At 54.0% G+C, this 70521-nt stretch overlaps 1 long non-coding RNA gene and 1 pseudogene across 1 annotated transcript in view; both read left to right on the top strand.

The window, feature by feature from the left end:
* The window catches only part of LOC120230179, a 3823-nt gene extending 3754 nt beyond the window's left edge, over window positions 1-69 (top strand). The window contains exon 3 of the long non-coding RNA XR_005527937.1: window positions 1-69. This exon is cut by the window's left edge and continues 377 nt beyond it. This is a non-coding gene — a long non-coding RNA (uncharacterized LOC120230179).
* A 57539-nt stretch (window positions 70-57608) lies between these two features.
* On the top strand, window positions 57609-70085 carry LOC120230119 (annotated as a pseudogene).
* Window positions 70086-70521: the final 436 nt, after the last annotated feature.

Genomic DNA, 70521 nt, shown 5'->3' with positions numbered 1-70521 from the left:
GGACAGACTTTCTGTTCCCTGTAGCAGCATCCGACGCTGTGCTAGTTGCTTTACGGACAGTGTCTCTTCATCTGGATATAATCAAATAAAATGTTGCTCTCTCCATTTAACAGATGGGAAAATGGGGGCTCAGTGGCTCGCCCCCTCAGGCTCTCACAGTGAGGAAGGAGTGGGATTTTTATGGGGGGGGGCACCCGAGAGCCCCTACCACTGGCTGTACTGCCACAGGCTCTTCAGGAGAACATCTATCTCTCGGGTCTCCCTAGATTTGGAGCCTTGGACCTGCTCTGACCCTGGATTAGGGGCTCCTGTCACCCCTCTGAGCCATTCCCTCTGCCTGGGGTTCCTGCCTCCCCTCTCAGAGCAAACTCCTACTCTAACTGTGAAACCCAGTGAAAGCATTCTTTCCTCCCCAGAGAACCCCAGACTACCCTACAGTCCCCTTTATCTGTGTTCTGTGCCTGTAGAGCCCCCCCTCCCCCACCCCGGGGGAGAGGAGAAAGGGCTCAGGAGACACAGTTGCGAGGAACGTTCCAGCCCAGCCCCCAGTGACAGAGAGGAGGGAGCAGTCAGCTTGTTTGGGGAAGAGTGGGGCGGGGTGGACGTGAGAGGGAGCATGGCCTTGGCTCAGTCCGGGGACAGACAGATCGAGCCGCCCCAGCGATCATTTGGCTTAGAGGCTGGAGAAGGAGTTCAGATGGAGAGAGAAGCACAGATCGGGGCTGCCTAGCACAGCCTCGCGGGCTCACCTGCCCGGCCCCCGTAGCATCTCTGCGGCAAGGCTGGGCGTGGGGAACGGTCTTTTGTGCACAGGTGTCCCTAGGCCCCCCCACCCCCCAGAGCATGCGCACACAGAGATGAAAAGCCCCCTTTGAGAGCCCAGAGACCCCCATCCCGGGAAGAGCTGACCAGAACTGAGAACAGAGTGGTGCGGGCCCCTTGTAAACTCAGAGAATCCCCGGTGCCAAGAACAGCGTAGGCACATAGTAGGCACGCAGGACTACATAGTAGGTACATAAGTGTATGTTGACGAGCAAATGAAAGCATGAATGAATGCCTGACCCCAGCCCGGGGAAGAGGGCCACGAGCCTTGAGTCTGTCTGTCTGTCCCCTTATAAAGTAAGACTCCCTGCACCCAGGGAGCCCCGGATGTCCAAGGTGGCTGGGACAGGCTTTGGGGGTGGCAGAGGATGGGGTGGGGGGTAGTGGGAGAGCCACAGAAAAGTGGCCCTGCTTGGGAGGGATGCAGACAGTGAGCCATGTTCCTGATGAAACACCCCTTCTGATACCCGGGCCCGGGCAGCGCCTGGGGCCCTGAGGAACTGTCGGGCACCCCCACATCACCGCAGTGGGGACCTCCCCATGCAGGAGGCAGCCTGGTGAGGTCATTAAAGAAAGGGGCTCCGGACTCGGACATTTCTGAGCTCCAGCTCCACCACTTAACTAGCTGGGCCATTTGCCTCAGTTGCCCCATCTGCAAAGGGGGCTGATAGCACCACCTGCTGCGCATGGTGCTGGGAAGGTCACATGAGAAGTCCCGCCCTCTGTCTGCCCTCGTTCTAAATAGCCGCGCAGGAGGGTGGGGTGCAGGGAGATAGCCGGACAGCCGGGCCGGCTCTGGTCCCAAAGGGCCACTGACAGGGACCCAGCCTCTCACCGGGCCTCAGTTTCCCTGTTTGTACAGTCAGGCCCTGCTAACCCGGACTGCCCTGCCCCTTCCCCAAGCCCAGGCAGGACCCCCACGGGCAGCCATCTTCTCCAGACCTGCGCACCGCCCCTGGGGTTGCCCAGAGACACGCGGGTGCAGCTGTGCCTGCGCGCACACACACACACTCCCGTGCAGCGTGCACACAGACCACATTTGCAGGCATGTAAGTGTGCACACGGACGCACTCACACATAGGGTCACGCTCACACAAGCAGACACACAGGCAAAACGCACACACATTTACACACAGACCTCGCAGGCACCTCCCACACTCAGCCCCCCAGCCTGCACCCTGGCCCTTGCCCAGGCACCCACACCTGCTCACACTCATGCTCACACTCACCCCACCCCACCCCAAATCTGCTGTGCACCAACTGTTAGTGCGGGAGGGGCTGGGAGCGGGAAGGAAAAAAACCCACGACTCAGCCGGGAAAGAGGGGTGCGGGGTGGGAGGGGGGTGCGCGGGCGAGGGAAATGACAGCCCGCGGTCCCCCTCGAGTCCCGGCTCATGAATATTAATGCAGCGGTAATTAAAATGCAGGGACGCAGCAGGCTGGATGCGGCTGCCTCCGGGGCGCTGGGGAGCGCCGCGTCCTCGCCGGCGGGTGGAGCCCCGCTTCTCGCTGGCGAACGCGGGATCCGGCCGCGGGCCCGGGTTCGGGGTTCGGGGCTGGGGGCCGGGGTTCGCGGCGCACCCCTCCCCACCCCCGCCCGCCGCGCCCCTCCGCGCTCCGCGCCCGAGCCCGGGCCGCCCGCCAGGCCGCCTTTTCCCGGAGCCGGCCCCCTCCCGCCCTCGCGGCCCGGTGATGTCATCCGCACAAAACTTTCCGCTTCCCGGCCGGTCTCGGGGCCCTGAGTCATAGCCGCCCCCGGCCCGGGCCGCGCCGTCTGTTTGTGCAGAGCCGGGCCGCGCTGGCCCCGGCCTGACGTCAGGCTGGCGCGGCCTGGAACCGCGTGGGGCCCCCGTCAGCCGGCTGCTGCGGGCCGCGGGGGGCGTGGACGTCAGTCCTCGGGCCGCAGTGAAGGGCACAGCCTGGGGTGGGGGTGTGCACGCGATGTCACATTAATGCGGATCGCGGGATCTGGGACAGGCCCTTCGAGCTCTCTGAAATTCAGTTTCCTCGTCCGCCAATTAGCAAATCTTCTGAGACTTCTCAAGAGTGACTTGGGCAGCTGGATGAGCCCAGGCCCAGAGATGGAAAGGGACTCTGCCAAGGTCACACAGCAGATGGACAGCAAAGCTCTGCTTCCTGGGCCCCAGGGTCCCATGGGGAAGTCCATGGGGTGGCTGTTCCGATGCCATGAAGCTTCTGATGACCCGTGAAGGCAGGTGAGGAAGTCATTTAGTAGTCAGGTCACCTGGGTTCAAATCCTGGCCCTCTTCCTCCTTCCTTCTTCTGTGCCCTCAGGCCAGGCGTGCTGAAAGCATTAGCAAGGGCCCCACCCCCCAGTCTGTCACCAGAGCTGCACCTAGAGAGCCCCAAACATTGGCAGTCTTTTTTTTTTCAGGTTTATTTATTTATTTTGAGAGAGTGAGCAGGTGAGAGAGTGCACACGCGTGCACGAGTTGGGGAGGAGCAGAGAGAGAGGGAGAGGGAGAGAATCCCAAGCAGGGTCAGCACACAGCCTGAGGCAGGGCTTGAACCCATGAACCGTGAGCTCACTACCTGAGCTGAGATCAAGAGTCAGATGCTTCACCGACCGAGTCCCCCCAGGCGCCTCACAGTCGTCGGCAATTCTTAGACTCTTTCTTGGGCCTTTGGCACAAGACTTTGGGACCCAATTTAAAGCTGGGAACTAAAGAACATTTTGGCGGCTGACCGCTCCCAGGGGCTGAGTGGGGGTTGGGCGCAGGTCTGTAACCTCAGATGCGCGGCTGTGGGCTGTGGCTCTTCCCCAAACGCACCCCCAGGTTCACTCCGTGTCTGTCGTGGTGAAACTCCCCCGGTGCTCCAGGCTGCCTCTTCCTGCCTGAGGCCTTCGCACATGCCATTCCCTCCCCTCCGCAGGGAACTCTCGCCTAGTTTCCTGGTGAACATCTCCTCCAGCTTTCCTTAGCCCACCTCCCAGGTTGTGCCCCCAGATACAACTGACCCACATCAAGCACACACAGCAGCACACCCAGGCACAGACACACACGCACACACACTTGCACACACTCACACAGAGAACGTACGACACGCATCAAGGCTGTACCGGTGCCCCTCCTCTGGGCTCCTACAGCCTCTGATTTTGACCCCCCACCCCCACCCCCATCATGGTATTTATGCCCCGTCTTTTTCCGTCCCCTGCATTCTAGCTCAGAGCCTTGCATCGAGTCTCCTGCAGTCAGTGGGGGGACCCCTGGCCCCCTCCCATGGCCACACTGGTGGCTCACAGTCCCACTGCCATCAAGGCCCTTGCAAACGAGCACACACCCTGTTTCTGCTGGGGGTGGGGGAGGGCTGTCTTCGCTCCCTATAGAAGCTGCTCCTGGCCCGGCCTCTTACCCACAGGTCACTCTTACCTGGGCTTTGGTCAGCTCCCCTCCCACCCAGACGACAGCTGCTCAAGAGGAAGGACTCTGACCTTAAGGTCACTTCTGTCTCAGGCCTCAACTTCCTCATTTGTAAAATGGGATAACCCTGAAAGTGCCTTGCAGAGACTCAGAAACTGTCATTAGCACCGCCATCGGGGTCCTCCGAATTTGTGGGTGAACTGAGCTTTGGTGCGAGCAACCCCTAGGTGAGCCCCTTCCTCAGGTGAATGTCCCGATTATGTCCTTCCTGTGCCAAGCCCCAGAGCGGGGGGTGTCCACTTGTGGTTCCTGACAAATAGCAGGTGTTTTCTGTTCCAAGTACTGGACGCCCAAGGTCAGCAATCCCCCTCCAGGCTGAGCGTTTCAGGAAGACGCTTGGCCTCCCCCAGGGGGACTGGGCTGAAGCCACAAATCTCCTCCTCCATCCCGCACAGAGCCACCCTGGCTCTATGATCCTGCTGGGTTGGGAGAAACTTGTAGGGAAGGAGGGGGAGCCCCTCCTGGTGGGTGACCGGAATCAGGAGAGTAAGGAAGGTGGATGAGGGACACTGGGAAGGGGCCGATTTGCCTGCTTCCACCAAGGGGCACCTATTTACGGGAGCCGGCCAAAGAAGACTTGCCCCACCCCCACACATGCCCGCCTCGGCCTCACTGCCCCTTGTGCACTGGGGGCCCTGCCTCGGAGCCCAGCAGCTCACCTGAGCTCAGACCTGAGATGGCACACACCGCCCCATTTGTAGAGATGGAGAAACAGAGGCCAGGGCGGGGAGGGGGCTGGGGGGAACAGCCACCTGCCGCTCGAGGGCTGTCATTCACAGGTGCCCACGGGACCCTCCTGTGTGCTGGCCTGGAATTACGCTGGGTGTAAGATGAGGAATGAGAGACTGGTGCGGGGCGCCCGGGGGGCTCAGTTGGCTAGGCGTCCGACTTTGGCTCAGGTCACGATCTCACAGTTTATGGGCTCGAGCCCGGCTTCGGGCTCTGGGCTGACAGCTCAGAGCCTGGAGCCCATGCCTCCCTCTCTCTCTGCCCCTCCCCCACTTGTGCTCTGTCTCCCTCTGTCTCTCAAAAATAAATAAATGTAAAAAAAAATTATAAAGAAAAAAGGAACAGAGCTGGTGCTCTCTCAGAGCTTAGAGTCTAGCAGAGTCAACAGGCAATGAGAAGCCAGTAAATAAAAGCAGGGCAAGGACAGCAGAGGAGCGGGGGAGAGGGAGGTGCTGGGACGGGAAAGAAGGGGGCGGCCCTGCCCATCGACAAACATTTCTGTACGTAGGCCCACATGTATGTCATCCTAGGGTGTCTTCCAGAACGTTCCTCTCTTTCTTTCCTTTTAATGTCTTATTTCTTTGTTTTGAGAAGGGGGGAGGGGGAGGGGCAGAGAGAGAGAGGGAGAGACAGAATCCCAAGCAGGTTCCACGCTGTCAGGGCAGAGCCTGATGCGAAGCAGGGCTCGATCCCACGAACCTGTGAGATCATGATCTGAGCCGACGTCAAGTCGGACGCCCAGTGACTGAGCCACCCAGGCACCCTTCCAGAACGTTTCTTAGTTCACTTACCCTTTCTATGAATGTGGTTGGAACGCCTTTGTCTGACACAGGGGGCAGAGTAATCGTGAGCAAGGTCCTTCTGGCTGTGTGATTTGGGGCAAGTCACTGTCCCTCTCTGAGCCTCCACGGCATGCCCCCCCACCTTGTATAAAGGGTGAATATCCCACAGGGCTGTCGTGAAGAGCCCTCGAGATGATGTGTGTAAAGTTCTTGACGTGGGGACCCAGGCTTGACTCCGCTCTGAGTGCCCTTGCCCCCTGACTGCCCTGCTCAGGCGCCCCCCAACCTCTAGTCCCTGCCTGAGCCCCCCGTGCCCGGCAGCCCAGCCAGGGAGGGTATGAGCGGACAGTCCCTGTGAGATGCAGGCCTGGGCCGGCTGACCATGATGACAATACCACCAGGGACAAGTTGGGGACCCAGCTGGGTACTCAGGGCTCCCGCCTCTCTGGAGTGGAATGTTTCAAATGGAGATGGGTTCTAGAACCGCGAGGTTAGTTCGCTTGAGGGAGCCATGGACCCTAACTCTTGCCTGCTGGGCCCCCCTGATTAAAAAAAAGAACATTGACAGGGCACCTGGGTGACTCAGTCGGTTAAGCACCCAACTCTTGCTTTCGGCTCGGGTCGTGATGTCTGGTTCGTGAGTTCAAGCCCTGCATCGGGCTCTGCGCTATCAGTGCAGGATTTTCTCTCTCTCCCTTCCTCTCTCTTTACCCCTCCCCTACTTGCACGAACACTCTCTCTCCCAAAATAAATAAATAAACTGAAAAAAAAAAAAAAAGGAAACTTGAGCCCAGCTTCTAAGTACTGACCACCCTCACTGACATGGGCCAGGCGCTGTGAGATATTCCAACTGCCCCACGAGGCTTCTACAACTCAGATGAAGCATGAAAGAAAAGGAAACTGAGGCTGGGGGAAAGGGGAAGTCCCATGCCTTAGGCCATGCGACCGTTCTGTGGAAGAGCCAGAATTTACACTCTTCTAAGCCCAAAGCCTGACCTCTTACCCACTAGGTTGCCCCCTGCTTTTGTCTCATCCGTGGAGAAACAGGCCTGTCCAGCACCCACCTGCCTAACTCACACCCAACTCCTCTCCATCCACCCAACCCCTGGCCATTCCACACAGGACCTCTGCAGAGAGCCTTGGTGTGAGACCTGGGGCGGGGGGCTGAGAACAGGTGCTCATCCAAGGGCAGATCATCAGGGGAACTTCCAGGAAGGGTCCCGAGACCCCAGGATGTCACACCTGGCAGGGACCTCAGGGATCGCCACGTTGGCAACCCTATGTTGCCCAGATAGAAAAGCTTCAGCTCAGAGAGGTGGAGACACTGGCCCCGGGACACACAGCAAGGTACTGACTCAGCTGGGGCTAGAGGGGAGCTGGATATGGAAACTCGCTGGGGGCTAGATTTGGAACTCAACTTCCTAGGTTCAGATCTGGGTCTGCGGCCTGCCGGCTGTAAGCCTAAGTCCCTGAACCCTGCGTGCCTCAGTGTCCTCATTCTGTAGACTGGAGAGAATCAGCGTTCCTATTTCAGAGGCAGTTGTGATGAGAAATAAGTGAATGAACACATGTACTATGCTTAAAAACGGGGGGCTGGTGGGGCGCCTGGGGGGCTCAGTCTGTTAAGGTCTGACTCTCGGTTTCAGCTCGGGTCATGATCTCGCCCCGTGCGATCAAGCTCCGAGTTGGGCTCTGCACTGACAGCACAGAGCCTGCTTGAGATTCTCTGCCTCTTCTTTCTCTCAAAATAAATAAACATTTAAGGAAAAAAAAAGGGGAGGCCTGGTATACAGTAAGCATGCAATAGATGTTAACGGTCATCTGTCATTCTCAGGCTCCTGGTTTCTGGTGCAGTACCAACCCGTCTGCCCAGGATCCTTCAGTGTCATCTACTCTGGACTAGGCATTCTGCGACACAGAAGACCGAGCCTGCCCTCCTGGGGCTCACAGTCCACAAAGGAAACCCACCCGAACCCTGAGGTTGGCCAGATGAGGGGCAGGAAGCGCAGTGTGGGCCGAGGGATTAACATGCATGAAGGCCTGGGGGCAGAAAGGACATAAAGCTGCCCAGACTGAAGACAAGGTCCACGTGGCTGGAGCTCGGGATCAGAGGTGAAGAGAACGACTTCCAGCGCCTGAGGACGACACAGAGAGCCCAGATGGTGAGAAGGGAAGAAGCGGTGAGGCTTGCATTCTGGAAGGATCCACTGACCTGACCTAGAGGGCGCATGGGAGGGGGGCGTGGGGGCAGGGGGCAGAGACTGGGAGCCCAAACTGCGGGTGCAGGATGGAGGGAGCCGACTCCTTGGGTCTGGGTAAGTGCTGAGGAGCAGTGGTCCAAGTACATGGCTGGAAGTAATGGCCTGGAGTTAAGTTCAAGGAGGGGGAAAGACCTTGCCTCCAGCTTGGGCCGCTCCAGCTGCAGCAGCCCCCCACCCCCAGGCTTCAGCTCCAGGCTTTAGGGAACAGCGCTCTGGCCCTTCTCGCAAGACGCCCTTCCTCATGGGGCAAGGAATCCTTGTGATCAGGGTAGATCTGTCATCTGGGCGCCTGGGGTCCTAGAATTTCTAGCCTACTTCCTGGGTCCAACCTCACGCAGCTGGTCGGAGCTGGCCATTTGGACGTGCCTAGGCTCTAGAGGTGGCCAAGAAGTGGCTGTTTGTGTGTGTGTGTGTGGGGGGGTATGGACAGGATTTACACACGCAGGCAGGAACGGCCCTGCCTGAACACACAAAGCCTCCCCTCCGCCCCACCGAAAAGGACAATACCTGGGGCTGAACGGAAAGGCAGGCCGCGTGGGCACCTGTTGGCCAGGGCCGGCTCTCCCCCACTCTGCTTCTTCTAATATGGACCCCCGAGTCTGAGACTTCTAAATGCAAACCCAGCCTTCCAGGTGTATTTGTCCAAGAAGGAGGGTGGAACATATTTTATTTAGCAGTTTCTTAGCTTGATTTATAACTTGTAAATACTTAGACCGGAGGTATGCGAGACCTCTGTACAACGGCACCCCCTCCCCCACCCAGGTCCTGCCGGGGAGAGGACCAGCTTCCCTGGGGGCCGTCTAGGCATCCAGAGGCCGACCCTGACCAGCAGGATGACTCCTGGGGATCCTGACCCCACTTTGCTCCCTCCAGCCCTTCTGCCTTTGTTTACCTCAGGCCCCTCCTCCTCCAGGAAGCCGGCCCTCCCTGGAGGCCCTGGCTTTCCAGCTGTGGCTGATGGTTTTGGTCACAGGGGCATGTGGTGATCTAACTGGCTAAGATGTGAGTCTTGTCCCTTCTCGGAGGACGAGGACCTCCTAGAAGCAGCACCTCCCAGGAGAAGCAGTTATCTTGCATCGGGTAGGAGTCTGGCTCAGAATGCGCACACAGACTTGAGGTCAAATCCCAGCGCTGTGACTTTCTTGCTGTGTGACCTTGGGAGGCGGCTTCGTGGCTCTGAGCTGGTTTCCACTTCTGAAACCCCATAATCATAACTGTACCTCTGGCAGCGGGGAGGCAGTGTGGAACGCGGAGCCCACGTGTGCCCGGCACTTGGCAAGTACTCGGGAAAGGAATTAGGAAGGGCAGGAGTTACATCATTCCCTTCTTTTCACAGCTGAGAAAACAAGCAGAGGAGGTTCAGCGAGGTGAGGCCGGCTGCCCAAGGTCACACAGCCCGTGGCGGGGCAGGGGCCCAAGCCGCGCCGTGCGACCTGCGCCCTCGTCGCTGAGCCCTCCGGCCCGGGCCTGCCCCCACGTTACCCTTCCCTGAACTCCGTGGGCCTTGGGCGCCCGAAGGCCGCGTGGGGCCGCGGAGACAGGTGTCAGGGCCGGGGCCCAGCCCGCGGGGCGGGAGGGGTTAACGGGCTCCGCCGCATTGGGCCGGCCTCCGGGGGAACCAACCAATGGGCGCGCGCCGCGATGAGGTAATGCCGGGACCGCGAGGAGTGGGCGGGGCTGGCGGGGACCTCGCCTAGCTCGCGTTCCTTCTCTCCCCACAAACCCCTCACCTTTGACCCTGGTGTCCCATCCCCAGCCTTACAGCGGCAGAAACCCCGGTGCTGGAGCTGAGCGTCTCACGGGGGGGTGGGGGTGGGGGTGGGGGGGGGGGGGGGAGAGAACGACCCTGGGTTCCCTTAAGGTCTTCAGCAGGAACCCGGAGACGGCTAGCCTCCTCCGGGCCTCAGGTTCCCATTTTGCCAGATGGGAGCCTTGGATCGCTAAAGGCTCCACCAGAAATGGACGTCCTTGGATCCCAGGACAGTTTCCAGCCCCTCCCTGACCTTGGCCCAGGCTTTAGCGGGTGCAGCAAGGGGCCTCGCCGGCCCAGTCACACCCTCCACGTGGCCCCATCCGTCACTGCTCCCTCTCCCTTGGGTATCTGCCCCTGACGCACCTCCCTTCCCCCCATGTGCCTTCGCTGTCTCCAAGCCCCGATTTAGCTGCCTAAGCAGCTGGGCTTGGCGGTTTAGTGGCCAGAGGTCAAGGTTCAATGTTAATGGAGCGCCTGCTACGTGCTGCTCGGAGCTAGGGGCTTGGACGCTGCCCGGCAGGCCTCCAGGGCTGCCCGCGCCCCAGGGCCCTCCGGGGCGCTCGCTGTGCTCGCTGTCCGCTGTCCTCCGTGGGCCGTCCGGGCACGAAGCGGTTAAAGCTTTTCCAGCCGAGCTGGCACTGCCGCCTCGGCCGGGCTTATTAGTCAGCTCGCGGGGAGGGGGCGGTGGAGGAGAGGAGGGGCTGGAGTTGAGAACCGCAGAAAGCTATTCTCAGGGGCTCCCAAGTGTGGGGAGGGCGGCTCAGCAGGAGCTGCTGCTTCCCAGAAAGTTGATTATTTTTAACCCAGGAAGAAGAAAGGAAGGAGGCGAGGGAGAAGGACTCAGAAAAAAGAGAGGATTGCAGAGGAGAGGAGAGGATGGGGAAGGGGGAAGGAGAGAGGGGAGAGGAGAGGATGAGAGCAGAAGAGAGGGCAGTGGAGGGGAGGGGCGGGGAGGGGTTGGCAGGGGGTAGTGGAGGGGAGTGGAAGGAGAGGCCAGACCGGTGGAGTGCGGGGAAGCCAGCTGGCAGGGGTCTCTGGGAGGGGAGTGGATGTGGAGGGGGCACTGCCACCCTCCTCAGCCTCTCCCTGCACCCCCCCCCCCCCCCGGTGCTGTTCTCCCAGGCCCTGGGCTCCCGTGGGGCTCTCCGGCCACACCCACCCCAGGCTGCCCCTCCTGGTCTTCCCACAGCGGAGCTAGAGCAGTGCCCTTCGGGGTATCACGGACCCAGGGCTGTGCAGGGGACCCAGGGCTGTGCAGGGCACCAGGCTCGGAGAGCGAGGCGGGGGGGGGGGTGCCGAGGCAGCGCAGCCCTGCCCTAGGGTGACAAGTCCTTGCCGGTGTGGTGATCGCTGGGGGATGGGGCAGGAGCGCTGCCGCTAAAACCCCATGGTCCCCAAAGGGACAAGTTTCTGGAGGAGAGGGCAGAAGGCGCCTCGGACTCCCTTTCTCCAGCCTTGGGGTAGAGCCAGGCTGAAGACCCAACCCAGAGAGGGGCCTTAAGGGAGGGGGCTGGGACAATGACAAGCAAGACAGATCCAGCCGGGCCGCACAGGGCTCCCAGTCCTGCAGGGGAAGCAGAAAGTGCACAAACCATTATGAATAATGCATTAAATAACAGCGAGAGACAGGGGGCTGGGAGTGGGGGGTTGGGAGGGCTGGTCCCAGGGGCCTGATCTCTGCAGGGGTCATAGAAGGGCTCCCTGAGGGCCGGGAGTGGTTAACTAGGTGAAGAGTGACCAGTGGCGGGGGCAGGGACCGCGTGAATGGGGTCCCAGGGCACAGCCCCCAGAGCCTGAGAGCCTGAGAGAGGGGGTGTGGCCCGAGGCAGGGGCCACGCCCTGTCCGGAGGTGGCTGGATACACCAGAGAGAGGAGTCCAGGTGGCCAAGCGCACTCGGAGGAGGGGATGTGTATGACTGGCGCGTGCCAGGGGTCCAGCTCTGGGGCCGCCTGCGGACGCGAGTGTGTGAGTGTGCGCGTGTCCCTTGCACTGAGCGTCCTGCCCTCCACTCGAGGAATGACCCACGGGGGACACACTCAACCCCTCGAGGACCAGGAATGGCCTGGCCGGGCCAAACCAGGAGAGGATGGGTGGAGGAGGACCCTCCCCCCCCCCACCCCTCCCCCCCGGGCTGAAAGCCTCCTCTACCTCTTGTGGCTTTTGAACCCGAGACCAGCAAGGAGCAGAAGGGGGGGGAGGGGGGCGTCCTGGGCTATTGGCTGGAGGGCCGTGTCTGTACCCTCATGACGGTGTCCCAGGATCGCCCACGCACGCTTCCCACTCGGGTCCCGGTGTCTCTGCTCCCAGGGTGGGAAGGGCAATAATAATGGCAGCGACGGAGAAACGATGGAGGCGAGGCTCCGAGCAAAGACGTGGCCTGTCCCAGGTCGCTTTGGGCCCTGACGTTTCTGCATCAGGGAAACGAAGGGCACGGGCTGCAGCCCTCCAAGGTGCAGGAGATAGACTTGCCCCCAGCTGGCTGTGGGCCAGGAGCCTGTACGGCTGCTATTTCGCAGACGGGGAAAACCAAGGCTCAGAGAGATGTGCCGTGGGGCCAGCGCGGCACAGCAGGAAGGTGGGGAGTGGGGCCCTGGGGTCGCCTGCTGAAGCCCGCTCTCTCCTCCGTTCCCACCGCCACCGCCCTCCGCATAAAGAAGCAAGTTGCAAAAGGCGCTCCCCCTCCAGGGTACCTTCCTCTCCCTCCCCAGGACCCCCGCATGGTGACCCGGGGCTGGCCCTCTGGGCTCAGGAGGAGCCGAGTCCCTATCGGGCAGCTCTGAGCTGTGCTCTCTCAGCAGAGGAGCACAAAGGAGGGTAGCCGGGCAGAGAAAGAGCCCGACAGGCGAGGAGCCGGCTCCACGGGCGCTTTTCTCCCCGCTTTCTTCCTCTCTCGGCTCTTTGTTAAGCTCCCTTTCAGCTGAGCCGGCAGAGCCTGGGTGTTCCGAGCTGACGATAATTGCTGCGTCTAGACAGTGTCTGGTATGAGGCCTCCCTCTCCCGCGTGCCTCCCCGGCCTCCCCGAGGCTCCCTTTCCCAGCCCTGCGGGCCTGATCCACGCCCCCCGTTTCCCACACCCCTACCCCTGCCCGGCTGCCCGCCCCCACCCCTTCCTGCCTCCCTCCTGCTCACACTTTCATGCCTCTCTCTCTCCCTCTCCCCATCCCACCCTTGGGCGGGCACTCACTCCCTTCCTTCCTCAAGGCCTGAAATGCAGGGGACAAAGGCTGGGAAGTACCTTGGAGGAGGCTGCAGGCCCCACCCCCGGAGCTCGAGGCCGCTCACCTTGCTGGACTGGGGGCCGACCGGAAAGCTCTGGGGTCTCGCCAGCCCTTAGCCTCATCTGTGCATCCAGGCTGGATGGGAACCCGGAGGCATCAGCGCAGGACGGATTTAGGATGGGTACAAGGAAGATTCTCTGGGCACCTCTGACCTCCAGACACGGATGGCGTGGTTTCAGGAGATGGTGGGAACGGGCAGTCAGATTTCACACGGTCTCAGGTCTGTTCCTGCCCCAGCTCAGATTGGCAACTCCGGAAGGTTCCCCAGGAGCTAGAGTTTCCTCACCGCTGTCAGAACTGAGGCCCTCAGGGTGACGAGATGGTAATAATAACATGCAGCGTTTGCTCAGCCCTTTCTCTGCGGTAGCCACTGCGCTAATTCTGTAGAATATTCATTTATGTAATCCACCCAACATTTAAAAAATATCAATAGGAGAGAGAGCAAGCAAGCAAGAGAGACTGAGCCTGTGATTTGTCCCATTTTACAGATGAGGAAACTGAGACCCAGAGAGGCTAAGTAACTTGCCCAATGTCACAGAGCCGGAATGTAGAGGAACCCAGATCTGAAGCCTGAAGCTGGTTCCAGCCCCAGGAATTACCAGCATTAGGAAAGAACATTAAATGCTTCCTGAATGCCTGGGGCTGAGATCTACACTTAACAGGTATTTCCTTTAGCCTCACAACACTGTTAGATAGGAGCCAAGATTCTGTCCTTCACACCGACTAAAAGAATGGTCCAGGGCTGCTGGGTGTGGCCAGATGGTGGCCTAATTGGGTGTTAGAGAGGCCTAGCAATCCCGGACCTTGCACTGGCTGCCTGGAAGAGGCTGGATAGGAAGTAGGAGATCAATAACGCTTTATACCATTTCCCACTTCTCCCCTCGGGCTTTCTCGAACACTTCCTGGGCACACAGCCCTCGCAGGCCTGGGGGAGCCAGGGGCCAAGGTGGGGCCCTGTCTTCACGAGATCAGGGTCTAGAGGAGGCTGGCAACACAGCCAGCTCGAGGGGCGCAGGGCCTCTGGGAGCCACAGGGAGGAGGGCCCTACATCCAAGAAGGCTTCTTGGGAGAGGTGGAATGAACACTGTTAGAGAGGATGAGTCAGAGTCGGGCCTAGAGGGGAGGGAGGGGTGTGTCACACGTAAGAAGGACCGGGGAAGTCTGAGCACCTTCGGCAGGCTGAGCGGGAGTGGGGGGCCAGGGAGAGGCTGGGGAGAGCCACGGGGCCGGAGCCCAGCAGATAGGAGGGGTGTCGATGGCCAGGCGGGCGGAGAGCTGGCACTCATTCCCCGGCGGGGGGGCAGGACTGTGGCCGGGGCAGGCTCGGTGTCAGAGAGGCCTCCTCTGATGCGGGGGACCGGCCTAGAGTGTCTTCAACGCCATTGTGGACACGGGAAGCCACGTGGGCAAAGGCCGCGAGGCCGGGGTGGCCGGGGGTGCTCCCGGAGGCGGTGGCGCCGTGTACTGAATGGCCTTCAGAAGCGAGGTTTAGGGCACGGCAAAGTTTGGGTGGCTCAGGTAGGAGGATTCGATGGACGGCTTTGCGGGACCGCTCAGAAGGGCAAAGCCGGAGGCAGGGAGGCCGGGAGGAGGCCACGGCGGAGCAGCTTTTCCTTCCCCGGCAGATCTGCCGAAGTCTCAGCCACTCTTCCCTCCCACACAGTCATTTCTGATCCTGCGGCTACTCCCTCCCCACGGGCTGCCTCACACCCTCCACCCCCCAGCGCAGCCACGGCCATTCATTCCCCATCCAGGCCATCGATGGAAATGTCAGACGCCAAGTCCACGCCTGAACACCTCTCATGGCCGCCGGAGGCTGACACGGGCAGATCCAATTGATGAGCTCGGTGCCTGACTCCTCTGGGTGGGCCTCAGTGCCGCGTGGCCACAGGCCTGGGTCGTGGCTTCTCTGGGCTTGACTTGGAAGGTCCGGCGCGGGTCCCGCGGGGAGGAGCTGGGGGGCTGCGGACGGAGTCCCTCCCACCTGGGGACTGTGCACTGCTGTGCTGTCGATCTGCTGCTGGGGGTCCGCAGGCCGATGCAGGAGAAAAACAGTGGCAGGCACGACACGTGTAAGGCAGGTGCGGACAGTCCAGCAGCGCCATGGCGAAGACCTGGATGGCAGGGTCCCCGTCATCCCCGCCCCCAGACCCCCAGCATTTTTCTAGTTGTAGAAAGAGGATACGACACATATACCACCCAACACCCCCAATGAGCTGTGGGGCAGCCCCCGTAATCAGACACCCTCTACGTGCGCGCTGGAGCGCGTGAAGGAAGACTATCACCACTCCCCGAGTCTCAGTCCCTCATCGCGCCAACGGGGTCACGGCGGGCGGCGCCCAGCTCCCTGGACGGTCCTGGGACACCCAGGACACCATCCGGACGCAGGTTCAAGCTCTCTGCCTCCCCGCCCTTTGGGCTTGCTGCTCTTTTCTGGACGATTCCCCTCCAGGCAGCTCCCAAGATGGCGCAGTCACTTCCTTCCAGGCTCTGCTCAAACACCACCTGCTGGGCGAGGCTCACGCTGGCCTCGTCTGTCACTTCCCATCCTGTCCCTCTTGGTCACCTTTTCCGTTCCTTCTCGGCACCTACCACCTGACGCGTAATGGACTCAATGACTCGCTGATTAATTGCAGGCTCTGGCTCGGTGGCGTCCGAGCTCCGTTGGGGGCAGGGCTCCGTGCTGTCACCGGCGGTGCCCCCAGCATCTGGGACGGTGCCTGTACACGTGGGCCTTCCTGGTTTTGTTGAGTGAACAATAGCAGTCTGTTCAAGGGCCCGGCACATCCGACAGGCTCAATAAGGCCCAGCCGGCGGCACCACCATTTCTGACATTATTGATGCCGCTTCTCTTTCCATTATTACTATTATCGTTAGCATGTACCTTGGCTGATCCCAGACCTCGGTCCTCCAGCCTGCGAAATGGGCATCAGCCACCAGAAGCCCCCATCAGGCGGCCGCAGGAGAGACAAAGAACACGACCCACCCACCTGGGGGGGGGGGGACTGCGCCTCTCACTGGAGAGAGAGAGAGAGACCCAGGAGAAGCTTGGAGAACGCCGCCCCCACCCCACCACCCCGTGAGCAGGGCTGCCAGAAGGCCATACATAATTCATTGCCAAATGGGGCCTCGGGCGGCTCTCTGCGCTGCACGCTGGGGGCTCATTCTAAGCCTGGCACTTTGCTGATTGCTCCTCATGCGTGGCTTCGTCGCATCTTCTCGGGTTTGCGGGGTGCGATCCTGCCCCTCCCCCCACCCCGTCTCACCAAGGGGGAGTCTGGGGTTCAGAGGACGGGGTGACCGCTTGAGTCACACAGATTCTCAGGGGCCTAGCTGGGCCTCTGGTCAACGGACTGGGTTCGGGTCCCCACTCACCCACCGCCTCTCTGTAGAGGGAAGAGGCAGCCCTGGGGAGGGGCTGGGAGGGACGGAGGAGGACCCGCGCACGCAGGGCAGGCAGAGCCCGCTGGTGACAGCGGGCTGAGGAAGGCAGGGGCAGGCATGGCGTCCCCAGCCCCCAGCGCCCGCCTCTCCATACCCTCCCCCCTGCTTCTACGGCCACAAAGAGCACTGGCTGTGGCGTTTCACAGGCTCCGTTTGCTCAGCTGTACAATGGGAACAAGAAGACCTATCCCCTGGGGCCGGGAAATGAGGGGAAAAGCCAATCCCCAAGGGCTCTGTACTCTATGGCTGCTTTTCAAGACCTTTTTTTTTTTTAATTTTTTTTAATGTTTTTTTTTTATTTATTTCTAGGAGAGAGAGAGAGAGAGAGACAGTGTGAGCAGGGGAGGGTCAGAGAGAGAGGGAGTCACAGACTGAAACAGGCTCCAGGCTCTGAGCTGGCAGTCAGCACAGAGCCCGACGCAGGGCCTGAACCCACGAACTGCGAGATCATGACCTAAGCGAAAGTCGGACGCTTAACCGACTAAGCCACCCAGGCGCCCCCAAGACCATTTTTGAAATAACCACATCTTAGCAGCGGAGGACCGATCAGACCTTGCTGGGGATTTGGGACGGCTGGATGGGGGTGAAATGGGGTGTGGTTAAAAAAGAACAACAACAGACACCCTTGTGTGACGGAAATGTCCTGTGTCCCGGAATGGAGGACACACAGGCCCGTGACAGAAGGCAGAGAACCGAGTGCACACGCCGAGGATGGAAGTAGAACAGGAAGCCTGAGTGAGCGGGCTGGGCTGCGTCACGCCTGTGCCCCAGCCCTGACACTGTCCTGTGGTTTTGCTAGAACATTCTGTCCAAAGCAACTGGGGGCAGGGTACCTGGGATCTCTGGGTTTTCGTTCTTACCACTGCGGCTCGACCTACAGTTCACTCAATAAAAATTTCTATTAGAAAATGTCATCTTTGGGGCACCTGAGTGGCTCAGTCGGTTAAGTGTCCGACTTCGGCTCAGGTCATGATCTCATGGTTCGTGGGTTCAAGTCCCCGAGTCGGGCTCTGTGCTGACAGCTCAGAGCCTGGAGCCTGCTTCTGACTCTATGTTTCCCTCTCTGTCTCTCTCTCTCTAAAAAAAAAAAAAAAAATCTTCTGCCCTGGAAAGGGTTAAGGGAGTTGAGAGCGATTCTCTGCACCCCGCTGTCCAGGCCACGGGCCAAGGTCCAGGGGGCATTTGCCTGGCGGCTGGAGTCTTCCCCACTGAGCTGTCCCTTCTGCCTCACGGTGAGCGTCCCCAGTCTTTCTTCCAGAACATTCTTGTCCTCTTCCACCTTCCTGGAGACAGGAAGTCAATACCACCCCCAGAAGACGCTAGAAGAGACTGGGGAGGAAAACAAGGAGAGCCTTTGCCGTCAGTCTCCTGTCTGCATCACAGGGGGGATCCCGGGCCATCCGCAGAGGCTCTCGGTCAGGGTGGTGCAAACAGTGACCCCCACCCCCACCCCCACCCTGCGGTCTCCTGCCTCCGGGCGAGTTCAGGGCCGTGCCAGGCATGCCAAAGCTCAGGCAAGGGGGTCCCAGACCTACCACGCTCTGCCTCGCGGGTGACTCCAGACAATTCCTGTCCTCTCTTTCGCACTTAAAGTCCTCATTTGAAGCACAAAGGAACTGGATTAGATTATCTTTGTTTCTTTTTCAGTTTATTTTGAGAGCGAGCACAAGTTGGGGGGGGGGCAGAGAGAGAGGGGGAGAGAGAGGATCCCAAGCAGGCTCAGTGCTATCAGCGCAAAGCCTGACATGGGGCTTGAACCCACAAACCGTGAGATCGTGATCTGAGCCGAAGTCAAAAGTCAGACGCTCAACTGACTGAGCCACCCAGGCGCTCCTGGACTAGATTATCCATAAGGATGGCACTGGCCCCTATGTTGTTGCCCAAAGAGGACTTTCTTTCACATCCCAAGTGACTGGGCGGGAAGAGCTCAGCCCTGGGTCTTCCCTGCATGTGACCTTGGGCCCTCCCCACCTTGCAGCATCAACACAGTGAGAGGGTTACACAGCTCAGGTCATTAAGTCATTCAGCAAACATCCATTGAGTCCTCTGGCACGGGCACTAGAGAAACACGGTGAGAAAAAGATACTATCCTTGCCTTCCTGAAACTTGCAATCCGAGGAGGAAAGAATGCTACAAAGATGTCGAAAATTGCAGATTGTGAGATTATGCAGAGTTTAAGATTATGCCCAGAAGGAGGATGCGCAGCGGCTGGGACGGTGTGCTCAGGGCCATAGTGAGGGACTCCCTGAGGACTGATAATTCAGCTGAGGGGTGGGGCATGGAATTCACTCTAAGCCAAGGGGGTGTCCCCGGGTAGTGGCCCCACAGGGGGAAGCAAGAGCTGGGGGCCTGTGTGGACCACAGGCCATGAGAGATCAGAGGCCACGCCTTCCCCAGGAAAACAGGTGCAGGTGGGAGGCGAGCCTAGGGGACCAGAGCGCCAGGCTCAGCAGCCTCACCTCCATCTCAGACAGAAGGGCTCCTCCCAGATGCATTACGCAGGGGGGGTCACCGGATGCGAGATGTGTTTTGAAAATCTCCTCCTGTTTACCAAGCGGAGAAGGCGAGCTCACGGGCCCTCACGGTTGCCTTGAATGATTTTTCCCGTGGTGTAACTTACACGTGTTCGAACGTAAAACATAAATTCCTCGTAGCTCTTAGACAGCCATAAAACCAAGACCAATCGATCAATCGAATACAAAATCAATTCAAATCAGATTAATTTTATGTGGCGTATCCCGACTTCGGTTTGAAACCCTGTCCCCAGCGACAGTACAAACATGGCCCAACCGCTGTGGCTTTGAGTTCGTGGGGCAGAGGGGCTGGGCCTTTGAAATCAATAACAGGCAGTCGATGGGAGAAAACAAATGGAGGTGGGGGGGGGGTGGATTCTCGACTTCAATCACTTCACAAGAGAGTATCCAAGTGACCCTCAAATGCAGGACAAGTCATGACTCATCACGGGAAACACAAATTAGGACCACAGCGAGCTACCACTGCAGGGCCCAGCACGGCTAGAGTGAAGAAGGCTGACAGAACTGAGTGCTGGCAGACATGGGGAGCAGCTGGAACTCCCTACAGCCAGTGGAAGTGTGAACTGGGAAAGCCATCGTGGGAAGCGTGGGCCGGGTCTACTCAAACCCACACGCCCTGTTCTCTGACCCAGCGCTTCTGCCCCTGGGCAGAGACTCAGCAGAAGTGCATCCGTGCGTTCACCAAACCACGTGACCCGGAGTATTCTCAGCGGCACTATTGGTCATGGCCGTAAATGGAATGAATCCAGGGGCGCCTGGGTGGCTCAGTCGGTTAAGCGTCTGGCTTCGGCTCAGGTTATGATCTCGCGGTTCGTGGGTTCGAGCCTCGCGTCGGGCTCCGTGCTGATGGCTCAGAGCTTGGAGCCTGTTTCAGATTCTGTGTCTCCTTCTCTCGCCAGCTCATGCTCTGTCTCTCGAAAATAAATAAAAACGGGGCGCTTGGGTGGCTTAGTCGGTTAAGCGTCCGACTTTCGCTTAGGTCATGATCTCGCGGTCCGTGGGTTCGAGCCTCGCGTCGGGCCCTGTGCTGATGGCTCAGAGCCTGGAGCCTGCGTCGGAGTCTGCGGCTCCCTCTGTCTCTGTGCCCCTCCCCCGCTAACACTCCGTTTCTCTCTCTCTCTCTCAAAAAAACTAAATAAACATTAAAATATATATATAAATGGAATGAATCCAACCGTCCCACAGCTGTAGACAAGGTGAAGCTCACGGACATCCTGTGCAAAAGATGTCTTTTATAGAAACCACTAAAACAGGTACAACTGGTCCGTGGCGGTGTTAGACATCAGGGTAGATGGAGATTACCCTCCTGGGGAGGAGGGGTAGCAACCGGGGATTTGGAGAAAGGGGCGACCAATGGACTGGACAATGGGGAAGTTGCTAGAAGCGGCACTCTGGTTCTCTAGGCTCTGAATTCAGCTTCGGGCCCCCTGGTCCCCCTTTCCTTGCCCCCACAGGCCACCAAGTAGCAAGCGGTAACCTGGGCCACGGCCCACCTTGGCTGACGACGCCTAGGGCACCTCGTCGTCCGCCGGCCCCACGCCACTGCCCTGGTCTTATGCACCACGACCTGTTGACGGAAGGGGGCCCTGGCTTGACGTGCGGGGGAGGTGGGGGGGAAGACAGAGGCCTTGCCGACAGCGCTGGGGCACGGGACGCCGACAGGCAGACCCCTGGCCCCAGCGTCCAGGGGAGGAGCGGGCAGTGGCTGCGCGAGGCAGACATGCGGGCGCAGTCTGTGGACCCCAGCCCGTCGCAGGCAAGCTCAGCTCCAGCTCTGGCTTTGCCAGGTCCTTTTCTTTGGGCCTCGCTCCCCCCCCTGCTGCTTTAGGGCGGGGAAAGGAGGAAGGCAGCTCCCTGCTCCTGATCAGGGACAAGCGAACAAGCCCCACGCAGCTGCCAGCGACAAGGGCCTCGTCTGTCCGCGTGAGGCTGGCGCTCGACAAAGCCCGGGCGGATGAACGCTCAGCGGGGTTAGGATGCTGTGTGGACGGGCCGACGGGGGCCTCCCTGTGGGAGGTTCGCGGACAGACTTCCACAAGAATGGGACCGTGAACTAAGAGTTCAGAGTTTCTGCGTAAGAAGCACCCATCGTGGGCCAGGCACCGGGCCCAGGCGCTGACATGCAGCCTCGTTTTATTCTCCTACTTGCAGACCCAGAACTCAGACACGGCTATTTTTATTTACTTTTTTAAAATGTTTATTTTGAGAGACAGAGCCAGAGCCAGAGCAGGGGAGGGCAGAGAGAAAGAGATAGAGACCCAGAATGTGAAGCAGGCTCCAGGCTCTGAGCACAGAGCCGGACACGAGGCTCGAACTCACGGACCCTGAGATCCTGACCGGAGCTGAAGTCGGACGCCTCACCGACTGATCCACCCAGGTGCCCCCAGACATGACTATCTTTTTTTTAAATTTTTATTTATTTCTAGGAGAAAGAGAGAGAGCGTGAGCAGGGGAGGGTCAGAGAGAGAGGGAGATACAGACTCCGAAACAGGCTCCAGGCTCTGAGCTGGCAGTCAGCACAGAGCCCGACGCGGGGCTCGAACCCACGAACCGCGAGATCATGACCTACGCGAAAGTCGGACGCTTAACCGACTAGGCCACCCAGGCGCCCCCAGACATGACTATTTTTAGAATCAAATCTGACAGTATCTGCCTCTCAGTGTGAGTGTCCAGTACTCTTACATTAAATGTATTTCTTGGTGTGCAAGGTGGGTTTATGCCAATCATCTTGCAACTTGTTAACTGTTGGTCTCTTCTCTGTGCCTCCTTTACTGTCTTCTGTTGGAGTAGTCAAGTATTTATAAATATTCCATTCTGTCTCATCTGTTGACTTTTTAGCTGTCCCTCTTTATATCTTTGGCTGCTCTAGGAGAAGTTACTATGTCTTCTTATATGATCAGTTTCCCTTTCAGTAATAAAATACCACTTCGTGTATTCTGTAAGCACGTTACCAAAGTGGAATTTTACTTTTTTTCCCTCTCCTGTCTTTTGTATTATTGTGGTCATTTCTTTCACTTTTATGTCTCATGAATCTCAGATTGCACCGATATTTCTGCTTTAAGGAGTCCGTCATCCTGAAGGAAGTTCAGAAAAGAAAAAAATGTCTTCTGTATCTACTCACGTCTATACCATCATCAGTGCTATTTTTTCTCCCTGCAAGTGTGAAATTCCATCTGGTAAATAATTTTCCTTAGATCTAAAGACCTTTCTTTAGCATTTCTTGTCATCCGGGTCTTTTCTCTGCCTCTTTAAAAAAAAAAAATTATTTAATTTTGAGAGAGAGCAGGGGAGGGGCAGAGAGGGAGACACAGAATCACAGAATCCGAAGCAGGCTCCGGGCTCTGAGCTGTCAGCACACAGCCTGACGCAGGGCTCGAACTCATGAACCATGAGATCATGGCCTGAGTCAAAGTCAGACGCTTAACCGACTGAGCCACCCAGGCGCCCCACTCTGCTTTTTTTAGAGACAGAGAGAGGATAGGGGGTGAACAGAGGAAGAGGGACCGAGAATCTTAAGCAGGCTTCTCACCCATTGTGGGACTGATCTCACAACTGTGAGATTATGACCTGAGTTGAAATCAAGAGTTGGACAGTCAACCAATTGAGCCACCAAGGTGCCCCATCTGCTTTTATTTATTCAAGAAGTTAAAAAAGTTTTTTTCCATTTGGAAAGACATTTCACTGATAACATTCTAAATTCACAGATTTTTTCCTTTCGTCGTTTTTAAAGGTATTTTTCCATTGTCTTTTGACTTGCATTGTTTTTATGAGAAGTCTGTTGTCTTTTGCGTCATTGTTCTTCTGTGCATAATTGTCTTGGGTTTTTTGGTTTGTTTTCTTAGTTGTTGCTTACTTGTTTGTTTTGGGTTTTTATTCAGCTGCCTCCCAGATTCTCTCTTGATTGTTGGTTTTCAGCTATCTGACCATGATACGCCTAAATATGGTCTTCCTTGTATTTATAATTGGGGCTACCAAACTTCCTTGATTGTTTTTTCAAAATTAGAACATTCTCAGCTAATGTTTCCTCACATGCCTTTTTTTTTTCCCGGCCTATTATCTCTCTTTCCTCCTCTAGGACTCCAATCAAATGTGTGTTAAGCCCACTTGATCCTGGGGCACCTGGGTGGCTCAGTCGGTTAAGTGTCTGACTCTTAATTTCAGCTCAGGTCATGAACTCACAGTTCATGGGTTTGAACCTTGTGTCAGACTCCATGCTGACAGCGCAGAGCTTGTTTGGGATTCTCTGTCTCTCTCTCTCCCTCTCTCTATGCCCCTCCCCAGCTCACTCACCCTCTCTCTCTCAAAATAAATATTGACCTGTCTTTACATTTACTGGTCCTATTTGATTGCATCTAATCCTATCCAGTGGATGTTTATGTAGCTTTTAATCCCATGCAAAGGATCTTTGACTTTTGAGATATCAATTTTATCGTTAGAATTCGATCTGATTCTTTTTTATTACTTTTATTTATTTTGAGAGAGAGGGAGCAAGTGAGGGAGGGGCAGAAGAAGAGATAGAATTTCAAGCAGGCTCTGCCCTGTCAGCACAGAGCCTGACACAGGGTTCGATCTCATGAACCATGAGATCATGACCTGAGCCCAAAATGAAGAGTCAGATGCTTAACCGCATAAGCCACCCAGGTGGCTCAGATTTGATTGTTGGGGAAAAAAAAAAAATCTTCCTTATCTCTTGTGTTGTGGGTTGAAATAAGCCCTCCCCTCAAATGATATGCTGAAGTCCTAACCTCTAGTACTTCATACTATGACCTTACTTTGAAATAGGGTCATTACAGATGCAATTAGTTAAAATGGGGTCATACTGGAGAAAGGGGGGGTCCTCAATCCAAAATGACTTGTGCCCTTATAAGAAAAGGAGAGAGCCACAGAGAAAATACCATGTGAAAAGGGAGGCAGAGATTGAGGTGACGCACATACAAGCCAAGGAACATCAAGAATAGGGCACCTGGGTGGTTCAGTCAGTTAAGCCTCTGACTTTGGCTCAGGTCACGATCTCACAGTTTGTGAGGCTGAGCCCTGCATCGGGCTCTGTGCTGACAGCTTGGAGCCTGGAGCTGCTTCGGATTCTCTGTCTCCCTCTCTCTCTCTGCCCCTCCCCCATTTGCGCTCTGTCTCTCTCTCAAAAAATAAGCATTAAAAAATTAAAAAAAGAGTTGCCCGCCATTACCAGAAGCTAGGAGACAGGCATGGGACAGATAGACCCCCATAGACCTCAGAACAAACTAATCCCATCAACTCCTAGATTTCAGACCCATAGCTTCTAGAGCTGTGAGAGAATAAATTTCTGTTGTTTTAAGCCCCTCAGCTGTCAGTACTCTGTTCTGGCAGCACTCAGAAACTAATGCACTTCTAAAATTTCTCATGTTTTCATCCATTAAAATTGCCTTTTCCTGTAGATTCTTTAACAAATGTATCATAATGATTTAAAAGTTTGCTTACTCATTCCAGCATCTAGGGTGTCTTTGATCTGTTTCTACTGACTTATAAAAAATAATCTTGTCAGGGCACCTGGCTGGCTCAGTCAGAGGAGCGTGGGACTCTTGATCTCAGGGTTGTGGGTTTGAGCCTCATGTTGGGTGTAGAGATTATGTAAAAATAAAATTGTTTAGGGGCGCCTGGGAGGTTCAGTTGGTTAAGCGGCCGACTTTGGCTCAGGTCGTGATCACATGGTTCATGAGTTCGATCCCCATGTCAGGCTCTGTGCTGACAGCCTGGAGCCTGGAGCCTGCTTCAAATTCTGTGTCTCCCTCCCCCTCTACCCCTCCCCCACTCACACTCTGTCTTTCTCTCTCTCTCAAAAATAAATACACATTTAAAAAATAATAATAATAAAGTAAAATATTTTAGCGGCACCTGGGTGGCTCAGTTAGTTAAGCGTCTGACTTCAGCTCAGGTCATGATCTCACAGTTCTTAAGTTCGAGCCCTGCCCAGGCTCTGTGCTGACAGCTCAGAGCCTGGATCCTGCTTCAGATTCTGTGTCTCCCTCTCTCTCTGCTCCTCCCCTGCTCTCACCCTGTCTCCCTCTCTCAAAAATAAGTAAACATTAAAAGAAATTAAAAAATAAAATTAAAAATAATTTTTTTTAATTTTTTAAATGTTTTATTTATTTCTAGGAGAGAGAGAGAGAGACAGCGTGAGCAGGGGAGGGTCAGAGAGAGAGGGAGTCACAGACTGAAACAGGCTCCAGGCTCTGAGCTGGCAGTCAGCACAGAGCCCGACGCGGGGCTCGAACCCACGAACCGCGAGATCATGACCTAAGCGAAAGTCGGACGCTTAACCGACTAAGCCACCCAGGCGCCCCCAAAAATAAAATAGTTTAATGGAGCAGTCAGTTGAGTGTCTGACTTCGGCTAAGGTCATGATTTCACAGTTCATGGTTTGAGCCCCACGTCAGGCTTTGTGCTGACAGTACACAGCCTGCTTCAGATTCTCTGTCTCCCTCTCTCTCCTCTCTCTCTGTCCCTCCTCCACTCACACCTTCCCCGGTGTGTGTGTGTGTGTGTGTGTCTCTCTCTAATAAATAAACACTAAAAAACACTTTAAATAAACAATAAAGAGACACCTGGGTGGCTCAGGCAGTTGAGCATCTGACTTTGGCTCAGGTCACGTCACTTTTGTGGGTTTGAGCCCCACATCGGGCTCTGTGCTGACAGCTCAGAGCCTGGAACCTGCTTCAGATTCTGTGTCTCCCTCCCTCTCTCTGCCCCTCCCCTGCTGGTGCTCTGTCTCTCAAAAAATAAACTTAAAAAAAACATTAAAACAAGGGCACCTGGGTGGCTCAGTCAGTTAAGCTTCCAACTTCATTCAGCTCAGGTCATGATCTCACGGATTGTGAGTTCAAACCCCTTATTGGGCTCCGTGCTGACAGCTCAGAGCCTGGAGCCTGTTTCAGATTCTGTGTCTCCCCCCTCTCTGCCCCTCTCCTGCTCATGCTCTGTCTTTCTCTGTCTCTCAATAATAAATAAAAACATTAAAAAAATTTTTTTAAAACATCAGAACAATTTTTTAATTAAAAATAAAACAAAATCTTGTCTATGTGTCACATTTTCCTGTCTCATCCCATGTCTAGTAATTTTTAGTTTTATGCTGGACATTGTGTGATACAATGTAGAGATTCTAGATTATGTTATCTTCCTCTGAAGAATTTTGCATATCCTTCTATTAAATTGTTGGCCCTTCACCTTGGTCTTGTGGAGGCTTGGTGTTAGACTTTGTTAGGACAGGTTTGTTTCTAAGTAATGGTCTCCCAGATCTCCTTGAAAAGCCGGGCATGCTTAACAAACCACTCTAACTTGGTGAAACTTGAACTAGAAAATCTGGTTCCCCCATGCCAAGCAGCTGCAGAAATCTCTGCTCAGCATTTTCAATCTTCCCTTTATGTTTTCCCCTTGGAGTCAGGACCCATGCCAGAGTCAGCCAAAGATTTGAGGAAGGGAGGAGGTTTCTCCTTCTGTGGTTCTCTTTTCTGAGATATCTCTCTCCTCTCAATTCCCAGCTTCTCTAGAGGCCCTAAACTCTAATTTCCTACTCTTCAACTAATACGGTTTCTGATTTCTGCTTGTGTTCTGCTTGTATTCCCCTAAGCTTCAGCAGAAAGCCAGATAAATAAATGTGTCTCTCATCAGGATGGTTTCTGTATTTCAAGGGGCATATCTTCTCCAGTTTCTGCCTGATTCTGGTCACCTCTTGTAGTTACAGACAAATCTGTTTTATATATTTGTCCAGATTTTGTAACTGTTACCAGCAGAAGGTTAATCTGATCAAAGCCACTCCTCCACTACCAGCAAGTCTGTGCTTTGTAAATCACGACATTTTGCTGCCTAAGACTTATATGTGACTGCTCACGTTAGGTCTAGTTTTAGACTTGACATTGGAAGGGATATGGTTTAGTGGGCAGTGCAGGCCCTTTTACTGTGGTCTGGAGCCAGCTACCCCTGATGTTGAGCCTTGAGCCTGATTCTTTGTTGAACAAACCCTTTATCTCATTGAGTTTCAGTGGCCTCACTTGTATTACAAGAATAACACTCTCTGCCTTGCAGGATGAGGAATGGAAATAACCGGAGGGAAAGCCCAGCACCATGCCTGCCCAAAATAAATTACTCAATAAATGGGAGCTGTTATTAGCAGTGAATTACACGATCCTCTTCTTATAAGTAAAGATCCTCAAATGATGGAACAGTCAGCTAGATCCAGTACTGGCCTTGAGTACGTTCCGACACTATTCCATCGATACATTTTAAAACATGAGCTGAGGTCCACAGGTTTGGTCTTCATGGTCATGTGCATCTGCTGAGTGTGTGTGGGGGGGGTCCCTGTGCCCTCTGGGATGGCCCGACCCATGCCTTCTGTGCTGTAGATAGTCCCCAGTTAGGGCATCAGTGAGGATTCTTGATAGCTCACATCTGGGGTAAGTCAGGTCCTGATTAGATGGATGTGTTGGGCTGAATGACACTGACTCACAAGGCTTAAATAGCAACCCAAATAGGCAGAAATCAATATACTTGGTATTTAAGGGAAGGCCATTGAACATCAGAGGCCATGAACACAGAAGCCCAAACAAATGCCTTGGCAGCGGGGCCCAAGGTTTTCAAGCAGAATTGCAGGACCCAAGGCTGCATTTTGGATCAGTTGTGTGGCTTGGGCAAGTCTCTGCCCCTCTCGGAGCATCCTTCCACTAAGAGATAACCCCTAACATCCCTTTCAACACTGAATCAGACCCCTAATCATGGACTTCCCTCCAGCATAGCAATTGAGATGGAGCGCCTCCCTTTAAAAGAACAAAATGTGGGGCGCCAGGGTGGCTCAGTCGGTTGGGCAGCCGACTTCACTCAAGTCATGATCTCACAGACTGTAGGTTCGAGCCCTGTGTTGGGCCCTGCACTGACAGCTCAGAGACTGAAATCTGCTTCAGATTCTGTCTCCCTCTCTCTCTCCCCCTCCCTTACTCACTTTCTCTCTCTCAAAAATAAACATTAAAACATTTTTTAAAATTTAAAAAATAAAAAACAAAACAAGATATATGAAAAACAAAACAAGACAAAACAAAACTCTCTCTGCCTCAGTTTCCCCATATGGGACACAGGGTGCACTTGCCCAACCCTCTTTTCTGCACCAGGCGGTTATGGGGCCCTTCAAAATAACATATTCTGAAGTCCAGAATAAAAAGTATATATTCCATCCAAAATCTACCGCTTGGCTTTCCTCTGGGCAAACTCACTAGTCTTTATAAGGGCAAGTAGGGGAAACGGAACCTGTGCCCCTTGGGGGGGTGGGGGGGAAATGAGAGCTTTCAAAGAGAGACAAATAACTTGCAATTTAAATGCATAAGAGACCAGGCTGTGCCACCCTGTATGCAGATTGATGCAAATGATATGCAAATAGCCCAGAGTCAGCCTGAGTTTGCCAATGTCCTCTGCCAAGCAGCCAGTTATGGGGTTCGGCCAGGACCCGTCTGTGCCAGACGCTCACATCTGGGGCCCAGAGGCCTCGGGGTGAATGTTTGGCTGCCCTCCCTCCAGAAGGCTTTCCAACACCTAGCAGGTCGCAGCCCCTCCCTACTCTCCTCAGGGCTTGGAGCCCACCTCCAGATTCTCTGCAAGGGGGGCCCCCCCTCTCTCCCTTCAGACTGTGAGTTCTTGAGTGCAAGGGCTCCTTCTCACTCACCACCGCATCCCCAGAGCTTGGCACCAAGCAGGCACGCAGGGTCTGCCGGATGAGGGAATACAGGAAGACAGGACCGGATGGGGGCGGGGGGTTAACTTCTAAGTCTTCCTCGACCCAAAAGAAGCTGAGCCCTCCTAAGAGGCCTGGGGCGCTGGTCACCCAAAGACTCAGCATCAGCACCTTGTTACCAATGACGATGAAAGGATGAAGCTTGTGAGTGATTTACCTAATTCGTGAACTGGAAAAGGTTCCACTTGGTTGATATAATGGCATCCTTACCCCTCTCTTTCATTCTGACATCCTTTCTACGGTGGCCAGGACCTTACCTAGAGAAGCTGTGCAAGAAGGATTGGCTGACAAGCTGTTGAAGGAACGTCGAGTGCATGACGAACGTACGAACAAGGGTTCAGCTAGCTTTCCAGAAACTGCCCATGAGCCATAGCTCTTTCTGTCTGCCCAAAGCCCCTACATTCGGCTGCCGATCTTTATCTATTGTTGTAACAATTATGAATTCTCTTTAGTGCAACGAGGTGGACGGTCTCGACTTGTGCTAATGAGGATGCCACCTTATGCGGTTGCTTTTCTGCGTAGAGCCTTTTCCAGAGGCCTCCTGAAGTCACTAGCACAGCTCGGAAGTGCAGGAGAGTCAGGGTCCAGGGTCCAGGATCCCCCCCCTCGCCCCTCCGGCCACCAGTGGACACCCACCTCCCATCTTCCGGGTGACAATTCCAGGAGCATTCTGTTCGCTTCCAGAGCTCTTGGTTGAATAAGTCCCTCCCTCGCCAAAGGCAGGGCAGGATACCCACGTGGTTCCGCCTCTGACCCCTGCTTTCCTGCCTCCTGGGGTCACTCAACTCATACTTTGCTTTTTTTTTTTTTTAATGTTTTATTTATTTCAGAGAGAGAAAGAAAGCGCGTGAGCAGGGGAGGGTCAGAGAGAGAGGAGACGCAGAATCCGAAGCAGGCTCCAGGCTCCGAGCTGTCAGCACAGAGCCCGACGCAGGGCTCGAACCCACGCACCGTGAGATCATGACCTGAGCCGAAGTCGGACGCCCAACCGACTCAGCCACGCAGGCGCCCCTCATGCTCTGCTTTCAAGGGACCCCAAATTAGGACGGGGTCGGTTCTTAAAGTCTGGTTGAACCCATGAATGTGCATCTCAGGAGGAGGACAGACATCTGAAGGTGGAGGATAGATGGAGAAAACAGATCGGGGCCCCAAGTGAACGATTTCATTTATAAGCCTGGGCCGAGCAGTGCTGAATGAGCGCTCCTTCATTCACTCATTCCGTGCAGAATTCTTGGCCTCGGGCTCTGGGGCGGGTACAGCAGCCGAGGCCCCGCCCCTGCGCGGCTAACAGCCTATAGAAATAGGAGTGACGTCACAAATGCAACCCACAAAGGGAATTTAAATTTTTCTAGCAGCTTCATTAAAACCAAGTAAAAAGAGACTGGTGGAATTCATTCTAATACTATTTGTATTTAACCTAGCATATCCACAATATTATGATTTTGACATGTCACAAATATTAGAATTATTACCGGGATTTTTTTTTCCCCGTACTTCGAAGTCTTTGAAATCTGGCTCGTGTTTCACATTTACGGCACGTCTACAGTCAGATTGGCCGCATTTCAAGGACTCGCTCAGTGGCTAGTGCAGCCTGAGGCCCCTGCCTCACGTGACTTTGGGCAAGTCCCTTCGGAGTGTGGCTTCATCAGAGGGAGATCTCGGAGGGACGTGCTTTGTGCGCTGTGAGTCTGTGACTGCAGTCATCCCATCCACTTACTCTGACAGCCAAGGGACTCACAGGTTTGCGGAAACACGCACCCAAGAGATCTCTCTTCCCAAACTTGGGTCACTGGAACCCCAGCCATCCAGGAGACTGGGAGGGGAGGGCTGGAGGAGGAGTCAGTGACCAAGCCCCCCTCCTCCCCTCCCCTCCAGGCCGAGCAGTACCGCTCCAGGAGCTGGGCAAATTAGAGTCCGTTTTATCCCAAATGACCTGCGGCCTCCCTACTAAAACGCCAGAGGATGGCTCTGCTCCTGCATCTCAGAGCTGGTGTCCATCAGGCGGGGGGGGGGGAGGCTAAGGTTGGGCTTAGCGATGGGGCTGGAACAGCTGTTTTCATTTTGTAAAATCCAAAGTCGGAGTTTGGAGCTGGTTGCGTGGGAACGCTGGCTGGCTCGTTCACACATCAGACACACATTTACCAAACGCCTCGCGTGTTTGCGCTGTTACCGTGAGGGTGCTGGAGACAGAGAGAGAAAACAACAGGGCCTGGCCCAGGAGCGCAAGTCTGGGGGTGGGGGTGGGGGTGGGGGCCGGTGGCGGTGTGCAGACAGCAAGCAAGCAGCGACAGCAGAGCCGGCGAGAGGTGGAAACAGCAAGGTCGCAGGAGGGGGAGAGGGAGCTCGTGAACAGATGTGTGGCTGGAGGGCAAGACACCCGGGGCGGCCTGGCTGGACGTCAGACAGTGCCCACAGTAGGTTCTCGAATGTTCTCTGAGACCCCTGCTCCGAGCAGCAGGACTGCCACAGGAACCCCGACTCAGCTTTGCCGTGGCCTTTGGCAAAATCCCCAATTAGGTGGAAACGTGGCCCTTCCCTTTCGCGGCCTGGACTTTACCGGCCTCTCTCGCTGCGTGGCTGTGGGGTGTTCGGAGATGCGAAAGAGGTTGGAAACAAACAAAAAATCCCCACAGGTTTCCATCTCTGGCAGAATTGTGAGCTGCGCTGCAGAAAACCCTCCTGCTACGAAATGCTGTTTGGCTGTGGCGGTGAAAATGTAACAAACATCCTTCTAAAATGCGAGGCCTCGCTTGCAGGGTAGGGAGCCAACTCCCCAGGGATTTAAAAAAACAAAACAAAACAAAGAAGTAGCTGAGAACCAGAGCAGCAATCAGGAGGGCCAGGTGGGCAGGGCTGTGGGTCTCAGCCGCCTGGAGATTGGATTTTACAGCCCCCTTGGGGACAAGCAATAAGGCTTTGGGCTCCACAAAGCAAGGAGTTGTAAATGAGACCCACCTCCAAGCCAGACTCTCCAGAGTCTCAGTGAAGAGACAGACGAGGATTCAAACCAACCAACCAACCAACCAACCAACCAACCCAACAGGAAAACCACTCTCTGCTCCCACAGATCACGCGAGAAGCTCATCTGGGCTTACAGTGGGACGCGGCCGCTCTGGGAATTTGTAACCCCGGACTTAAGCCTCAAGGGGGTTGGGGGCTTAAATTTACACCACGCTGCTTCCCAGTGTGTTCTGGAGACTCTGAAACACCAGCTCCGGTCCCAGCTGGAGGGATGGAGATGCTGGGTGGAGACTGGGGGGGTGGGGGTGGGGGGCAGGCGGCATGGGCAGAAATAAACGTGAACACTCACCACAGGGCCTTGACTTCAACCCAAGGGTTCACCCTGACAAAGATCCCTGCAGATGAGCTCACAAAGAAAATATTACAAGACAATAGCCATCGTGTGAGAGAACGCATCATAAAAACCAATAGCAATAGGTAGGTTTGGAACACCCCTTTCCCCACCCTGCCACAACCGGACATGAAGACACCGGGTAGAGACTACAAAACAGGTGTGATTAAAATGACTAAGAAGTTCTGGGAAATATCAAAAAGAATGAAATAGAATGAAAAAAGAAGAGCCAGGGTATCGGGTTAGAGATGGCAGATCAATCCCAGACATTTATCTCTGCGCCCTCCTGCAACTCCTTTGAATGGGCAGAAAAGGAATTCTTTTTTTTTTTTTTTAATTTTTTTAAATGTTTTATTTATTTCTAGGAGAGAGAGAGAGAGAGAGAGAGACGGCATGAGCAGGGGAGGGTCAGAGAGAGAGGGAGTCACAGACTGAAACAAGCTCCCGGCTCTGAGCTGGCAGTCAGCGCAGAGCCCGACGCAGGGCTCGAACCCATGGACCGCGAGATCATGACCTGAGCGAAAGTCGGACGCTTAACCGACTAAGCCACCCAGGCGCCCCAGAATAGGAATTCTTAAAATACTATAGTGGCAAAGAAAATGGGAACATTTTGACACTGGAAAGCGGACCGATCGATGAGTGGGAACCAGCTTAATGGGTATGAAAAAAATTGAGTCTTGAGCCAGCAGTGAGGAAAGTCTAGAGCCCCTCGAAGGTTTCAGGAATTGAGTACCAGGATCTTCTGGCAGTAGAAGTGAAAGAGCAAACTGAACCACAGGGCATTTGTTGAAGGACAGTTTGTAGATCAGCCAGTAACCAAGACCCCATCCCCCAAGCTGACCACCTCCACCGTGTCCCAAGAGAGGACAGATGGTTTGTTCCCTGGAGCAGGTAAAACCAAGGGACTCTCAACTGGAGAAGAGTGGACCGAGCTGGGGGGCGGGGTATGTCACTGAAAATGGGGAAGTGAAGTGAAGGTCTTCACATTCGATATCGATACTCCCAACTAGCAACCAAGCTTAGTGTGAACCTCCAGGGAAGAGATCGGAAAATAACACTAGGGGCCTCTGGGTGGCTTAGTCAGTTAAGCATCTGACTCTTGATTTCGGCTCAGGTCATGAGCTCAGGGATCAGGGGGTTGAGCCCCACATCGGGCTCTGCACTGACAGTGCTGAGCCTACTTGGTGTTCTTTCTCTCTCTGTGTCCCTCCCCTGTTCATGCTCTCTTTTTCTCTCTCTCTCAAAAATAGATAACCTTTAAAAAGAAAGAAAGAAAGAAAGATAGCTCCATGCTATCTGAGAAGCCCAGGAGGAAAGACTAAGGACGGTGACATCAGAAATTTCCCCATGAAAAAGCCTAGCCGGATCACTCTTCAGTGGAGTTTTTGGTGGGCACCCAAATCTCAGCTCTGGGTTTCCAAGCAGCCTCCATGTGCAGAAGCCGAGGATCGCCAGGCAAATGAGGGAAACTCCTCACCCAGAGCCAAACAATAACAAGAAGACAAAAAGCATCTTGGGAGGGAACATAGATGACGGTGATAAGAAGGATAAAAATGTGAAAACAAGTAGCATTAGTATCATCAAAGACCTAAGAGATCAAGCACACATTAAACAAGGACAGGATGTTATTAAACAAGAACATTCTGAGAACAGCAACAACAGAAATCTCTTGGGTAGAACAAATGAAAAGCTCAGCAAAAGGACTGGAAGGTAAGTTTGCAGACGAGGCAACAGCCCAGAAATCAGAGAAAAAGCACAAAGCATAGGAGAGAAAAGACATGAAAATTGGGGAATCAGCCTGAGAGAGCTAACATCCAAATAAGAGGAGCTCCAGAAAGACTAGAGGAAATAGAAGGGGGTGACAATCATCAAATAAGTTATTAAAGTGAACTTCTCTGAATTAAATGGCATGAGTTTCCAGATCAAAAATACCCACTGAGTATCCAACAAAATGGATGAAAATATTTGCACACTAAGATATATCATTGTGAAATTTCACATTACTAGGAACAAATAAAAAATCATAGAAATTTCCAGAGAGGGAAAAGACAGGTTTTATACAAAGCATCAAGAATCAGAATGGCATCAGACTTCTTACAGCACCATCGAAATTTGACAAAAATGGAGCTAATGCCTTTAAAATCTTGAGAAAAATACATTTCAAACTTTGAATTCTATACCCAGATAAACTATCAATCATTAGTGAGGGTAGAAAAAAAAAAAACATTTTCAGAAATGAACAATCTCAAAAAGTCTAACTCCCATACACCCTTTCTCAGGAATTTACTAGAAGACATGCTCTATAAAAACAAGGGGGGAAAACCAAGAAAAAAAGTTAAGGCAGGGAATCAAAATATAAGAGAAACAATGGGAATTCTCAAGCTGTTAGTGAAGGGAGATCCCAACAGGCCTGGAGAGCAGCCAGAAGGAATTGGAACAGACCAGAAGGACCCATGAAAAATGTTTCCAAGAGGATGAAGTTGGAAGGTTAATTGATGTGCTTGGGTATATCAAGAGGCTGAGAAAGGATTAGGGATAAATTCATGATAATTACACAGGAAACAAATTACACTAAACAAACAAATACAAACCCAGGCAATAACAACTACAGGAAAACAAAAGGTTGTGGAAGAAAAAAAAATAACTGTAGTATTCCACATGGTACCAGGTAAATAGGACTTTGTAATCATAATAATGTGAACTTTAAGTCATGATTTCACTACATTGCAGTAATGGTGGGACAGGAAGTCTGTGTGTGGAAGGTAGAGGGACGGGTGAATGTTAGAAAATTCCTCCTCTTTTATTGTAGAAAGTTGACAGATAACCCCTAAAACTGAAGAAAAAATAAATAAGCCATGTTATTTAGTGATAGGAAGGTAAATTCCAAAAGCATTAGTTAAGAGAGTTAAAGTTATTTGCCCCTGGGGAGCAGAAAATGGAGGAATCAGGGGAAGGGGGACAGGAGGCTACAGTTTTCATAATAAGCCTGTGGACCAACATAGTTTAAGCTATATGCATGTGAACAAGTGAAATTTAAAAAAGAACAAATGAAATAGATTTGAACAATATATTTTCCCTACACTCTTCTGTGTTCTCTTGAATCCTCTCAGCTCCATAGTCTACGAGAGTCTTGGCCAGTTGTTCTTTTTTTTTTTTTTTTTTAATTCTTTTAATGTTTTATTTATTTCTGAGAGAGAGACAGCATGAGCAAGGGAGGGTCAGAGACAGAGGGAGACACAGAATCTGAAACAAACTCCAGGCTCTGAACTAGCTGTCAGCACAGAGCCTGACGCGGAGCTCAAACCCACGAACCGTGAGATCATGACCTGAGCCGAAGTTGGACGCTTAACCGACTGAGCCCCCCAGGCGCCCCTTGGCCAGTTGTTCTTTCCCAACCGACTCTGCGTGGTCTCTGATCAACTCCACAGAGGCACAACCTGATAGCATTCCTGTCTCTTGCCCCCAGGGGCTTCCCTATTGCTTTTGGTGCTTGAAATGCCATGGGATCCACTCAATGCCCAGGCATGTGCAAGCTGGTTCCACAAGTTCAAACAATTGGTTGTGATTAACATCAAGAAGTGACTGGCTCAGTAATGTACCTTCATATTGGGTCTCTTTCCTCTTCTCTTGCTCCAGCAATCTTCCTGGGATTGCACTCCCTAGAAAATTAGTGGCACTTCACTTTCACCTTAGTTCTGCTTATGGAGGCCCTAGAAAACAGACCCTTGAATTGAATTGGGATTGGGTGTTGGATTATTCACACATTATACTTAACTATGAAAAACTGAATGCTTTTCTCTTAAGGTCAGGAACAAGGATGTCTCCTCTAGCTACTCCTATTCAACAGCCAATGCAATAAGACAAGAAAAGAAGACATAAAACTTGGAAAGAAAGAAAGCAACCTGCTTCTATTCATAAACAATATAAATGTCTATGTAAAAAACAAAAAACAAAAAACCCGGGGGCGCCTGGGTGGCTCAGTCGGTTAAGCTTCCGTCTTTGGCTCAGGTCATGATCTCAGGGTTCGTGGGTTCAAGCCGCACGTCAGGCTCTGTGCTGATAGCTATCTCAGAGCCTGGAGGCTGCTTCCGATTCTGTGTCTCCCTCTCTCTCTGACCCTCCCCTGCTCACGCTGCCTCACTCTCTCAGAAATAAATAAAACATTAAAAAAATTAAAAATCCATAAAACTAATAAGTTGAGCTAGATCACATAATATAAGTCAGCATACAAAAAAAAATGTATCCCTAGATATTTATAATAAAAAATTGGAAATTGGATTCAAGAAATAGCACTGGAGGGGTGCCTGGGTGTCTTAGTCAGTTAAGCATCCAACTCCTGATTTGGGCTCAGGTCATGATCTTGCAGTCATGAGATCAAGCCCCATATTGGGCTCTGTGCTGATAGTGCAGAGCCTGCCTGGGATTCTCTCTCTCTGCCCCACCTCTCTCTCTCTCTCTCTCTCTCTCTTTCTCTCACTCTCTCTCTCTCACACACACACACATTCTCTCTCTCTCAAAATAAACATGTTTTTTTTTTTAAAAGAAATGGACACTGAAAAAAAAACACACACGTGGCTATATATGAATGTGGAATACTAGAAAATACTAATGAAATAAACTTTAAAACACCTAAATAAATGGGAAAATATACCATGTTCATGGATTGGAGGACTCATTTTGTTAAGCTGTCCATTATCACCAAATTGATCTACAGATTCAGTCTAATTCCAAACAAAATCCTTATGAGCTTTTTGGGAAAGATCTACAAACTCATTCTTAAATTTACACAGAAAGGCAAAGGAACTAGAATAACAAAAACAATTTTGAAAAAGAACCAAGTTTTACAACTCACACTAGATTTCAACACTTTGAATAAGGTTACAGTAATTAGTGTGGACAATTCAGCCATGGACTTTGCTAAATTCACTTATTAATTCTAATCATTTATTTGTTAATTTTGGGGGGATCTTCTATCTATGTAATCATGTGGTCTGTGAATAGTGACAGTTTGTTCTTTATTTCCAATTGTTATACTTTTAATTTAATTTACTATTATTATTTTGCTTTATTGCATGTCCCAAACAGGAAACATCCAAAAATATCCATCAACAGTAGAATATATCACTAAATTGTGGTATATTCACACAATGGAATGCTAAACAATATTAAGAATTATTAAACTATTGTTACATAAGGCAACCTTATAAACTTCACAAACATAATATTAAATAAGAGAAGTCAGACACATGGGTGCTTGGCTGGTTCAGTAAGCAGAGCATACAACTCTTAATCTCAGGGTCCTGAGTTCAAGTCCCACACTGAGCATGGAGCCTATTTTAAAAAAGAGACAGACAGAGAGGTAGAGAGAAAGCAGACACAAACAAATATACTGAATACCACTTATAAAATGTAATGATAGTAATTATCTTTGTGTAGTTAGTGACTGAGGGGACAAAATAGGAGGCTTCTGGGATGCTGCTAACATCCTAATTCCTGTCCTGGATAGTGATCACAGAGATGTGTTTGCCTTGTAAAAACTCATCAAATGGAACATAAGATTTGTGCTATTTTCTGGATGTTGTTAGTCTTTTTTTTTTTCCTAAGTTTATTTATTTATTTTGAGAGATAGAGTGCATGTGCATGGGAGGGGCAGAGAGAGAGGGACAGAGAATCCCAAGCAGGCTCTGTGCTGTCAGCATGGAGACCAAAGCGGGGCTCCATCCCACAAACTATGAGATCATGACCTAAGTTGAAATCAAGAGTCAGATGCTTGACCGACTGAGCAACCGAGGTGCCCCTGCTATTAGTCTTTAGTAAAATGTTTACTTTAAACTGTTTTGGTTATTTTATATAGATATCATATTTTAAAACTTAGTAAATACTAAAGGCTCTGTTGGTTAAGTGTCCGACTTCGGCTCAGGTCATGATCTCACCGTTCTTGGGTCCAAGCCCCGCGTCGGGCTCTGTGCTGACAGCTCAGAGCCTGGAGCCTGTTTCAGATTCTGTGTCTCCCTCTCTCTGACCCTTCCCTGCTCACGCTGTCTCTCTGTCTCTCTCAGAAATAAATAAAAACATTAATTTTTTTTTAAAAAAGAAGAGTTTTTAATAAAAATAAAAAAGAATAGAGAAGAATCAAAAGAACCCATAGTCTCCCACCCAGGTATAAGTACTGTTCACATTTTTGGGGGACTATCCCATTGAGCGTTCATAAGTTCCACGAGCCTCACTCATCCTGAAGACAGAACTTCATAAGCTATAGATCAGATACAGGGACATGTATAATCCATCCTCTAGTCTTCAAATGGTTACAAATCTAATGGGTTAAAACAACATGCATGTGTTCTTATGGGCCAGAAGTCTAGGCAAAGCTTAACTATTTCCCCTGTTTAGAGTCTCACATGGCTGCAAAGTGTCCATTGGGCTGTGTTCTCATCTGGGAGCCTAACTGGGGAAGAATCCACTTCCAAATTCACCCAGGTTGTTGGAAGGATTCGTTTCTTGGCAGTTGTAGGACTAAGGGCCCTGGCTTCGTGCCAGCTGTTGTCTGGAGGCGGCCTTCAGTTTCTAGAAGCCATCCACAGGTCCCACAGGCTTTCTCTAATTCCTTGCCACAGTCTTTGCCAATAGTTCCTTTCCGAATACAACCGTGTATTTCACCAGTCCAGCAGGGAGACTGTCTAGAGCAAGAGAGTCGGCTGGCAAGAGTCTTACATAATGCAACATAATCACAGAAGCAACAGCCCATCACCTTGTCCATATTCCATTGACCAGAAGCAAGCCATAGGTATTGGCTGCACTCAGAGAAAGAGAGTTATATAAAAGTATGAATGCCAGAAGGCATCATGGGGGTGGGACGTGGACCTTAGCATCTGTTCAGCACGACAGGCAACAAACTCAATAATCTGGAGATAATTCACCACTGTCAAAATTCAAATGGTGGAACCCTTTAGGAGTTGCTTTTAAATAGGGGCGCCCAGGGGGCTCAGTTGGTTAAGTGTCCGACTTCAGCTCAGGTCATGATCTCACGGTTCGTGGGTTCGAGCCCCGTGTCAGGCTCTGTGCTGACAGCTCAGAGCCTGGATCCTGTTTCAGATTCTGTGTCTCCCTCTCTCCCTGACCCTCCCCTGCTCACGCTGTCTCTCTCAGAAATAAATAAAACATTTTAAAAAATTAAAAAAATAAAAAAATTGCTTTTAAATAAACATGCCTATATTCCTCAAAGAGATAAGGAAAGGAATAACATATATATTATATATACATTATCTAATACATACATTCAGATATGAATCAAGAACAAATGGGTATAAAAGATGATAATCATTGACATAACAGCTTAAGGTACAGGGAAAATTTTTTTTTTTAATTTTTTAATGTTTACTTATTTTTGAGAGAGAGACAGAGCATGATCATGGAAGAGGCAGAGAGAGAGGGAGACACAGAATCTAAAGCAGGCTCCAGCTCTGAGCTAGCTGTCAGTACAGAGCCCAACGTGGGGCTCGAACTCACAGACTGTGAAATCATGACCTGAGCAAAAGTCGGAAGCTTAACTGACTAAGCCACCCAGGCGCCTCAATACGGGGAACATTCTTGACACAAAGAAAGAGTTTTCTGCATCTCAAAATAAAGTCCAACAAAGGCCATGCTAAATAAAGAAAAATTAAAACTCTACCTGGATGCACTGTGATTCAGAATATCAGAGATGAAGACTAAAAAAGCAGTCCTAAAGGGGAAAAGAACATAGCCAAAAAGAAATGGTAAACAAGCTCAATAGGGGAACTCTGGACCCCAAGAGAGCAAGAAAAGAATGGAGTAATGCTTTCAGGGTATTGAGGAAAAGTTGTTACTAACTTAGAATAATATACCTAGCTTAACCGTCACTAAAGAGTGACAGTGAGGGACACCTGGGTGGCTCAGTCAGTTAAGCATCTCACTTTGGCTCAGGTCATGATCTCACGGTTCTTGAATTCGAGCCCTGCAGTCGGGCTCTGTACTGACAGAGCCCAGAGCCTGCTTCGAATTCTGTGTCTCCCTTTCTCTCTGCCCCTCCCCTACTCACACACACTCACTCTCTCTCTCTTTCTCAAAAATAAGTAAACATTAACAAAAAAAGAGTGATAGTGAAATGAAAACTTCTCTTGACTTATAAAATCCAAAAAGTTTTCATCCTCCAAACTCTCGGTGAAAAAAACTCCTAAGAGATGTTCTCTGTAAGAAGAAATATAAATCAAAAAGGAAAAAGTATCAAAAAGCAATAGTGAACAAGTAAGTTAGTAAATTATATGAATAAATCTAATTATGATATTAGAATAGAGGTTTGCCTGAGCTGACAGAGATCCTAAATACTAGTGGCTCACCAAGACAGAATTTTATTTCTCCGTAAGTAACAGTGTGGACATGAGTAGCTCATAGAACAGTTTCAAGGTGTCAGGGACCCAGGCTCCTTCTGTTTTTTAGCCTCATGATCCCTGTGGTGCTCTTTTGTCTAGAGTTCAAGATACCCACGCACTGTATCTACCTTCCAGGCAGCAGAAACAGGGAGAGGGCAACTCACATGGATTCCTTTTAAAGAAATGGTATGTAAATTGCACACAAGCCCCTCCCACCTGCATCCCATTGGTCACAGCTGGCGCCAGGAGAGGCTGGGAAATGTAGTCCTTAGCCCAGACACAGATTCTATACATTGCAGGTAGAGAGAACAGATACTTGGGGACCACCAGCAACTCCACCACAACCATGGACTAGAAAAACTATATGATCCTGACTACATTAAAAATGTAATTAAATCCAGAAGGAAATGTTTCTAGGCCAAAAAAAGAAAAAAAAAAAAAAGAAAGAAAGAAAAAGCCTGCAATAAAATGTTTCGAAGTGATAATGTGCACTATTTGAAAATTGACACACACACTCACTCACTGTCAAGTCAAATGAAATTTCAATGGAAACTCAGGAGGCTCCACCTGGGACATAGCAAGTAAAGACTAACACTTCCACACGGGCGCATGGGGGGCTCAGTCAGTTGAACGTCCAACTTCGGCTCAGGTCATGATCTCACATTTTGTGGGTTCCAGCCCCGTGGCAGGCTCTGTGCTGACAGCTCGGAGCCTGGAGCCTGCTTCGGATTCTGTGTCTCTCTCTCTCTCTCTGCTCCTCCCCTGCTCACGCTCTGTCTCTCAAAAATAAATAAACATTGAAAAAAAATTTTTTTAAAGACAGAATGTATTATTGGATCAAACAAAACAAAATACTCTATTACACTAGTTAGGAGAAACACTCTAAAGCAAAAGAAAAGAAAATAATGGGAAAAAATATCCCAGGCAAATGTGAGCCAAAAGAAAGCTGATAGCCTCAAAATCAGGAAAGCAAAATCCGGAAGTTTACTTCAAAAAAGCAAGAAACCCACAAAAGGAATTTTTTAAATGTTTTTTATTTATTTTTGAGAGTCAGAGAGAGACAGCGTAAGCAGGGGAGGGTCAGAGAGAGAAAGACACAGAATCCGAAGACAGGCTCCAGGCTCTGAGCTGTCAGCACAAAGCCCGATGCGGGGCTTGAACCCACAAACTGTGAGATCATAACCTGAGCCGAAGTCGGATGCTTAGCCGACTGAGCCACCCAGGCTCCCCAGGAATGGGGGGTTTTAATATCCCCAGAAACTAACAGAGCAAGCAGAGAAATTTTACAAAAGACATGAAAGATGCGAATGACAGAATTAACAAGTCTGATGTGGTGAGTACAGACAGAAGCCTGTACGAATCTATGTACCTTTCCCAGCCAGGAAGACACGTGTTTTGGGATGACTTGTGTCCCATCCCCCCACCCCCCCACCCCACAAATTCATATGTTGAAACCCTAAACCCAGTATCTCAGAATGTAATTGTATTTGGAGGCAGAAACTTTAAAGAAATGATTACTTAAAATAAAACCTCTCTGGGGCGCCTGGGTGGCTTAGTCGGTTAAGCGTCCGACTTTCGCTTGGGTCATGATCTCGCGGTTCGTGGGTTCGAGCCCCGCGTCGGGCTCTGTGCTGACTGCCAGCTCAGAGCCTGGAGCCTGTTTCAGAGTCTGTGACTCCCTCTCTCTCTGACCCTCCCCTGCTCACGCTGTCTCTCTCTCCTAGAAAAAAAAAATTAAAAAAATAAATAAATAAAACCTCTGGGGTGGGGGTGGGTGGCGCTACTCTGATCTGACTGGTGTCCTTACAAGCAGAGGAAATGTGGGCGCACACAGAGACACCAGTGATGGCCAGCAGGAAACAGGTCAGGTGGGGACACACCGAGCAGTCAAGTAGATTAGCCTCAGAAGAAACCAAACCTGCTGACTCCTTGACCTTGGGCTTCCAGCCTCCAGAACTGTGAGAGAACGAATCTCTGTTGTTGAAGCCAACGAGTCTGCGATATTTTGTTACAGTGGCCAGAGCAGACTCATGCAACACGTGACAGTCACGCAGGTGCATGTGAACATTTATAAAAATTGACTTGCGTTGGGTCATAAAGAAAGCCTGAACCGATTTTGGAGGGGACTGAAAGTATACACACTCTATCCACAATGCAGCAAAATCAGAAGTCACTAACAATAAGAAAGGCAGATTTAGGGGCGCCTGGGTGGCTCAGTCGGTTAAGCGTCTGACTTCGGCTCAGGTCATAATCTCACGGTTCGTGCGTTCAAGCCCCGCATTGGGGTCTGTGCTGACAGCTAGCTCAGAGCCTGGAAGCTGTTTCAGATTCTGTGTCTCCCTCTGTCTCTGACCCTCCCTTGCTCACGCTGTCTCCCTCTCTCTCTTTCTCTCTCTCTCTCAGAAATAAATAAAACATAAAAAAATTTTTTTAAATTTTTTTTTCAAAAAGGCAAGTTTAAAACAACATCTGTATCTTTGAAAACTAAAAAGCACGTCCTGAACGGTCCCAAGGGTTCATCAGGATAAGGTAGTAGGAACATTTCTTTCCTGGCCTGACGTTTCCATCTACCTGGAGGGAGCTGAATTAGTGTAACACTCTCAGTCTCTCTCTGCCTCTTTACCCAAGTGGGTGTGCTCTACCTACCAACTTCCTTTCTTTCCTGGGGAATGAGCTACCTGCAGGCTGTTGTCATTCTCTGTTGCCCATGGCCACCCACAGCATTGGAATGACTAGGGGTTAAGGTTGCCCAAATCCCATTTTGCAGTGAGGACACCCATTTAGCCATCACACCCACCCTCATACTCTAACGTTTTTTTTTGTTTTTTGGTTTTTGTTTTGAGACAGAGAGAGACAGAGCACAAGTGGGGAGGGGCAGAGAGAGAGGGAGACACAGAAACTGAAACAGGCTCCAGGCTCTGAGCTGTCAGCACAGAGCCTGACACAGCGCTCGAACCCACGAACCACAAGATCATGACCTGAGCCGAAGTCAGATGCTTAACCGACTGAGCCCCCAGGCGCCTCTCTCATACTCCAATCTTTAACATTTTTTGTAAGTAGGCTCCATGTCCAACCTGGGGCATGAACTCATGTCCCTGAGATCAAGAGTCAGATGATCTACTGCCTGAGCCAGCCATGGCGTTCCATCTTTAACAGTTAAAAAAAAATTAAAAAGATGATTCTCCCCTCTGCCCCCCTCCACATCCTAATCTTATTTCTCAGTTCAGAATCCAGGAGAGAACGAGAGAAGTTATTTAAAAGACATCAACAGAACTCACAATGGGAATTATGAAATATTTGGTACTGGGGATAAAAAGATAGATGCAAAATTAAATTTGTAGATTGCAACGAAACTGACATTTATAGAGAAATACACAGTCTTTAGTGCATTTACTCTGAAACAGACAGGACTTAAACATACCTGAGTAAAGCTTTCAGGTAACTAAAAAAGCTTTAAAAAAAACAACGAGGGGCACCTGGGTGGCTTAGTCGGTTAAGCGTCCGGCTTTTGCTTAGTTCATGATCTCGCGGTTCGTGGGTTCGAGCCCTGCGTCGGGCTCTGTGCTGACTGCCAGCTCAGAGCCTGGAGTCTATTTCAGACTCTGTGTCTCCCTCTCTCTCTGACCCTCCCCTGCTCACGCTGTCTCTCTCTCCTAGAAATAAATTTTAAAAAATATTAAAAAAAAAACTGGAAGTAAACAGTAAAGACAAGGGCATAAATGAAAAGGGAATCAACAATCACAAAAATGATCAACAAAGCCAAAAGCTGGTTCTTTGAAAAGACAATGAAAGAGACAAACATCTAGTAAGATTAATCAAGGAAAAGGATAAAGGCACAAATATCTAATATGAAGAATAAAAGAGGGTAGAACTATAGATACAGTAGCCTCTTTAAGACTTGAAAGAGAATACCATGAGCCACTTTATGTTACTATATATGAGAACATACGAAATAGAAAATTTCTGGAAAAATACAGGTGATCAGAATTTACTAAAAAAAAAATAAATAACTCGGGGCACCCGGGGGGCTCAGTTGCTTGGGCGTCCAACTCTGGCTCAGGTCATGATCTCAAGGTTTCTGGGTTCGAGCCCCACGTTGGGCTCTGTGCTGACAGCTCAGAGCCTGGAGCCTGTTTTGGATTCTGTGTCTGTGTCTCTTTCCGTCTCTGCCCCTCCCCCGCTGGTTCTCTGTCTCTCAAAAACAAATAAATGTAAAAGAAAAGAAAAGAACTAAATAAATCAATGGCCATGAAAGAAATCAGTGGTCTAAAAATCACCCCTTTCCACCACCCCCCCAAACCCCATGTGCCGTGGAGAGGGGTGAGTCTAAGCCGTTCCTCACAGGCAGAAGCGGTAGGCAGGAGCCGCTAGAGATCTGGAAGAATTTGACTCTCATGTCCCGTCCTCACTGAGGTCTGTTCCATTCCTGGGCTTGTCCCCGTTCGGTTTCTTATGTGAGCTCACACGTGCTCCCTTTTCTCCTAAGCACACTCAGCCTGGTTTCTGTCATTCAGAACCCGGGTATAAGGGGAGGGGCCACATGTCCCAGTAAATTTCAAGAAACAGAAGCCTCAAGAAATACCCAGTCCTAGGACTGCCCTTTACGTGGACATTTGCCCAAACCTCACACTTGTGGCCACCGTGCGACACAAACCTCCCTTCCACCTGCTTCTCAGACACCTCCACTTTCCTACCAGTCAGTCGTGTTTCCCTGTTCCCTTCTTTGCGCCCATCGTCCCAGTGCCGGCGTCGGGGGCTTCTGGTCCTGTGAGCTATTTGGCACGAGGGGAGCCAGAGTCTCAGACTTCCATGCCAGCCACCCAACACCCAGACCCCCAGCTCCCCGGGGAAAAGCTGATGAGAAATTTCAGGTCACTGACGGCTCAGCTCCTGTCGGACACACATCAGGCGCTGGCTGGTATGTTACATCTCCTTCACACCCTCCACCCCGATGTCAACACTGAACTTGGCCAAGCAGCACTTCCTCCAGAGGGAAATGACCTCTAAGAGAAGACAGAGAAGGGCAGGATCCCTAAACCCCGCGACAGGAGACTCTAGGGGATTACTGAATTTGGAGTTTAATTTTTGTTTAACGTTTATTCATTTTTGACAGAGACAGAGCATGAGCAGGGAAGGGGCGGGGGGGTAGGGGGAGACACAGGATCAGAAGCAGGCTCCAGGCTCTGAGCTAGCTGTCAGCACGGAGCCCGGCGCGGGCCTCGAACCCACGAACCGTGAGATCATGACCTGAGCTGAATTCAGCCGCTCAAAAGACTGAGCCCCCCAGCTCCCCCACAAACCCGATTTTCTTTCTTTCTTTTTTTTTTTTTTACTTATTTCTAGGAGAGAGAGAGAGACAGCGTGAGCAGGGGAGGGGCAGAGAGAGAGGGAGTCACAGACTGAAACAGGCTCCAGGCTCTGAGCCGGCAGTCAGCACAGAGCCCGACGCGGGGCTCGAACCCACGAACCGCGAGATCATGACCCAAGCGAAAGTCGGACGCTTAACTGACTAAGCCACCCAGGCGCCCCAAACCCGATTTTCTATAATGCCCTCCGGTCATATATTTCAAGCGCCGTGACAGCAGGGGTTAAGTCACATCAGTAAACCGTAGCCAGTTGCATGTGTACAGTAACTATATTTTCGGTCCATGATAACTATTTAATTGGGGCTTAATTAATTAATGTTCACAGAGGACTGGAGATGGCTTCAGTGAACCGCCTGCTGAAAGGGGCAAGTGCTATTATTCTGTTTAGCGGGGATGTTTTACGACATTTGTATTCATCGGTGTAATGGATCCAAGAAGATTAAATTCGCTGAAAGTGTACAGAAAAATTAGTGCCCCTGTGTGATCTCACCTCTCTCCGCACCCCTTCTTGCCTCCTTCCTCTTTCCAGAACAATCGCTCTGTAGAACCACTCTGGCGTGAATAAGACTCTCATAGACCCGTTGCACTTGACTTTTAGGCTGAGGGGTGAAACTTGGGCTTGGAGCTCCCTTACTCTCACCGGCACCTCATCGGTGCACAGGGCTGCCTGCTCCGCCTAGGAGCCTAATAGATCTTGGTAAAGTGAACGAGGACAGGATGTTAGACTCACTTAATCAGAACATTAGGTTCCCTGAGGGGCGCCTTGGCTCAGTGGGTTAAACATCTGACTCTTGGTTTGGGCTCAGGTCATGATCTCACTCACGGTTCAAGAGTTCGAGCCCCAAATCGGGCTCCGCACTAACAGAAAGGAGCCTGCTTGGGATTCTCTCTCCGTCTCTCTCTTCCCCTCCCCTGCCTACACCTTCTCTCTCAAAATAAACTTAAAAAAAAAAGAAGAAGAAAAACGTTAAGTTCTGGGTTGCTTGTTGTGAGCGTCACAGAGCATTGGCCTGCCAGTTTTTTGGACTGAAGGCTCTAGAGAGCTGACCAGTACCCACATTTTTCAGCTGCAAAACTGAGAAGCTGTGTGTGGCTGCAGGCCTTTCTGCCCAGCCCGGCTGGGTTGCTGGAGGGGACGGAAGAGGGCCGTGCAAATGGAGGGAGAAAGTGTGCGGGAAGATTCTTCGCTCCTGATTTTCAAGGGGCTCCTAAAGAGTGGGGACGCCAATGAAAGTCACACCAAGGTCCCCAGAGCCCCTCCATTCCTCTGCCCTGCCTCCACTACCCCCTCCAGAGGGCCTGGGCAGGCAAGTCAGCTCTAGGACCCGGGAGAACCCAGAAGAAAGGCCGTGACCTTGACTGACTCCAGCTGCATTCTTCCCCTCCCCCCTCCCTTCTGCCCCCACTCTGGGGGAATTCCAGCAGGAAATTTTGGCCAAGGAGTCAAGGGAGTTCTCTCTTGGGCTTCTGGAGGAGAACCTGATCCCTCTTATACCATTGTTCTCCCCAGTCTGCCTTCCCTCGCCTCTCAAATGCTCCATGGGACTCACAGGGTTCAAGGTCATCACTTCCCTGGGGAGGGCCTTGTGGTCCAAGATGATGGCAAAGGAGGTGGCCAGGCTTGGGTCCTCTTCGGGCACATTTTCCCTGTCTAGAAAATGAGCTTTGGGTTGCAAGAGCTCCAAGATGTCCTATGTTTTTTTATGGACTCCACGCCTTAGCAATGTGGCCTTGGGCAAGTCTCCAAAGCAGAGCCCCTGCAGGCTCATCTGTAAAATGGGTACACTGCCAGAGGCAGCCTGTTCGCCAGACTGGGATTTTCACCCCAACACACCCCTTGCTGCTGGTATCTGGGCTCCCCCCGTGTAAGTGGCTCAGGGCACTTGGTTAACCTTGAGTTCAGACCTTGGTGACTGGCGAGGCTGGCTTCGGGCTCCAGCTTTTCACCAATGACTAACTGCCTGACAAGCAGCTTAATATCTCTGCCCTTCAGTCTCCTGATCTGTGAAAAGTAACCCAACAGAGTCTCACCTCCTAGGATTGCTGGGACACCATACCTGCACGCTTATGCCACGTGCCACGCGGCCGCTCAATGTTAACCGTCACTCTACGGTTGGCCGCGGGGCCCAGGGGTCAAGGCAGCCCCCCTGGCCTGGAGTGAGTCACCATCTCAGAAGCAGAGCCAGTATCCCATTTGATGGCAAACCAGTTCTCGCGGCTCCGGGAGCGACACCCAGGCTCAGCCATGAGCACAGGATGCTCTTGACCCCCAATCTCTCTTCCTGCATGTGCCCTTGGATCATTTTCAGAGAAACCCAGGACCCATGGGCCCAAAGCTGCTGCGAGGGTGTGATTAATCTCCGGAGTGGACCGACAGGACAGGCCTCCGTCCCTCCACGGTCTGCCCCTTCCCCCGGTCTGCCACCGCTGGGCTCACAGAAGCCAGGCTTTGGGGGGGGGGGGGCGGGGGCGGGGCAGGTGTCAGCTGGGGCTTTGCTAGTTCAGAGAAAATGCCAGTCCAGCTGGGGGGGTGTGGGGGTGTGCTTTCCAGGGTTACGCACCCCCCCCCAACAACCAAGCTACCAGGCTTCCCCAGGCCCAATTCAAGGAGAAAGGCGGTCTTGACCTTGGTTGGTCCAAGGGTGTGTGTGCCTTCGGGAAGTCACGCTTCAGGTCTTTAGGCGTGTTTGCATCTGGAGCACCGTGATACACCCTAAATTCCTGCCACCCGACCCCCGTTCTTCCGATGGGATTCTTTCTCGCCATGCCATGCGCGAGGCTCTAGGTATCTGTGGTCTTTATAGCCCTAATTAATAGTAATAAAAGGGGCGCCTGGATGGCTCAGTCAGTTGAACGTCCGATTTCAGCTCAGGTCATGATCTCATGGTTTGTAGGTTCGAGCCCCACATCCGGCTCTGTGCTGACAGCTCAGAGCCTGGAGCCTGCTTCGGATTCTGTGTCTCCCTCTCTCTCTGCTCCTCCCCTGCTCATGTGCTCATGCTGTCTCTATCTCTCTCTCAAAAATAAATAAAACATTAAAAAATAGTAATAAAACACTGAGTGAGCGTCACTGTGCACTGTACCAAGAGCTACTGAGTTGTCTCTTTAAGTCCTTTAGCCCAGCCCGGCGAGTGGCCCTGGCTGCTTAATCCATCCCTATCTGACAGCTGGGCAAACTGAGGTTCAGAGGGTAACGTGTCCAAGGGCGCACACAGCCAGATTGAAACCCAAAGCTACCAGACAAGGAGGTTCAGCTCTTAACTTCACCCCTGGGCATCTTCCACTCCCCTGCCGGGGCCGAGTCCCCTGAGGGCGGGGATCGCTTCTGGTTCAGCCCAGGCTTCCTCCAGGCCCAGAAGGAACGCAGTTCAAGGCGAGGAAGACAGACAGAAGGAGGGAGAGAAAACTCGCGGAGCAGACAGGCGTCTGTCAGAAGCCCTTCAACTCTCAGCCCCACCCCCCCAGGCAGGGGAGACCGCAGGTGCTGGAGAGTTTTGACATCACACCCCAACCCCCTCCCCCGGGGCTGGGCAAGACCCAAGGGTGTAAACTACAGAATGTAGAGGCGGTAATAGGGAGCCGCAGATGGCCTGGGAGCCGGGAATGACGCAATGCGGAGGGGCGGAGGGACACTGTTTATACCACGTAATCGGGTGCTGGAGACAAGAGCCCAGTCCATCGAGAGCTGAGCTGACGCGGCGACGCACGAGGGAAGGCGGGACAGATGCCGGTGGCAGCCCGCCTTCCCAGTCCGAGCGACCGCTACCTATTTGGTCAACCCTCACGGCAGGACCTGGCCCCAGCCATACACCGACCAGCCTTGGGGGGGTGGGGGGGCTTGCAGGAAGGGGGAGTCAGAGGGGAGGCCTAGACAGATTTGGGAAAATGGGGCCCTTTCATCTGCCTTCTGAGGCAGAGAAGCGGAGCTGTGAAGGCGAGGCGACGCCCCAAAGGCCACAGCTTGGGGCGCTAGGATCAGAGCCGCTCTGCTGGAGCTCACAGTCTGGGGTGCAGGGACTGGGGCGCGCAGGAGGGGACAGCGCGCAGGTACTGAGGTGTAGAGGCTGGGCCTCCCAGCTGGGGCGCAGGGACTGGGGCGCACTGGCTAGAGAGCTTCAGGAGGGCGCAGGCTGGGTGCAAGGGCTGGGCGCGCACCAGCTAGAGCGCTCCAGTTGGGGCGCGCAGGAGGGGACGCAGGGACTGGGGTGTAGAGGCTGGGCCCAGGGGCCCCAGGGCTCCCTCCAGCTGGAGCGCAGGGACTGGGGCGCACCGGGTAGAGCGCTCCAGCTGGGGCGCGCAGGCGAGGGCGCACGGGCCGGGGCGCGCCAACCAGGGGCGCCCCCTCGGCCAGGCTGCCCCGCGGCGGACGGCGGACGAAGGCTCCGCTCGGAGAAGCCGTGTGCGCGGCGGCCGTGTAACCTGATGTTTTTCTGCCCGGCCCCCAGAGGACTGTTTCCATTACCCAGACAGCGCCGAGCGCCGCAGCCTTTTCTGTCTCCCCGCCCGGCTCCCCGGCCGCCGCGCGCCGCTCCCCGCCTCGCAGCCCCTCCGGGCCGGCCGCGCCGCGGCACTTTGTGCAAATGTAACCTTTCCGCAGGCCCCGCCTCCGCCAGGAAGCCGCGCGCCCGGTTGCCAGGAACGCGGGGCGGCGCGCTCGGAGCTGGAAGGCGGCCCGTTAATCAGCGGCGGCTGACAATCAGACAGCGCCGGCGGCCGGCCGGCCTCGGCCCCTCTGCCTCCCGGCGCCTGTGCGCCCGCTCGCTGCGCGCTCGTTCTTTGTTCCCCGCAGCTCGCCCGCTCGTCCCTGCGAGGGGGTTCGCCACTCCATCACGCCCCCTTCACGCCGGGGCTCGCGTCTTCCCCGCTTCTACCTCTCTTCCCGGGCCTGTGTTCCCCGAGCTCTCCCCCTCCCTCCAGATCGCCTCATTCTTGCTTCCTTTCCTTCTGGAAAACAGAGAGTACGGGAAAAGGGGTCCATTCACACCGTTCCCCGCCAGCCAGTTGAGCGGATCTTCGGCTCCCCAGTGTTCCCCTAGGTAACATCTTCCCCACCGCCTCCCTCGGATCTCAGGCGCCTTCCCTCCGCCCTGACCGAGAGATCTTAAGCTGAGCTTTATGGGTGACCTTGGGGTGGAGGGGTCCAAAAAAGCCCTAAAGTTACACGTTCCGCTTAGGGGGCACTGTTGGGGGAGAGACCCAAAGGTTTCATGAGTTTTTCAAAGAAGTCGGTGATTCAGAAGGATTAAAAATCACAGCCCTTAGGGGCGCCTGGGGGGGCTCAGTCGGTTAGGCGGCCGACTTTGGCTCAAGTCATGATCTCGCGGTGCGTGTGTTCGAGCCCCGCGTCAGGCTCTGTGCTGACAGCTCAGAGCCTGGAGCCTAGTTTGGATTCTGTATCTCCCTCTCTCTGACCCTCCCCTGCTCACGTTGTCTCTCTCTCTCTCTCAGAAATAAATAAAACATTAAAACAAATTTTAAAAATTTTTAAAAATCACAGCCCTAGAGATGCTGCCCATGCATCTTATTAATTAGTCTGTTTGACAAAGATTTATGGAGACCTACTGTGTGCCAAGTGCATGCGAGACCCGGAGACACAGTTCCGGAGACGCAGCCATGAACTCTAGCGGAAGATTCTCACACTGGGCAAACTATAAATAAACGTCAGTCATTACAGGCACTTCCGGGCTGGGAAGGAACAGGGGAGGTTGGGCGGGAATGGCAGGTGAGCCCAACGCGGGCTGGGACAAGGGTGTATCTGAGGACTTCACAGGTCCCGTGGCACCCATTCAGCCTGCACCCCAGCCTCCCCAGCCCCGCTGCACACGACACACCAGCAAGGGCCTTCCCCGTTCTGTTCCCACAATGACCATCAACAGTGCTCAGGGCACATCTGGGGGAGAGGGTTGTGCCCTGGCTGTGGCCCACACGGTGCTCTCTCTCCAGTGCTCTCTCTGGGGCAGTGGCGCTCAAGGAGAGGCTGGCCCAGAGGTGACTGCGTTAGCGGACACAGGCTGGAAATGTGTCTGTTTGTTTTGTACTGAGGACATTAACTGGCACTTACCGAGCAACTGCTGTGCGGCAAGCACTGTGCTGGGCATTTTAGATGCACCCTCTTTCATGATTTATTTGTCGCTGCAACAAGTGTGTTTTGAGCCCCTCCTCTTACCAGACACCAGCTAGATGCTGGAGATAAACCACTGGGGAGCCTCCTTGCCCTTGTGGAGATCATGGTCGGCTGCAGAAAAGAGACGACAGACACATTTTTTTTTAATTAAAAAAAATTTTTTTATAGTTTATTTTTGAGACAGAGAGAGACAGAGCATGAGTGGGCCAGGGGCAGAAAGAGAGAGGGAGATGCAGAATCTGAAGCAGGCTCCAGGCTCTGAGCTGTCAGCACAGAGCCCGACGCGGGGCTCGAACTTATAAACCGCAAGATCATGACCTTGGCCGAAGTCGGCCGCCTAACCGACTGAGCCCCCCAGGCGCCCCGACAGACATACAAATTAATGAGCATCGTCAGAGCCTGCAGCATGAGCTGGGATGAAAAAAACAAGGCAATGAGACACAGCACGCAGTGGGCAAGGCAGGAGGTGGGGCGCTGGCTCCTTTGGGTGGAGGCAGTCAAGGAGGGCATCCCTGAAGAGGGGGCATTCAAGCTGAGATATAAAGGGTCAGAGCACTTCTCCTGAAAAGCCAGACAGAGGAAGAGCCTGTGAAAAGGCTCTACTGGGGCGCCTGGGTGGCTCATTCGGTTAAGTAACCGACTTCAGCTCAGGTCATGATCTCATGGTTCGTGGGTTTGAGCCCCACGTCGGGCTCTGTGCTGACAGCTAGCTCAGAGCCTGGAGCCTGCTTCAGATTCTGTGTCCCCCTCCCTCTCTGCATTAAAAAAATTAAAAAGAAAAGGCTCTACCATTCTCACAACTACCACGTGAGGTTGGCACCGCTATAGTGCCCATTTTACAGACTAGGAGACTGAGGCTCAGAAAAGTAAAATTCCTTCTTGCCTGGGGTCACCCCACTGGGACTGGGCAGAGCAGGCTCTGGAACCCAGGCGTTTGCTACATACCCTTCTCCCTATCCCCTCCTGACTCCCCCCTTCCTGAGGACCGTAAGTTGCTTCACGGGGACAGCCATATATGGAAGTGTGCAATGGAAATGCTCTAGTCTGGACCAGAGCCCTGAGTTCCAATCCTGTGTCTGCCTCTCCCAAGCAGGGTGGCCTTGGATGGTTCACCCACCGTCTCTGAGCCTCAGTTTGCCCCTCTGTGTAAGGAGGATCAGTGAGGTCAAGGACGCAGAGTTTTAGCCAAGGTTCCAATCCCAGAATGCACTCAATGTGATCTTAGCCATCGACAGATTAAATGAAGTGTTGCTATCGGAGTGGCTTTTATAACTTGGCAAAGATTTCTGGTTGCTGCCAGGCACACACAAGAGTGGCAGTGAGGGGCTGCCGCACTCTTCTGCTGGAGCATACACGGCGACACTGCCGGAAGCCCCCTCCTGGCTCCCCCGGCCCCCTGCACCCCGCATTTGTGTGTGTCTCAGCACGCAGCCGTGGTGAGCGCCGTCTGCAAGTTTACCCTTCAAGGCGTAGCAAGGCGGTCCTGCTCCCTGAGCCCCTGTCCTCAGCAAGTGTCCCCAGCCTCCTCTGTGCTCCTGGGCTGGGCTACAGGAGGGACGAAGGGCACGAGACGTCTCAGGATGGGCAGCCAAATGCTGATCCCGGGAGGAAGAGGAAAGTCAGCGTGGGTGGTTAATTTCCAGTACGGGCTTGGAGTCAGGCCGACCTCAGGTCTGCCGTCCGGACTCTAACCTCTAGTCTGTAAAATGGGAATGATAATAATGGTACCTGCTTTGTGGTGGATCGCGTGCTAAAGACCTTAGGCAGTTCCTGGCCCCAGCGGTCCAAAGTCCCTCCCTTCTGAACGTGGCCGCCCAGGTTTCCGGAGATGCCGGCCGCTGGTTGGCTTAGAACAGAACTCCTGAACCAAACCACTGGTAAGGAGCTGCTTACAGAAAACAAAGCCCCCCCTGGAGCTGGGGTAGCCCCAGAAGGGGGATGCCACATACTGGGGAGGGTAGGGGGATGAGGGAGAGCGGGCAGGAGCCTGATCTCCCTCTCTCTCTCTCTCTCTCTGTACCAAACTCATAGCATGAGGGGCTGGTCCACCTCTCCTTAATGTCCACAGCATCCAGGACAGGGCTCGGCATGGAGTGGGAGCTTTGTGAGGGCTTGTTACATAAAAGCTGAATGGTGTGCATTTCAGAGAGTCATGAGAGCAGCCATCAGTTAAATAAACAAACATTCAGATGAGGGTTTTTCAGAATATCTGGAGTCGCTAGGGGGTTGGGGGTGGGCTGAATAATCTCCCCTAAAAGTCACCCAGGTCCTAATGCCTGGAACTTGTGAATGTTCTCTTCCGAGGCGCAAGGGACATCAAATGTGTGATTAAATTAAGGGTCTCAGAGAGGGGAAGATTAGCCTGGCTTGTCCCCAACGGGCCCTGAATGCAATCACTGAGTCCTTGGAAGAGGAAGCAGAGGGAGATTTGACACAGGAGAGGAGAAGGGGATGTGAGGGCAGGCAGAGGCTGGAGTGATGTGGCCACAAGCGAAGGGGAGCCGGCAGCCGGCAGAAGTGGGAAGTGGCGAGGGATGGATTCTCCCCTAGAGCCTCCAGAAGGAACTGCCCCACCAACACCTTGATTTTGACCCCGCTCCCACCTCCAGACCCCGCTTGGGCCGTGGCCTTCAGAACTGTGAGATATTAGGGGCACCTGGGTGGCTCAGTCAGTCAAGTGTCTGGCTCCTGGTTTCAGCTCAGGTCATGAACTCACGGTTCATGGGTTCGAGCCCCGCGTCAGGCTCAGAGCCTGGGAGCCTGCTTCTGATTCTGTGTCTCCCTCTCTCTCTCTGTCTCTGCCCCTCCCCGCTCATGCTCTGTCTCTCTGTGTCTCAAAAATAAATATTAAAAAAATTTTTTGTAAGTTTAAGATGCAGATGACCGGGTTCTACCCACAAACTGCCTCTCCAGGACACACTGGACACAGGACCAGAGACTGCATTGTATTTTATTTAATTTTTAATTTTTTTTTTTTTATTTCTAGGAGAGAGAGAGAGACAGCGTGAGCAGGGAAGGGTCAGAGAGAGAGGGAGATACAGACTCTGAAATAGCCTCCAGGCTCTGAGCTGGCAGTCAGCACAGAGCCCGACGCGGGGCTCAAACCCACAAACCGCGAGATCATGACCTAAGCAAAAGCCGGACGCTTAACCGACTAAGCCACCCAGGCGCCCCCAGAGATTGCATTTTAAGCAAGTTCTTTCTCCTCCCGCCTCTGCCCCGCGTGACGGCAGCACAGTGGAAGGGTGAGAAGCTTCCGCATTAGAGCAGAAAGGTGAGCCAGGCTTCACCTACACAGGAGAACACTGGTGACACTGAACTTTGGCTCATGGCAGCCTCTTTGGGGCCCCGAGTCCTGTGCAACTCACTGGTTCTGTGTCCACCCTGTGGCCCCAGGGCCTTGCATGTGCTGTTCCTGGCCTGGAAAAGCCTGGGACCCACCCCCACGCCCCCTTCTCCCACTTCTGGTACCTCTTCACGCATCTGTGGTGCTCCCCCAGCAGCCCGCAGTGTTCATTCTAACCTCCCCAGGCTGTGAGCCCCCCCAGGGCAGGCCCGGGCCTATCTTGACAGCCAGGCGTCCCCCCCGGGTCACACACCGGGGGCCCAGGAAACACGTGCCAACAAGGTCGCCGAGCTTCTAGCAGGGCGACAGGGGCAGGGCTGTCCGTCCCTTCTCCCTGTCCCCTCCTGCAGAGCAGGAATGCAGGCACCCGCCTGGGCGGCCCCCCAGCAGGGAGAGAGAGGAGGAACTCACGAGAGTGGACCCCATAGCAGCCTGGTTCTTTGGGGCTGGAAGGGACAGGTGTGGGGAAGGGCGGTGTGAGGGGAGCCAGCTCGACCTTGCTTTTGGGACACCTCCTTCTCGCCTGTCCTGGCCTCTAACCAGCCTGCTGACTGTCCGTGACCGCTGGCCTTTCCTGCCCTGGTCCTCCATCCCTTTGGCCTCCAGGACAGAGCGCAGGAGCAGCCTCCCCCCCCCCCCCCCCCCCCCCCCCCCCCCCCCGCCGCCATATGCTGCTGGAAGGCCTGATGTCCAAGTGTTTCCTTTTAGCCCTAATATCTTTTGTGGGGATGCGGACCCCCCAGTTCAGAGCAGGGTCTGCTGCTCTCCGCCGCTGGCCCGGCCTGGTACCCCAACTTGCTGAACTTGCCCGGCCCCGAGGACTCATGGGTCTTCCCCCACTCTGCTCCCAGGCATAAAGCAACCTTGCAGATGGGGGCTGCGGTTTCCCAGCCCGGCCCAGGGTAGGCTGATGGCAAACTGGTCAAGTCCAGCCCTTCTTTCCACCAACCCAGGCCCAACTGCCACCGCTGGCTACTTCTGCGTCACTCCCCTCCTTCCACACCCTCGATGGCTCCCCATTGCCTCCGGCTGTGGTTTCCAAACCACCCGTTTTATTTTTTATTTTTATTTTTTTTAATATTTTTATTTATTTCTAGGAAAGAGAGAGAGAGAGACAGCGTGAGCGAGAGAGGGTCAGAGAGAGAGGGAGACACAGACTCCGAAACAGGCTCCAGGCTCTGAGCTGGCAGTCAGCACAGAGCCCGACGCGGGGCTCGAACCCATGAACCGCGAGATCATGACCTAAGCGAAAGTCGGACGCTTAACCAACTAAGCCACCCAGGCGCCCCTCCAAACCACCCGTTTTAGCAGAGACTCTTCTCCTGCACCCGTGATGATAAAAGGGTTGAACGCTGAGCAGTTAGGTTGAGGCAGGAGTGAGGGGCAAGGCTGGCCCGGCCGCACCCTCCCCTCTTCTCCCCTCTGAAGCACAACACCGCTGGCAAACCATTAGCCAAAAGATAAGAAAGGTATGAAGGTGGCCCACCCGGCAGCTCCCACCCCTCCTTGGTTCCCACCCATTCCTTGGCAGGCCTCCTGGGCCAAGGGTCATGGTTATAGGAAACCTCCCGGGAGGAGGCTGCACTTATGAGCCCAGCAGGGTCCCTACCTCCCTACAGAGGCACCTGCGCATGTCGCATCGATCACCACTCCAAGCCATGCTGGCCCCTGGGATACACGAGACAGAAGCGCCTACTTTCAGAGAGCAGGAAGCTTCTAGGAGGGGCCTGGCCCCCAAGAAGCAAGTACAGGGATAAGATGGTTGCAAGGGACAGTAAGTGCCACAAAACCAAAGAAGGATGGACCAGGGGACATTAGTAGACCGGGTGGTAGGCCAGGGACCCTCTGGGAAGGTGACTGTTAAGCTGAGACCTGAATGCACTACACCAAGATCAGAGAATCTCAGAAGAGGGAACAGCACATGCAAAGGCCCTGGGGCTCTGTATTCTCCAAGGCAGGAATGGAAGAATACAGAAAAGCATCCCATCAAGTCCCTCCACAGGAAGACAGGTACATGGATGTTCGGAACAGCTTCCTCAGAGTCTGGGACCCGAAGCGACTCGGACAGCCGTGGACAGAAGGGACAAACAATGAAATGAACTGAGCAGTGAAAAAACGGACAACTTGTAATGAAGGCTAGGATCTCTGAAATATCAGGTTCTGGAACGGAAGCCAAGCCCAAAGAAGCACGCACTCCTAGTGCGTTTGTGTAGAAAGGCCAAAGTGTCTACGGTCATGGAGGTCAGACCAAGGTTCAGGCTGGGGAGGGGGCGCGAGAGAACTCTCTGGAGCGCCAGAATGTTCCATAGCTTGTTCAAGGCGGCGGTCACGTGGTGACACAAATGTAAGACCACTGTGGAGCCGTACACTAAAACTAGAGCATTTCATCCCGTGAAAAGTACACCTCAAGAAAGTACTGGCAATAAGATAAAACACAGTTCGCCCAGCCCACCTCCTCCGAATCCGGAGGCCCCCCCCCCCGCCCCCGCAAGCCTTGTCTGAGGTCAGATCCAGGGCAGACAACACGAGCTCCCGTACTGGAAACACAATCCGGGTCCCACCTCTCCATCATCTACGTGAGCGTGTGGGCTCCGTCCTGTCTCTCCCCACCCCCCCTTCCAGCTCCTTCTCCTCCCTCCTGGGGCCTGAAGCCTGGAGAGGGTCCAAGGGTGGGGACGGGGTGGACCCGGAGACCCGCCATCCGGAATGTCGGGCTGGGGAAGGGCCGGCTCCTCCCGGAGCTGCTACGCTGTAACCCGAGCCTCCGGTTAAGCGGATTTCTCCCGGGGCAGGACCCCCTCCGGCTCTGGAATGCAGCCTGGGGTGTGGGGGCGGGGCCGGGAAGGGGTAACAAAGGGTGAAGCCGCTTTGAAATTCTGCTTCCTGCCCTCCCTCTCTCCCCACCCCCACCCCCCAGGCCCAGCACTGAACAAACACGCCGGCTCCGCCCGGCCTGCCTTTGTTGGGAGTGGAGGGGGGTCGGTCCCAAGCTGCCCCTGAAGCTTAGGCCGCGGCCAGGGCAGCCCCCAGAGCCGCCTGCCTCCTGACCCCCCCACCCGGCACCCATCCTCTGGGCCGTCCTGCGCCCGCTGGCCATCGCCCGACGCTCCCCTCCGGGCCCCCCGTGGGGCCAGAGCCGGAGACCGGGTCGCTTCCGCAACCTGATGGGCACCCTAATGTCGGGCCCACCCGTCAGGGCCCTGGGGCTGGGAGGCATCAGGGGCCTCCTGCAGCGGGTGAGGCTGCCCGGTGAGGCCCAGACTGAGGTCATGGGGGGCCATTACTGCCGCCCCGGGGGGCACCTGCCACCTGTCCACACGCACCTCCCCTTGCGCACCCCGCGGAGGCCGGCTTGCCTCCCTCCGGAGCCAGGATGCTGCCTCAGGCCCGGACAGGCTGGGCCGCGGGCTGTGAACCGGCCCCGGAGTGGGGTTTGTTCAGTTTCAGTAAGAAGAGCTACCTTCTTCCGGGGCTTTCCCGCAGCTCCCAGAGTGCACTGGGGCCGGACCGAGGCTGTGGCCTCTGCGCAAGGGCGGGGGTCCTCTCTGCAGATTTACCCCGGGGCCGCTCCATCTCCCAAGAAAACCGGGGAGCATGGGGGCATTAGTGATCTCGGGGCCCTCGGGCTGAGGGGGGCAGGGAGGTAAGACCTCTCTGGGAGAGGACAGGCCCTTTGGGGAGGAGCCAGCCACACAGAGCGGTGACCTGCAGCACACACAGTGACCCGCGTCCATGATGACACACAGGCACCCATGTGCCACTCGACGTGCCTCCCACGGAGCTCCCAGGCCCACAGTTGAAGCCCCCCTCCACCCCCAGTGTCCTCTGGAAAGCCCAGCCCTGTGGTGGCTCCGGCCACTTTCCCAGGAGACACCCTGCCCCACCCACCACCCCACCTCCTCCTCTCTCCTCCGTGTTCCAGACTGTTCCTGAGGACCTACCTCCTTCCAACCCCCTCCTCCCTCCCTTCTTGCCCCCCCAGAGCTGATCCCCTCCCTCACCCCCCCCATTCCCATCTGTCCCCAGTCCTAGCACACAAGACCCAAGACCCACCCCCCAAGTCCAGGGACAAGACCACCAGATGGCCTCTGGAACCTCTCCATCCACGGGGCCTGCTGCCCTTGGACAGGACCTCCGCCTCCCATGCGCGCACCCGCTACACCCCTCGCTCCCTTCTCAGCCTGCACTTGAGGCCTCTCCTCATCCAACAGTTTACCAGCACTGTCCTGCCGAGGGTCAGGGTCAGGGGCTGGGGCAGCAGGGCAGCCAGCCCGTTGAAGGAAATCCCCAACCTAGTCTCTCAGTGAGAGGAAAGCAAGGGTGGGGTTGGCTCTGATGGCGGCACCCGGACAGCAGGGAACGTTACAGAGGCTGAGCTGGGACAGGGTGGGGCCCAGAGGCTGCGGGGCGCTCTGCAGGGCACAGGACCCTCCAGATGTGGGGCGGGCACAGATCTGCGGGGGGCCTCTGCGGCCTCACCTTCTGCAGGCGGCGTGGCGCGTTTCACCTGGCTGAGTTGGAGATCTCCTCTGTGCTCCGCTGGACCCTGCACTGACCACTCTGGGCTGTCCCTGTCTCCACAGCTGTCCTCACACCAGCCGGAACTCCAGGGTCCTGCTCACTGACAGGCACAGGGAGGCGAGTGAATGAATGAATGAATGAATGAATGAAGAGCCTTTCCACCAACCTCTCATTATAGGTTTCCCTGTTCTTGCAGGTCATGCCCGCCCCCCGGGGAGGAATTTCCTCCTCCCCAACCTTGTGCTGGTCATTAACTCAATGCCTGGACTTGCCTGGTTAATGAATAATTAAGCTGGACAGGGGCTGACCTCAGGCTGACCTTGAGCCTCCCCGCAGGTCATGCCCCCAGTCTGGATATGTGACCGATTCTGAGCCACCCTTCTCCTCCTCCCTCCCGGTGTGTTCTGAATCCCGGGGAAGTAAGTGCCAGGTGCAGGGAGGTCGTGGCCCCGCCCCCGGAGTGCCCCCTGAGGCCACGCCCTCCCAGGGGACTCCTTTGCCTCCACCCTCTCTGCCACAGCCCAGAAGGGCCGATCTGAGGAGAGGCACATGGCCCTCCAGATGGCCTTTATCACCAATGCACTGAGCCCCCTGGGGTCCAGCTGTCCCCCGGCCCCCTCCACTGGGCCTCGGACTCCCCACCAGTCAAGCAAGGAGGATGGGTTCAGCACGACCACAACTCATTCCGTGATGCTGTGGACACACGTGGGTGTCATGACAGATCCAGAGGGGACCTCAGAGACCACTTTGCTGTGTCCAGGGACGGTGTGAAGCCACGCAGCAAGTTGGGGCAGGGCTGGGGGGTGGGTACAAGCCTTTTGACTATTGACTCCCTCCCTATTGAGCCTTGTCCGGGATTTGATTCTATACATCCATTCATTCATTCACTCAGCAGACATGTTGGGCGGGGCTCAGCATGAGGGACTAAGGTCTCACCCTCGGGGATGCCCAAGGTCATCCCAGGCAGCAACGATCGGATCCAGAGCAATTCATGCTAAGGGGCAGGGTTGCAGAGCAGAGCATCCCCATCCCCTCCCTGAGAGGTGAGAGGGCATGCTGGCTCCGGCATCACCTTTGCTGAGGCCCGGAGGAAACGTCGAAAAGAGGGAGGTGTGGAGACCCTGTCAGGAGGAACAGCATTGGCAAAGCCTCTGCAGAGAGAATGGCCCCCTGGGAAAACACAGGAAGTTCGGTTTGGTTGGTTTTATCAAGATCAACCTGAGCTACCACCGGTAGGCGTTTGAAATTAACCCAAAGACAATGAGAAGCAAAGGGGCTTGAAGCTGGGGCGGGCATGCTCAGAGTGTAATCTGGAAAGCTCGCTCTGGCTGTGCTGCATGGAGAAGGGTTTTAACAGAGCAGAGCAGGGGACAACTATGGGAGTCACCCCAGGCAGGAGGTGATGGGGTCCGGAGCCATGACAGGGGCTGGGAGAGAAGTCCATAGATTTAGGAATTATTAGGAAGTAGGGGCGTCTGGGTGGCTCAGTCTGTTGAGTGTCCGACTTCCGGCTCAGGTCATGATTTCACGGTTCCTCTGTTCAAGCCCTGCCGTGGACTCTGCCATCAGCACAGAACTCACTTCTGAACCTCTGTCCCCGCCTCTCTCTGCCCCTCCCCCACTCGCACTCTTTCTCTCTCAAATATCCATACATGTTAAAAAAAAAAAAAAAAGAAAAAAGAATTATTAGGAAGTAGAATCACCAGACTTGGTGACTGGCCTCCACTTAGGGTCAAGATGGAGTAACTGAGGCCAGATTTACTAACCCACTTGAAACAACCAAACAATTCAGAAGAAAGATATGTCAACCAGTGGTTTTAAAGAAGGAACCATCTAAGAGGATGAGAGAACAGCGTGTGGTGCTTGCGCAGGGATGGGAATAGTGCCTGTTCCCATCAGCCAGATTGGGAAACTCACCCCTGTTGAGTTGCTTCAGAGGTGGGGAAGAATTAGTCTCACACTGAGCATTGATAAAACTCACCTAGCAAATCATAAAGCAAAACCCAAACCAGATCGATTGGTTCCCCAGTAATTTACTGCTTTCCAGAACAAAACTCAAGAAGATTTATAAGAATACAAAAATATCCAAAATTCACAATGTCTGGTATCCAACAGAAAATTCCCAGACGTTTGGGCACCTGGGTGGCCCGACTTCAGCTCAGGTCATGATCTCATGGTTTGTGGGTTCAAGTCCCACATCGGGCTCTGTGCTGACAGCCTGGGGCCTGAAGCCTGCTTTGGATTCTGTGTCTCCCTCTCTCTCTCTGTCAAAATAAATAAACATTAAAAAAAAAAGAAAGAAAGAAAAAAGAAAATGACCAGACACCTTCTCCGAGAAAACACTAACTGCAAACGATGCTGGTGCTGTGGGTGGGCCTGGGGGGCCCGGAGGCCCTGAAATGGGAGGCCTGCAGCTTCCGCAGAGGCTTCGGCAGCAGCACGTGGGACCAGAGTCTTGGCCATGGTTGGGGCTGGACCAAGGCCATGGGACTCACAGAGGCAAGACCAAGGACAAGGGGTGGATCTCCATCATGGAGCTGGGCCAACTGGTCAACATCATGAAGATCAAGTCCCTGGAAGAGATCTGTCTCTTCTCTCTGCCCATCAAGGAATCTGAGATCATTGACTTTTTCCTGGAGACGTCTCAGGGAATGATGAGGTTGAAGTTTTGAAAATTGTGCCTGTGCAAAAACAGACCCAGGCCAGCCACAGGACCAGCTTCTTTGTTGCCATTGGAGATTACAATGGACATGTAGGTCTTCGTGTTAAGTTCTCCAAGGAGGTAGCCACTGCCTTCCTGGAGGCCATCACCCTGGACAGGCTTTCCACCAACTCATGGGGCAGGGCTACTGGGGGAACAAGATTGGCAAGGCCCACTCTGTCCCTTGCTAGGTGACCGGACACTGTGACTCTGGGTGTGTGTGACTCATCCCCTACACCAGAGCACTGGCGCTATCTCAGCCACCATGCCGAAGATACTCATGATGCTCGGTATTGACGACTGCTCCCTCTCCCTCAGCCAGGGGCTGTACTGCCTGGGCAGCTTCACCAAGGCCACTTTTGATGCCATTCCCAAGATCTACAGCTACTGTACCCCTGACCCCTGGAAAGAGACTGTGTTCACCAAGTCTTCCTATCAGGAATTCACTGACCATCTTGTGAAGACCCACAGCAGAGTCTCTGTGCAGAGGACCCAGGCTCCGGCTGTGGCCACCGCGTGGTTTTACACAAGAAAAATAAAGTTAATTAAAGCCTATTGAAAGAAAGAAAGAAGGAAAGAAAGGAAGGCAGGCAGGCAGGAAGGAAGGAAGGAAGGGCGGAGGGAGGGAGGGAGGAAGGAAAGAAAGGAAGGAAGGAAGGAAGGAAGGAAGGAAGGAAGGAAGGAAGGAAGGAAGGAAGAAAGAGGGGGCGCCTGGGTGGCTTAGTCGGTTAAGCGTCCGACTTTCGCTTAGGTCATGATCTCACGGTTCGTGGGTTCGAGCCCCGCGTCGGGCTCTGTGCTGACTGCCAGCTCAGAGCCTGGAGCCTGTTTCAGTCTGTGACTCCCTCTCTCTCTGACCCTCCCCTGCTCACGCTCTCTCTCTCTCTAGAAATAAATAAAAAAAACCTTAAAAAAAAATTAAAAAAAAAAAAAGAAAGAGGAAAGTTACCAGACACACAAAGAAGCAAGAAAAAATGATCAGCAAAGAATAGAATAATCAAGCGATTGAAACTGACCCGGCACTGACACAGATGTTAGAGTTAGCAGAGAAGGATTCTAAAACAGTTTTATTCTATATTTTCAAAATGTTAAGTGGAGACATTAAGATATAAAAAAGATCCAAATTGAACTTAGAAGATTTGAAACATACAATGTCTAGATGAAAGATACACTGAATGGGATTAATGGCAGATTAGACAAAACAGAAGAGAAGATTAGGGAGTCAGGCGCCTGGATGGCTCAGTCGGTTGAACTTCCGACTTCAGCTCAGGTCATGATCTCTAGGTTCATGAGTTCAAGCCCCGCATCAGGCTGACTGCTGTCAGCACAGAGCCTCGTTCAGATCCTCAGTCCCCCTCTCTTTCTGCCCTTCCCCTGCTGTCTCTCTCTCAAAAATAAACATTTGAAAAAAAGGGGTAGTGAGATTGAAAGCATATCAGGAAAAAAACTATCCAAAATGAAACAAAGAGGCAAAGCCAGAGGAGCCTGGTGGGATGGGGGTGGGGGGTATGGGACCCGTGGAGAGGGCACGGGAAATCCGAAGGGTGTGGGGTTCAGGGGGAGCGGTCTGGAGGAGAGCTTGGTCTCAAGTGGCAATGACGTCACTAAGAGGTGAAGGCTGGCGAGGCTGGCCTGGGTTCCTCTGGGTCCTGGGCTGTCCCATGATATTGTACAGAAAGTGATACACATGAGGGGTCCTGGGGAGTAGCACAGGGGTTTCTGGAAGAGGGAGGGGCAAGCGTAAGTTACTTCTTGGGAGAGAGGGGGCTCGCTGGGCAGGAAGTGGGGTGGAGACGGAGAGGAGGGAGTTTTCAGCTTCAAAGGTGCAACCACGCAAGCCGTGACCAGGTCGGGGCGGAGGGTGGGGGGCCCACAGGGCAGGGTCAACTGACCCCTGGCGATGCCAGCGAGGAGGAAAGGAAAGGCCAGCAAGTTGGCCTGGGGGTCCTCATGGTGCCCTGGACGGATACCCTGAGCGGGGACAGGAGGCCCCTGGGAGGCCGAAAAGTCTTCCGGGGATGAATAGCTGGGGTGAGTAGTGACCCCAGGGACAGGGGTGCAGGAGCCACAAGGGCGTGAGCGAGCTGCGGGGGGGGGGGGGGATCCTGGACTTAGGTGAGGGATCGCAGTGAGAGAGGGCTGGCCCTGGTTTCCTGCACACGGGTTCCATTAATGCCACCGGGCGGGGGGGGGGCAGCTTGAGGAAGGTGATTTGCGCATCTTGCCTTGTAGGCGGCTCTGGTTGCCCAGGAGGAGAGCCCCAGCCCAGCCCCAGCCCAGCCCCAGCCCAGGCCTTGAAGCCGGGGCTGCAGGGTGGAGAGAAAACCCAGAGGAGCCAGACCCCCCACAGCCTGGCCACTGGAGCCCCGTGGCTTGAGCGGAAGCTGGGGTGGGTGCAGGTGCAAGGCGGCGGCGTGGTGGCGGCTGGCCCTCGAAAGATCAGAAGCTCCAGAGAGCCTCCCCGGGCAGGGGGCCCTGTGTGTGTGGGAGCCCTCAGTCTGCCCATCGAGTCCACCTGCTGTTTCCTACCCCCCCCAAGCCCTGGAGGCCTTTTCCTGGACCCCAGCTGGGCGGTCCTGGCCAGCTTCTGCCTCCCTCTTCAGCATCCTCTAGCAGGCAAGCCGCAGCCAAGCCCTGCCCTGTTCTCTCATATCAAAAGCACCCACCTCCCCACTGCGGTGTGCTGTGCTCCCTAGGGAGTGTGGGATCGCACACACCCGGGGCCCCCACGTGTGTGCTTGGAATGTGCGTGGAGGCAAACGCAGACACAGGCACAAATGTAAGCAGCCTCAGAAACTTGGACGCGGTGGGGAGCACCTACCTGCGCCCACGTGCATGTGTGCAGAGGGACTGCACATTCACACGCCAGCACGGAGGGAGTGAAACCACAAAGGTGGGTGTGTATAACATGCACGTGCATCCCTGTGTACACCACAGATTGCGCACCCACAACGCACACGTATATCAGATGTACAGGCACACACACCCAGTCCATGGACATTCATGCAACGCCACGCATCCACAGAGATCTCCGTTCCACATGCTCACGAGCACTCACAGAGGTTCACCCATGCACACAGATGGGCACCGAAAACCAGGTGCAAACAGACGCCCACGGGCACATGCGAGAAGCACGTACAAATATGTGCAAAGACACACATATACACAAGTGCATGCAGGCATATGGGCAGGTGCGTGGTTATTCACGCATAATATGGAGTTGCTCACACTCATGCATCGCAAGGATACACACATGCCCCGTACACCAGGTACAGATACTTACACGTGCAAAGATGTACTTGAGAATATATATGCGTCCCCATCACTTCCTGCGTATGAACATCTTACTGAAGACGCTCACACACATTCCCAGAGGGATACACAGGTACATATTTGCACTTGCATGCTATACTGAAAGCCTCAAGAGGGCAGAGCGGTCCTCTGACTCACAGCTGTGGTCCCTGATGCCCAGCACAGGGCCTGGTGCACAGGGGTTTGCTAGGTGGAACATCGGGGAACAGCCTTGGCAAAGGCTCAGAGGCAGGAGACTTCTGAGGACTGGCCAGGAATCTCGTGGGACTGGGTGAGGATGGGATGGGCCTGGGTGGCCAAGGCTCCCAGTGGCCGACTGGGGAAGGGGTGTTCAGGGCCAGGTCACTCCTGGACTTCACCTTCCTCCCCCTGCCCCCAATCCTCTCCTTCCCCACTCACGCTCTCTGGCTCACCCCCACACTGTGTTGATAGCAGGTGCAGCCAGATGTTGGCAGAGGGGCAAAATACAGGGCAGGAGGGAGAGGGGCCTTGAGGCCAGGTAGGCAGGTCTTGTTTCAAATCTTGGCTCTATCTTAGTCCTGGGGACCTGGCCAGGGTGCTGTTTTCTTATGCGGCTGGTAGGCTTTGATGTTTAGGCGTCATTGTTTATCCTCTCTGGGCGCTCCCTCTACATTGAGCAAATCTATAGTCCCAGGAATCTGAGACCCTGCAAGTTGGGCTCTGCAGGCCTGGGGAAGCCGGCCCCAGGGCCCTGTCCAGTCCACACGAACTTGGACTCCCTCTGGACCCACAAGCAGGTCACAGGGTGGAGGACTCAATTCCCCTGGGAGCTCACAGAAGCACATCCTAGTTGATCCGCTACGTGAATCTTTACAAAGCAAACCCACTTGTATAACCAGCATCCAAATTAAAAAAAAAAAAAAAAAAAAAAAAATATTCCATTCCCTAGAAGCTAGGGAGAGTCTTTTTTTCCTAATTTTTTTTAAGTTTGTGGTTTTTGTTTTTTTTAATTTTTTTTTTTTTTTTTTTTTTTTCCAGAGAGAGAGAGACAGCCAGAGCAGGGGAGGGTCAGAGAGAGAGGGAGACACAGAATTTGAAGCAGGCTCCAGGCTCTGAGCTAGCTGTCAGCACAGAGCCCGACATGGATCTCACGAACTGTGAGATCATGACCTGAGCCGAAGTCGGACGCTGAACCGACTGAGCCACCCAGGCGTCCCATCCTAATATTTCTTTAATTTTAGGTTTCTTTTTTTAAATTTTTTTTAACGTTTATTTATTTTTGAGAGACAGAGAGACAGAGCGTGAGCAGGGGAGGGAGAGGAGTGGAGAGAGAGGGAGAGACACAGAATCCGAAGCAGGCTCCAGGCTCTGAGCCATCAGTACAGAGCCCGACACGGGGCTCGAACTCACGACGTTCAAACTCACAGAGCTTGAACTCACGAACCGTGAGATCATGACCTGAGCCGAAGTCGGACGCTTAACCCACTGAGCCACCCAGGCGCCCCAAGGGAGGGTCAGTTTTTACGGAACAAAGAGCAGCCCCAGTCCCCACAGGCCAGCGCGTCCCTCTGTAGCTTTGCCTTCCCGGGTAGCCAGCCTGGGGACACTCAGCTCAGGACTCCTCTACCCCGGGGCCACTGCACCCTCATTTCCTCACATTAGCTTGTGTCCCAGCAAACCACATGGGTGAGAGGCAGGAACAGCTAGTCAGTCCCCGACCTGTGGCCCTGCCTCTCCTCTGCATCAGGCCAGGGCTCCTGCGGCCACCCATGGGGCCACCATCTACTCTGTCAGGGGAGAGACCTTGCTCCAGATCTTGAGCACTGCCCCTGGAGCCCCATTTTGGGAGCCAGGAAGGCTGGGGGGAAAGGGCGCAGAGCCCTTGAGTTTCTATGCCGACCCACCCCTTTGACTGAGCCGCTTGTGGACACGTCCCAAGGTCCCACGGCTTTAAGGAAAGACTCGAACTCAGGGCCGACCCACTCCAAACCCCTTAGCCCCTTCAGCAGTGGAGATCATTAGCATTATTTTACAGATGAGGAAACTGAGGCTCAGAGAGACCAAGAACAGAACCGGGACTCCCACGCAGGAGTTTTGAACCCCAGGCTTCCAGTTGTGGGGCTGAACTTGACCCTGGCATTCCCCGGCTCAAAGCCCTTCCGTGCTCCCCATTCACTGGGGACAAACCTCCTTCATAGGTCCGAGCCCTCCATGGCCTGACGCTGCCAACCGCACCCTCCTCCCCTGCCCAAGCACACTGGTCTTTGCCAGACTGATGACCAAGTGACTTCCGAACTCGCAGCTGTCATGATTGGCTCAATACTCACGTCTTGCCCCAGGAGGGGACGGACAGGGGCTGTCTTCTTCAGCTGCCCCCACTGTGCCCCGAACTCTTCCTGGCACACAGTAGGTGCTCAATGGAGGGATGAATGAGGCTGTGGCAGGCTGGCAGGCAGGGGAGGGACAGCAGAGGGAAGGCGGGCGAGCACAAAGCAAGCTTGGGTTCACAAGGTCCAACCCCTCTTTGGAGAAGGTCTGGGGTCGGGGCGAGAACTTGGCCAAGATCACAAGCTGGTGAGTGGAGGGTCAGGATTAAAACTCAGATCCTCCCCCACCTCCCAGCCTAGTTCTGGGTCAGAAGACCCTTCCCTCCTCACCCCCCTTCCCTTCTCTCTCGCCTCTCTTTCCCTCCTCCCTAGAGGATGGAGGGCCAAACTGCCCTAAGATAGGGGGTTGGGGTCCCTGACCTGATGCTCCTTCCTCCCTGACCACACCCCTAGCCCAGGCTCTGGGATGTCAGCACCCTACTGAGAAGACCCCGCCTCCCTGGGGTCTCCCCTCTGAGAGCTGGCTTTGTAGAGTCCTGGGGCCACTAGTTCACTGTGTGGCTGTAGATGAGGCGTTCTCCTCTCCCTGTACTCACTTTTCCATCTACAAAATGGGGACATGACACATCCCCTAGATGCGTTGAAGTAAACCCCCAGCACGCTGCGACCAACGCATCCACTTCTCATGGGCCCTCTCACTGTATCCTCTCGCTAAGCAAGCCGTGGGAATTACCCTGGTCTCCAGATGAGGAAACTGAGGCTCAGGGAGGTCACGCACCTCCCCAGGCAGCAGGGCCCCACAGCCCATCTTCCAGGAGCGGCACCGGCTCCCACCCAGTGCACCTGCCGCCCTCTCTCCGCGGGAGCCACCCTGCCCCGCCCCCAGCGTCCGGCCTTCCTCGCGGCCAGCTCACCGGCTCCCCCGAAGCGGGGCCCGCGGGCGGGGTGGCCGAGTGTGGGGGGGCGCCTGCCCCCGCGCCAGCCGACGTGGGTCGATACCGCGGCGGGATGAATGGGAGAGGAGAGCTGGGCGGCGAGGAGGGAGGGGGGAGGGGGAGGGCGACCGGGGGAGGGGGCAGAGGCGGAGGGGCAGGGCCGCCCCCCGCCCGGCGGGCCCGGCCCGGGTGTGCAGCCGTCAGCGCCGAGCGCGGCCCCGCGGCCCCGCCGAGGGATCGATAACTAATTTCACCGCAGCAGCCGCCCCGGTTTTTTCCCGATAATTGTGCGCCGGCAGCTGCGAGCGAGGCCCCCAGCCCGGCGCGCGGCCCCCGCCCGCGCCCGATCAATTGACACCGCCACCGGGCGGCAGGAAAACTCATTTTTCTCTCCCTCTCCGGCTCCCGGTGGGCGCGGGCTAAGCTCCGCCTCGGGCCGGGGGCTGGGAGGAGCGGGGCGGGGGGCGCTCGGGGAGGGCCCAGGGAGGGCGGGGGGCCGACCTGGGTTTTGGAACGAGGCTTCCAGGGAATCCGAGGAAGCTCGAGGGGAGGGCGTGGGGGTGCCTCAGTTTCTCCACTTTACGCCTAGGGGCGGGGCCGTAGGCCTCGGCTCAGGGCTGGCCCCGCCCCCTTCGGGTTTTCCAGAACTGGCGGGCGAAGCCGCCCCTGGCTGCTGAGAGGAAGGGCTGAGCGCGCAGGCGCCGGGCGTCTGGACGCTGGGGTTCGAATCCAGTCTTCAGCACTTAGCGCCGTGACCTTGGACTCGTTCTTCGCTTTGCGCTCTTCCTCTCCGAGCCTCAGTTTCCCGGTCTTGCCACAGGGGCCCGAGATCAGAGGCAGTGAGGCGGTGCCCAAGTCGGTGCGCCGTAAGGCTCTCAGCGAGCGAGTGGGGAGGCAATCACCGGTTACTAAACGCCTACTGTGCGCCAGGCCCGTTGTAGGCGTTGGGGACTGACAAAACTCCCTGCCCTTGTGTTCTCGTGAGGAGATGGGCGATAGATACAACGCATAAGCGAAGTAAACTGTAAAGATGGGAACCGCGGTGGAGAAAAATAGAGCAAGGCGAGTGGGATCCGGGCTGGGAGAGAGGGAGAGGCCCCTCCGTAAAGCTCTGTGCTGCCTGCGCGGCTCTCAACCTGCTCAAGGTCGCGGGAAACCTGCAGACTTGGCATTCTCTAAGGAGGGTGGTCAGGAGGCGGGAGAGAAAGAGGAGGGAGAAGGAGCGGAGGAGTCAAAGAGGGGGTCGAGTGAGAAGCCATAGTGGAGACAGGAAGGGGTCCAGAGAGAAAGGGGGTGCAGACGGAGGAAGAAGGGAGCACAGAGGTCTGACGGCGAAGCAGCCCTGGAAGGTCAGGGACGGAAGGGACTCAGGTAGCTGCCCTGCCCAGGCT

Source organism: Hyaena hyaena, unplaced genomic scaffold, assembly GCF_003009895.1.
Source record: "Hyaena hyaena isolate Hyena2069 unplaced genomic scaffold, ASM300989v1 scaffold_38, whole genome shotgun sequence".
Lineage (NCBI taxonomy): Eukaryota > Metazoa > Chordata > Mammalia > Carnivora > Hyaenidae > Hyaena > Hyaena hyaena.
The sequence above is the reverse complement of the archived record's forward strand: the minus strand, read 5'-3'. Positions and strand labels throughout refer to the sequence as shown.